The sequence below is a fragment of the Haemaphysalis longicornis genome, unplaced genomic scaffold, assembly GCF_048455015.1.
Source record: "Haemaphysalis longicornis isolate Haplotype H1 unplaced genomic scaffold, Haemaphysalis longicornis Haplotype H1 scaffold_1, whole genome shotgun sequence".
In the NCBI taxonomy this organism is placed as follows: domain Eukaryota; kingdom Metazoa; phylum Arthropoda; class Arachnida; order Ixodida; family Ixodidae; genus Haemaphysalis; species Haemaphysalis longicornis.
Genome location: NW_027526203.1, coordinates 329,543,242 through 329,613,675, shown reverse-complemented (window position 1 = coordinate 329,613,675; position 70,434 = coordinate 329,543,242). Strand labels below are relative to the sequence as shown.

Genomic DNA, 70,434 nt, shown 5'->3' with positions numbered 1-70,434 from the left:
TTCAACAACAAACGCAACTCAAGGTTTTAAACGAAGTTCGCGTAATTGGAGGCTAAACATTGCGCTTCGGCTGATTATAAGGACTCGAATACTTCCTAATCGTCTTGCCCTTGCCCGTGAGAAGAATTCGGGCTTTGAGTTAGCACAATGTCTGCAAGGCACAAAATGGGAAAAAAGGAGTCATTTCAATTACATTTGAACCAGGATGTAACTATTATAACTTCCATGTGACGAATTCCTGGATTTAACAAAGTTTTTCAAATCCCCATTGCCAGCCTCATTGAAAACGATGCGTTTTCGACCTGACCTCTATATAACGAAGGCATGGCAACAGTTACACCTTCATGTAACGAATTCGCTACGCTGATGAGCCATCGTTTTTTGCACTTTTTCTGAAAAATTGGCTGGAGATATGCACCAATTTAGCGAACATTGCCCGCGCTGCAAACTACCGTGTGTTTCCAATGTGAGTGTGGTGTCGCTTAGGTGCTAGGCCCAACTGTCGGTGAGTATATTCGCGCGTCTCCACTGATTTCTGAGGTGTAGGTTCGTTGGTGATGAGTTCTGCTACTAGAAAACAAAAAGATTTGTCTTTTCAAGACAAGCTCGCAATTTCAGGTGCCGTCTCCGCAGGCAAGTAGGATCAACGTTGTCGTTCGGTACAGCATCCCAGCTAGCACCTTCTCAAAAAGTTTGAGTGCACAATTAAATAGCATCAAGTTCGCGAAAAGGCGCCCATTCAGCACACGTTTGCTCCTTGAAACTGGTTAAAGCAGCGAAGAGTGTCAAAAGGCAAAATTGATAGTTACGTTACGCTTGCGAATACAGGGGTATAAGTGACCTTGATTCTTTGGACTGCCGTGTACTGAAAAACTTCGTGGAAAAGCAGAAGCCGCAAATAGAGCATTTTTTTCACTCTGAAATAAATTCTTGAAGGGAGAGTTCACTGTCCCTGATGTCAAGTATTCTGATTTAGTTTCGGCTTCATTTACGGGTGCCTTAAATCGAAACTTGCATATAATGAAAACCTGCATGTAACGAAAATTTTGAATTTTTATCAACTTCTTTACATACAGGTTTAACTGTACGCGTAACTCTATATTTCGACGTGGTGTGTGCTTTTACACGGCGGATAAACCTAGGCTTTCATCAAAATTGACGAATTGATTACGTCTGCCGCAAAGGGAAGTTTTCAAAGTTTCAATTTCGTCGCCTAAATATTTTTATGAAGTTTCATCAAAGGTAATACAGTTGTCAAACATTATAGCTTTTGCAGTGAATTAACAACACCGCAGCAGCAGACATCAAAATATTTAGGCAGCAATCGTGCCGCCAGCGCAGCGCTATGGGGAGGAATTGGAGCGACAGCGGAGTGCAGTTTATATACGTAGATGTTAAAAGTTGAAATCCACTCTAGAAATACAGTTATGCGGCTACAAAGGAAGGCTGTACAGCTTGGTTAGATACTTCGCAAGGGTCCCGGTGCTTGATTTCACCTAGGGTCCACCGCCCATCGACATCATGAAGTCGATTTCCCGACTAAACTTATAACCAGGAGGCTAGCCGTTTGTAGCGCGAGCGTGAGCGTAGGATCATCGATAGTGAGCACTTACGCGCTCGTATAGGCTCAAGGCAGGAGCATGGATGTATGGTTAGCAACCGCCACCAAAATGTTACAGAGAGGAAGACGTGAAACGAAGATGCATTTACAAGGCGTATTTACACCCGCCTTGGTGGCTCAGTGGCTAAGGCGTTGTGCTGCTGGGCACGAGGACGCTGGTTCGATTCCCGGCCGCTGTGGCCGCTTTTCCGATGGAGGCGAAAAGCAAAAACGCCCGTGCGTACGAGATTTAGGCGCACGTTACAGATCCCCAGGTGGTCAAAATTATTCCGGAGCCCTTCACTACGGCGCGCCTCATCGCCTGCGTTGCATCGGTGCGTTAAACCCTACAATCCACCAACCAACAAGGCGTATTTACAGAACAGAAGGCCCCGCGCAGACCAAGAACGCCAGAGCTTCGGCTTCTTCCTTTTCAACACATGTACACCTCAGAGTCGATCTGAGCGCGCCCAGCGTGTTGTTTTGGCTACAATTTAGCACACGTGCGAGCAGGCTAGGCACTGGCGTTCGTGTCTTCTTCCTCTGTGGCTGATGCACCATAACAATGCTGTTGTACTTTATATGGCTAATGCGAAACAAAATAACGCGAAACTGCATGCGGTGTCGCAGTCTCGCGTTCCATGCGCAGGGCAACTCTGGCTTTCACTGTAGGTGTGAGTTTGTTACAGATCTACCAAATCATCCAATGGGTGTTAATTCGATCGCCGCATTGATAAGAAGCAGCTCTCGCATTTTTGTTTTCTGCTTCAATGGCGCAGAATTTGCGGTGCAAACGTGACAGGAATGTAAAAATTACACATAACACTGTCAATTCCTATTCATTTTTTTCTATTCCTATTCATTGCTAGTCATTCATTCATTATTTCATTCATTCATTCATTCATCCTAGTCATTCATTCCTAATCATTCCTAGTCAATTCCTAAAATAAATTTAACTTCATATGATGCTTACTGAAAATAGTTAAAAGCGTGCTTTCGTGTATATTTGAAGTAACCTGCATTTGACTTGCAAATCGTTGTTTCCGGGCAACAAGTGTATTTCTCGATGACGCAAAACACCTTCTGCTGCTCTGTGCTGTCGCTCTTTCTTGCGCTCGGTGCAGATGACAGAAAAGAAAAATACCAGGCAGCCTCACGCCGGAATACAAGACACAATAACAGTGTCAGGAGTCAAGGTGCGAAGACGGCGGAGACGACGACGAAGAAGGGATAAGAAGCGAGAAATGTCTGGAAGCTGGTGGAGAAAAAGGAGAGGAAAAAAACGAGAAGGAGGACGACGAGCGGGTGGACGAGGAGATCGTGGTTCGAGGCGACCGAAGGAGGCGGGACCCGAGGTCTGGGAACCCGCAAGGCACCAGCGGCACTGCCCCGTTGGCCTCCTCAAGCATTTGACGCGGGTGCTCCTGGGCAACGGCGGCTCCGCTCCGCTGGCTTCAGCACCGGCGTGCACGGGCACACACGCACCAGCGGCTTCGTCCCACTGGCCCCGTCACCATCTTCACGGCGCTGCGCTCAGGGAACCACCCCAGCGACAACGGACACCCGACTGCTTCAAGGTTCCAGGACGACGCAACAACAAAAAGTGCGGTAGGGAAATGGCCTTGAAGAACATGTAGATAGAGCGCGAGGACTCTGTTGTAGTTATGAACTGAAAGCTATTTAGGGTTTTTTCTGTATGAGGGGTATTTCCATCACTTTTATTGTCCTTTTTGTTTTACGTTCGCAATACCTTTGCAAACCTTAAAGTATCGTCTCAGCTTGATCCCTTTGTGTCCAGAGCCCATATCTTCTACCGAGGTGACGCGTGACAAACAGGCTTTTGACGCACTTCCCCTGCAGGTCTTGAGAGGGGGAGCAAGCCCCCACCCGCCGCGCGCACCCGCATGATGCAGGTGGTGTTGATGATGCACGCCTTGCAAAACGAGGGGAGCGGCGGTGGGCAACAATAGGACTGGTCATAAATGGAACCGGTTGTTGACGGAGCTATTCCTCTGAGGGAACAAAAGGCAACTGAGGGGAAAGCCGCCTTGCCTGAGAAATGTTTCGCGCGGACTCGCAGCGGCCAAAACCACAACTGATGACACGATTGGCGCTGTAATTTATCCTCCTCAACACGTTGGCCTGCCCATGTCCTGGGCTGGGCTGGGCTCATAACACAAAATAAACACGCACGCATACACACTTACAACATTTGTCTCAGCACATCTCCGGCGGCGTCAAAATGCAGTCAAGCACTGAAATAATGTGGCTGCGATTTTTAAAAGCATTGGCGTAGCCAGGATTTTATATCGGATGGGGGGGGGGGGGGGGGGGGGGGTTCGAGCCGCCAGAGCTGCTCAAACGAGCTGGAAGTTGGCCGCGGAAGACACGCCAAAGATAGCAGAATCGGTTGCGACACGCCGACGGCACGAGATGCAAAGTTCTATATATGTGAAATAAGGAAATAACCCGAAATATCCTCCCCCCCCCCCCCCTTTGTCAAAATGGTGAAGAGGGAGCCAGAAGAACCGACCGGTACGTGCTGGAGCCTGGAAGCGTTATCTGGCGCGTGCGATTCACGTTCGCGCGAATCACCCGTCCTGGATGACCCCCCCCCCCCTCCCCATTTCCCTCACGAGAAATTTCGGGGGGAGGACTTGTTTTGACCCCCTGCACCCCTGAAGACTTTGGTAAAAGCCAGTTGTATTGTGCAATTAGTTTGAACATTTCGCGAATGCTTCAAGCATAACATCACCCTACCGTTGTAACATAAATGTTATGCTTATGTTCAGATTTATTATGTTACCTGACAGTATTACCTCGAGCATTTTAATAACGTTAAATTTCTAAAATTACTTCAACGTTATGCCTTGAACATTGTAATAATGTTGCAATAAAGATGTTACCTATAACGTTGCTTTGCGGGTACTTCTTAACATTATAATAATGTTTACATTTTTACATCCCATTAATGTTCTGCCGTGAACATGCCCTGAACGTTATTATAATGTTTCAATTTGTACATTACTTCAATGTTGAGTCCTGAGCATTTTAATAACGTTACCATTTCTAACATTGGTGATAAGTTGTTTACCATTTCTAACATTGGTGATAAGTTGTTTCCTGAACATGTCCTGAACGTTATTATAATGTTTGTATATTTACATTACTTTAATGTTGAGTATGAGCATTGTAATAACATTAGTATTTCTAACATTGGTTTTAAGTTGTTTCCTAAACGTTAAATAAATGTTGGGAACAAAACGTTAACATACATGTTTGTTTTCAACGTAAAAATAACGTTTCTAACATAACATAAACATTGAATGTTTTTTTTAAATGTTACATAAACATTGCCTCGTAACATTTAACGTTATTTAAACTTTCGCAACTTCCAGATAACGTTATTCTAATGTTCTGTGCTACTTGGGTTGAGTTTGAGTACGCCTGAGACCTAGTGAATTCTGAGTCCATTTTCAGTTCTGAGTACACTTTGAGTTTGAGTCCATTTTGAGTTCCGAGTACATTTTGAGTTTGAGTCCATTTTGAGTTTGAGTCCATTTTGAGTTCTGAGTACAATTTGAGTTTGAGTCCATTTTGAGTTCTGAGTACATTTTGAGTTTGAGTCCATTTTGAGTTTGAGTCCATTTTGAGTTCTGAGTACATTTTGAGTTTGAGTCCATTTTGAGTTCTGAGTACACTGAGTTTGAGTCCATTTTGAGTTCTGAGTACATTTTGAGTTTGAGTCCATTTTGAGTTTGAGTCCATTTTGAGTTCTGAGTACATTTTGAGTTTGAGTCCATTTTGAGTTCTGAGTACACTTTGAGTTTGAGTCCATTTTGAGTTTGAGTCCATTTTGAGTTTGAGTCCATTTTGAGTTCTGAGTACAATTTGAGTTCTGAGTACAATTTGAGCTTGAGTCCATTTTGAGTTCTCAGTACATTTTGAGTTTGAGTCCATTTTGAGTTCTGAGTACATTTTGAGTTTGAGTCCATTTTGAGTTCTGAATACATAGGAGATTTGAGTCCATTTTGAGTTTGAGTACACATGAGTAGCCTAGCAGGCAGCTATGGTTGGCTGTTAAGTTTCATGCGTCACTGTGGGCTCGGAATTCAGGTTCCCTGCGGGTACGGCACCAATCGCGATCTGCATGATCGGTTGGGAGGGAGGGGGTGTCTGATTTTTAGTTTCTTGTTGAATTTTCATGGCCATAAGCACTTGCTGTATACCTAATTTTCGCGGCTGGGTGCGTGAGTGATAATTGACTGGTGAGGTCATAAAAAAGGGTTGTCTTAACTTTTCCTCCTGACGGATCCACTAAGAGCGTGGGAAAGGGTGGTGGGAAAGCACACGGCGGCGCTGGCGTGCTGGTTGTTCACCTGCTACTGTTAACGGCTTGATATACTAGGGGTCACAAAGGAAGAGGTGAGAGCCGGGGGGAAATGGGGGCGGGGGCTGTTCTTTCTGCTGTTTCAAATGAATTAGCTGAAATGACTGGGCAGCGCCCCTTAAAGGAGCCATGAAGAGAAAACACAAGTTTGGTTCATTCAAAAGATTGTCTCGTTAGAATCATACTGACACCACTTTTAACGTAAACTTCGCTCAAATAAGCTACATAATTAGGAAAAACGGGAATGGTCATGCGACCCACCAGCTCATTTCCCGCAACAGAACCTATGATGTCACATGAGCTAAGCTCTGCGATTGGCGGAGGCTGGCAGAAGCAGACGCAAATTAGGTAGAGCTTACAAACTAGACGAACGAGCGATTTGCGCTTAAATTTAGGGCACATTCTTTACAAAGCAATAAGAATGATGGGACAAACAGTGGAAGTTACGAAAGCACAGCATGCTTGGTTTAGCTGCACAGCACTACGGGGCTTGGGGTTGTCTCAGACGACACTGGCCGATTGACGCAAGCAACGGTGTCTTACGTGACCCCATTTGTCGTGCGAGCACTGTTTCAGGGAACGAATATTTTCTCCCAGAACAAAAACAAGCCAGGTTTAAATGCGGGCAAAAACAAACCAAACGCTTGCCACGCTATGGTGGCGCCATCTAGGTTACGGAACGTAAAGAAACGCGGGAACAAACCAACACCGCTGTACAGGGTGGAGACAACCTTTGAACGGTCCCGTGCCGCCGCAATTGGGCCAACGGGCTCAGGGCGTTATTCTTTTCGTTTCCCACGACACTTAGCAACGCGAAACAGACAATATGATTCAAACTTCTTCAGTAAACCGCGTTGCGGCGATAATTTTAGCGCGGTTTTGACACAATGACTTGCTTCGGCGGCGAGCGAGCAACTGAAAATGGCGGCGCCAGCGTATACCCTGTACGGCGGATGCGTGAATGAAGGTACTCTAGGCTGCAGAGCGGTCGGTTCCTGTGATGTCATTTGGGACCACGAAAACGCACGATTGAGCGGGAAAATCAAAATGTTAACCTAAACTGTTTAATTTATCAGTGAATAAAGCACCGTTTGTATCCGGACAAGCGCTGGGGGCACTATAAAACACGAAATCTTTCGAATAAAACCAACTTGCATTTTCTCTTCATGGCTCCTTTAAGACAGAATAATGACCACATTAGATTGGGTGAAAAGTGAAACTGATGAGGCTAAGGCATGTAAGGTATCAAATGACAGTTCAGGATTAACGGAATCAAGCGGGGTAAATAAAAAAATGTTCCTGATTGTAGTCATCAGGCAGTCATAATGAATCATAGATTGGGTTAAAATTGAAAATGACGCTGCGAGGGCATGTGGGGAATCAAATTCAAGGTCTCGATATGGGGAATCATTCGGGACGAAAATGAGTTATATCATGACATAGTCATGGTGAGTCATAGATTCGGTTAAAATTCAAGTTCATGACGCTAGGGCATGTGGCGTATCAAATTAAAGGTCTTGATGAGGGTAATCACGTGCTTCCTGGTTATTATCATGCCATAGTCAAAATGGGTCATAAATTAGGTTAAAATTCACAATGGTGCCACTGCAGGAGTCCGGGGCATCAAATTGAAGGTTCCGATAAGGGAAATCAAGTGAGCAAAAAGTGGTAGGGCTATATCATGAGATAGTCATGGTTAGTCATTAATTGGTTTAATTTAAAGATGATTCCGCTAGGATGTGATGGGTATCAAATTCATGGTCTTGATGAGCGGAATCACGTGGGAGAAATACAAAAATGCTTCCTGGTTATAACCATTAGATTGTCATGGCGAGTCTAATATTGGGGTAAAATTGATGATCGATAGTGGTGTCCCCATTGTAGTGGGGTGATGACGTGTCATCTTACAAAAAAAACAACAACTAATATACCTATGTTTTCTACTCTTTGTTTAATACTCGCGCTGCTCTTAGGAAAGGCACAAGGCGTTTATGAGTTTTAATGCATTTGGAATGCAAAAAGGTGGCTTCGCTAATGACTCGTACATTTAATTTTTCTGCGTAGCACGTTTAAAGGTTACTTTTTTGCACACACGCCAGCTATGCAGAAAAGCCAGACATGCAAAAGGCTGCATTAGGTTTGGTTAATTAGGCTGCAAAAGCAAATCGATATGACACGCATAAGCATAAAAGTCCAACATAAAAAGCGGGCATTGAATAAGCATGTAGTAGACTTTAGCTAAAAGTGCAAATTGTTTGACATTTTAACACAAATCAACAGCCTTCCTCCCCCAGTGGGAACGCCTGGAGCATTCCCACAGGGGGAAGAAGGCTCAGCACGTTCCCCACCTACCCTCCAGCTTCACTCAGATACACTGAAATCCTTTACCATTACCGCCGGTCTAGACTAGAGTACCTCCCTCCCCACCCATCACTCAGCCTCTCAGGTGCACGCATGTGGCGCCGAATTCAAACCAGTACCATTTACAATATCCCTGTCTTCTAGCACATATCTCCTTCAACACACCCCTACAACTGGCCTGACTGCAACGTACCTGGATCCACATACCACATTGTATGAGAATGCCTCCACCACTCACACCCTTCCCTAGAGCAGCAGGAGAAAAGGCTGACCAGCTCGCAGCTTGAGGACCAGGCATTAATCAATCGGGCCCGAGCAGCAGCGGTAGCCAGCGGCTTTCTGGAATGAGAAGATGCCACCCACTTTCCTTTGCTTTGTGTTAGGCTCCAATAAACGTTATTTTCTCCTCCTCATCGCACTGTTTACAAGGTGAGCTTAAAGATGGCCTTTGATAGAGAGAATATAGATGATAATTTCCTTCCACAATAAACTCATCTTACAAAAGAAACAATTTCCTGGTGAATTACCAGTGTGAGCAGAAAAGGACAAATACGTTTGCATTTCACAGTCTTGCCAAGCGTAATTTTAAAAGCGGCCACCGTGGCCCGGAGTCGAACCCGCATCCTTGGGCTCAGCCACACAACGCCTTAGCCACTGAGCCACCGCGGCGTTTGCCCATTGTGTTCGTCCATTTTTAGCGCTATAACCATGTCGCAAAGTAATTTTTTCCCTTTTTCTGTGTGGCTGCGTGTAGAGTTAGATTAAAATGAACACACGTTTGTGCATTGGACATAGACTTCATTATTTTCCTAAGCATTTCTGACGTGACGGGAAAATGTCAGGCGCGTGCAGACCTCGTCCTGGCACATATCTGCTCAATGTGTGCGCATATTCCCACTTGCTCCAGCTTAAAAACATTGTTGAAATAAAAAATCAAAGCTCAGATTAATGATTGATTATGAGGTTTTACGCGCCGACGCTACACAGGTGATGAGGCGTGGTGTAATGGAGGGCTCCAGATTAATTTTGACCACCTGGGGTTCTTTAACGTGCACCGAAATCTTGAACACACGGGCGTTTTCGCTTTTCGCCTTCACCACAAAAGCGGCCACCGCGGCCCGGAATCGAACCCACATCTTTGGGCTCTGCAGCACAACGCCTTAGCCACTGAGCCACTGCAGTGGGTGAAAGCTCTGGTTAGAATTTAGTGCACCAAAGCAACACATGTGGTATGAGGCACACTGTAGTGGAGGGCTACAGATGGAGTTAGGCCACCTGGGAATACTTAACGTGTGGCAAAGCCCTGTGCAAAAGGTGAACGTTCCTGTTTTTTGCCACCATCCGGAAAAAAAAAAAAAAAAATCACGAGGAATCAAACTAACGTTTTTGCTGACAGACTAACTGAGCCGCCACTGCTGAAAAAAGTGAATGAAGTGTCTGAATGCACAAGCCAGGGGTGGGTATTGGTTAGTACAAGGAAGCCACATTAACTAATGGTGTGAAATTTTTTTGACAGTTTCTGTAGCCCATATAGCACATACATGCTACAGAACGTGCTACCATTTCATTTACAGCCCCACTTCAAACTAAATTTTCTTCTGTAACTAACTAAATTTTCGTGTAATTTATACTTGCACATCATTAGTGGCATTTAACTTATCATAACTGTCTAGCCGTAAGGAATGTGTGCTAATAAAGCTCTACTTAACCTGGGACTAATTGTGCACTCTGTGGATGTCCTTTCTAATTTGTATATGCATAACCACCTTTACCACAACTATAGCATTGCTAAAACAAGAACAACTGAGAATCGCCAAGGGGCCGCACCCCACTCTCGTGGTAATATCAAATTCACCACGTGAAACAACGTAATTTTTTCTCATAAAATTGTTACGACTTAATTTTTCTCTTATCATTTTGCACAATCTCTTATAAAAATGTCAAGCTTCAAGCAATGAAAACTATTCGAGTGAACTTTTAGAGCAAGGTCCTCCAGTGGAAACCAATGATGCTGCTGAGTGCTACAGTCCAGGTTGTAATGATAGCATTTTGGAATATATCAAGCTTACATAATTTCTTTTTTTTCTCTACTCATGTAGAAACTGAAAGAACGGCAAATTTTTTATTACACAAAATCTACAATTTTGTCAGTTTTTCCGAAGACAGTGCCCAGGTCTGGCAGAGCCTGGCTGTATTCAAGTATTTCGAATTTGTACGAAGTAAAAATATGTGCCTGAAGCAATAAATCCCATTTATACTAATAAAAGTATACCTAAAATAGCTGGGCTGGCCATATGGACGGTATTCTTGGCAATCATGGCATGTAAAACAGCAGGTTCTGTTCATTGCTCATTTGCGCAGTGAGGAAGGCAAAGTGCTTTCCAGTATGTTACACTGCGAGTATAACTCAGGCACTCTTATGTTGCGGCTTTTTTTTTGCCTTTAAATAAGAGGTATACAAATATCTATAACTTGAAATGCTTTGCTAATGGCATTTCTTACTCTATTCTTTGCAGCCACCTTTTACCATTTGAAGAGTTCGACTCTCATCGAATATTCCAAAATTAGGAATAAAAGTTGGCTTTGCTGCAAGAATACTGCATTTTTCATACTTTTCTGCACGGCATGTGCTGTTTGGGGGGGTGGGGTGCTATTTTCACAGTGCCTACGCTGCAGCTGTGCAAAAAATCTTCGAACTTAAGTCGGCTTGCGTGCTTTGAATGTGAAAACGCTTAGGCTTCCCCAGGCAATACTTTATAGTTACATGGTGTGTGTGCCATGCTGGTTCCATACTGAGAAGCTACGAATCTGCACTATTGTAGCTTGTTATTATGGAGTTTCAAATGGTCTTCAGACTGACCAAAAACCTACTCAAGGAGCATGGGTGTTTTTGGTAACACTTGCAGCTCACAACGCCAAGTTTTTCAACTCATGGGGCACATAATGCTTTTGCGTTAAAAACACTTATCCTGTGTAAGGCTCGCTCAAAACAAGTGCATGCTAACCACGGTATATGTTAGTTGAAGTGGAACGCTGCTTGCACTTATGCCTGCCTTCTTAAGTGTGAAGAGAGGCACTTTTGCTTATAGTGACATAAGTGAGTAACCATGAGCCTGTTGACTATCCCCGCAACCAGATACCTGATCATATCAAGCTCTCTGTATTCAAAACAGCTTCATAAATTTCCTCATGGCAATGTCTGCCAACCTTTCTTGTTTCACTGCTTTGCCACATCGACATATCCTCATGCTTTTTAAAATAATTTTTTTAGTTCTTTTTCCCCCCACTGACTAATAGCTGTGAAGTCCTAACTCCAAATTATCCTTTCGTAGCTGTGTTTAGAAGCCCCATACCCAGTAAAGCAAAGATATTCATACTCAATTCTCCTAGATCAAACCTGCACATATTTTTGTAAATAGGGGTGGTTTGGCATCTTCTTTTGAGTAAACTTTGGTGCAAGACTGCCTGTCACCGCATCTAGATGATGTCCTGCACTGCGCAGGAAGCACCGATTCTCCACCGTTTAGGAAATGGAAGGCTCCTTCTTGGATGTGCGCTGGGCTTTTTTTGTGTTGCTGAGAATTTTATTCCTTGCCCTGTGATTTGCTTTCAATTCTGTTTAGGCATTCATGCCTTGGTACTTGCCGAAGAAGGGGAATAAAAATTGTGGTTTATCAAATAACATTCAGTTGCCAGTGCAGCACAGCTGTGTGTTTCTGTTTTTCGACTGAGTGATCTTTGTGCCTCCCTTTTCAGGATGGCCAACTCGCCTAGTTTTCTCTTTAGATCTGGCTTGATAGGGTGGGGGGAAAATTCTGAGCCCTAAGGAATCCTTCACTACCCACTAAGCCTTGCACTATAGAACTCAATGTTGCTCGAGTCTTTTACACGGTTCCACGCCTGCACCTCGGCTTTGCACACATGTGCAAAGCTGTCAGTGGCAAATGAGAAAAGTAATCTACACCAGTTGGTTGCTAATAACAGCAGCACTGGAGCTCCTTGCTTTCATGTGATTGTGTTTCAGTGCTATAAATTATGCACAGAGGGAACATGAGAGCCCTGGTCAATGCTTGCAGAATGCCTCCGATGGCACTAAGAAGCAAATGGGCTGGCATGTCGAGTGCCTCTGGTCGTGACTGAGAGCGAAGGGGAGGCATGAGTCCTACGAACTTGCATGCAAGCTTTAGCACATGTTCTCGAAAGCGCCCCTGTTCCCTTTAACGGTGATTAGCACTGTAAACAAAAAACAGGTGGAAAGGAGCTCAATCAAAAGTGCGCAACACGGAACTAAACTGGTCAATAATGTGGCTGGTTGCTACAGCATTTCCACAGTCCCTCCTTTGATGGGTGTCAGCCAAGTACTCAACAATTAACTCATTCTTGCTTCATTACAAACAGCTGCCAAGAACTTTCTACTGTCAAGGTGATTTTCTGTATAACAACACAGTAGTACTGCCTCTTGTATGACTAAAACAGCCCGCCAATGTGGCTCACAGCTGGCCAAGAAGCAGTTAAACAAACTGGTACACGTCCCTATGAGTAATTAGCTATGCAAATGCTGTGAGCATTACATGGATGGTTGGTAAAGAAGAAATGATGTTCTCTGATGTAGGAAGCAATGGCATTTCCCTCCCGCTTCTCACTAGCACGGTAACAGTATGACCCTGCCCCTCACAGAGAAAGATGACGTTTCATTCTGCTCTTCACTAGCTCGAAGAAATGAGCAAGACGCTGCTCAATAGGATGGAGACACATGTCGATGCACACATATGCATCAAATTCTGTCACAAGTGCCGCTACACTTCCAGCACTAATTCAAACCAAGGAGGCATAAAACAATTTGGCCTTTGCATAATGATGACTTGAAAATTTTCTTACGGTGTTTGCGCAAGCCTAACCTTTTTTTTGCCATATGTTCCTGCATCATTTTGGCTCGCTTTTCCTTTCCTGTCTGGCACCATAGCTAAAACACAGTAAGTGGTAGTTCCAATCCATTTGACCTTGTAAGACAGCATCCTACAGTGTTTCTTCTGCTCCGCTAAACAGCACTCTCTGCACCCACCACTTTGCCCCTCAAGATCGTGTAAATTACCTGCCTTTAGAAGCACCTAGCACATGTGGCCGAACTAGTAGGGCTTACATTCAGACACACAGAACCCAAGTGTTCATGTTCACCACAGCCTGTTTTCTTTTCGTCCCTTTCACTTTGGTATTTACTTTACTTCTGCATCAATATATCAGATAGAATGCAGGTGGAACATATGGAAGGTAGCAAGTGTATAGATTGGCCGTGATTGCATCTCTGTAAAGCTATATGCAAACTGTGAAGGTGAAAGTCGGTGGAGTAGCTCAAATAAAGATAGTATTCACTACCAAACTTGGTGAGGACACTGCTATTGCTGCACGCCTATTGGCAACTATAAAATTGCTTACTCTGCCTCCAATAAGGCTAGGGGTTAGACTTTGCTAAAACTAAAAAGAATACTGATGAAGGTATGTCAAAGTCATTTCGTAGGTTCAGTTACAACTAAAAACAAAGACGACAGTATTTGAAGAGACATCAGAGGCTCAAAAAGCTTTTGTAATAATGGAAAAGTCCCACCTACCGCAGCTTTTTCGGCATTTTTTTTCACGACAAGGAGTGCTTTGTTGGTTTAGAAATAAAGTTGGAACTGGAATTTTTCTATCTCATTTCCCTGGACGTAAAATAGCGCATCACAAACTAAGGCGATATAGCTCGAAATAAGCCAACGGACCCTAAGAGAAGGCGTAACAAATGCATGCACAGTTAGCCAGAGTGGTAACCAGGAAATTTGATGGCCAATTTTGATGCTGGGTCAATTACACAAATGACCTTGTGACTTTTACCACTGCCTGTAGTATACACGCAAGGTGTTTCACATAATTTGGACCAAGAATTAAAATTGTAAGTGTTGAATTTTCCTGCAACATATAAAAAATAATAATCATTAAGAGAGGTGAATTCTTGCAAAAGCTTCAGTATTCAGCATATTGCTGGATTTTCTACAAATCTGTCACAGAAAATTTTCACTCACTCATTCGTCATAAAATTATTTTATCAAAATATAATAAAAATAGTGTGATCCGGTGCAAGCCACTCAGAATGGTTACTAACTATTTTGTTGGCAGAATATTCAAAATTTTTAATTCTGGCCTTTGGTCAAAGTTATGTGGAACACCCTGTATATGAGCTGGCAGAAAGAAAAGACATTCATCTGCATAACTCCCCTTGATTTGCACATCACAAAACATTGGGTCAGAATTAAAAGCAAAACGAGGCCTACCATTTATGGTGGTAATGCAACCTGTTTTATCACGTTTACTTACTTCATTCTCACTTTTTGACTTTTCAAAAACGTTTTCAGCAAGGTTTCCAGATGCATTTATTCCACATTGAGATGTTCCGGCTTTGTTGTTATTTTTAAGATAAAGAAAAAAAGCTCAAACAAGTTTTGGCAATCCAGTTTTACCATTTACAATTTGTGACAGCATAGGGTGGCAGCACCCATTTTGAAGATTTGGGATTTTTCTTTTATAACAGAACCGGTGCTCTGCTGCACACGGTTTATTTTTATTCTCAGTGAGCTAAGCTATCAATACATGCCAACCTGTCTTTGCACTGCGGAGTCCCTTCAAGGCCACCAGAGGTTGAAGGTGATTTCTGTTTGGCAGTGGGTTCGTCACCCCTGTGACATCATGGAACATATAGTATCACAAACTCGTCTGCATCCGCTGGCATCCACTGCAGCGCTATGATATGGTGCTGATGTCGTCATCTATTTGTTCACTCAATAACATTTTCAAATAAACATGACCAGACTACTATTACTGGTCTTGCAGTTCTTCAATTTGCGCTCACGTTACCTTCACCTTCTTCACACGAAGGTCAGCAAAGCACAATTCAAAATTTCATTGCTCAGGCCACTCACATGACACCTGCACCTTGGGGGTGTTTGACCAATCACCTGCAGGTAATTTCAGACATAACCTTTGGTCTACTAGTTGTCACATTTCACGTACTATCAACTTAATTGTTAGTGACACACTTTTGCACACCAATGCTTGCTCCTTATGGGACTAAGATTAATTTGAGATAATTAAAACTAAACTAAGGGTTATGTGGTATCTATGCTTGATTGACCCTTCCGTGTTAAAGAAGAAAAAAAAATTCCGAACCCAGTTACATACAGCTACTGCTAGCCAGGGCAATATTCAAATGCCACAAATGTAAGGAACGGACAGACCTAGCACTTATGCTATGAGCTTGCCCGCAGGCGGCTACACCTGTGCGCAGAATCACTCAGCCGGAGCAATGGGAAACTGTGTTGCTCAGCTCCGGATCAAGTCTGGGCCATCCAGCTGACAGAGGACGCTGCTAGAGCCCAAGGGCTCTTGGCCGACGCCTAGGATCACCAGCTACTCCCAATAAAGATACTTCTCTCTCTTTCCATGTCACAGTTTTTTTTTAAACATTTGTATGAACAAGGCTTAGATGCCAGAACCATTGGATAAGTCAATTCTAAGAGACTGAAAGGATTTGTAAATACACGTTTAAGCGAGCAAGAAAAATTGCTTTTAATCGTTAATGTTGGTTGGAGCTCTTTCTATTAACAATATTTAGATGCAAAACCCATACGATAAATTTAAAGGTGCAAGAGATACTGAGGGATTTGTGAAAACACCTTTGACCCTTTTAAAATAATTCGGATTGAAATTCCTGAAAATTCTGCAATTTGTTTTTAGACAGTTGATGAGCAATCTTTAGACTTCAAACTCTATTGGGTAACTTTATGGGCCTAAGAAATATTGGGATATTGTGGGCTACAGCTGCGAAATGTAAAAAAAAATTTTTTTTACAAAGAACGAGGCCGCAGCGTTAGCGAAGGAGCTTGCCTTAGAATAAAAAAAAACCGCCTCTGGTCTTTTTCTGCAAAGACCAGAAGACTCCACACCCTTTCCTGCACCATACAGACTCCGGACTCAGAATGAGGCTACCAGAGCGGATTCCGTGTAGGCTTGAAACTCTTTACCACCGGTTGCACCTAAACGCTGCACTCGCGAACTCTTACCGCCATCGCCTCGGTCTAACCGCAAATCCCTATTGTGACAATTGTGGGTTGCTGGGAACAGTTGAGCACATTTTGCTAGAGTGTCCAGTATACAGGCAGGAAAGAAATCACCTCGCACAAAAGATCAAGTGTCTCAACTGCAGATCTATATCTTTGAAAGCTCTCCTTGGACCCTGGCCCTCTCCATCATCTCACCGAAAAATGTTGACTGCCTTATTTGATTATCTACACGAAATCGGCATCGCATAGACAATCTAGAACTTTATATCCTCACCTGTGAGATCATGTGGACTTTCACATCACCCACGCAAAGCTTCATGTTCATTATTTTTTACCTTTCCTTTTTTCTCTCTCTCTCTCTTCCTCCATACTTCCTTTATGGCCTTTACTCGCTTCCCCTCATCCCTGCAGAGTAGCATGTAGGCGGGGACATGCTTGCAAACCTCTCTGCTTTCATCTAATAAAGTAATCTCTCTCTCTTTCGAAAATGTGATTAAGCCGGATGCTATGCAACATTATGGAGGAAATTTCTAAAAATGCTGAAAATTATTTCTCAAAATTCTGATGACCAATCTTTTCACGCAAAGACCAATTCCATAAATGTACACTCTCAAGATATATTGATGTGCATATAAACAGTTTTATCCGTCTTATTTAATATTTAATGGTGAAATTTGGAAAAAGATGTCTCCGAGCCCAGCAATTTAGACTGGTCAACGACAAGTTCGTTAGACAGTTAGCAAACTTTTCTTTATTAGTATACGTAGATTAGTTTTTTTGCGTGTGTGCCTGTGCAATCCTGTGCCCTTATGCATGCTTTAAACTTGACTGTTTGCAAACTCTGTCTACCTCCACATACTATATTTTGCCTTCTAGTAACATCAGTTGTGCTTGCATCATCTTGTAAGGCCTTTGCAGGGACCACCATCTGCTTATCCCCCCCGAGTTACTCCTATGGTGTAGACAGAGTAAAAGAGGGAGAATTTTTGGGGTAAAAACTGATTGAAAATTAACAAATCCAGAGATTAAAAGTATGAAATGAATCAAGAGATTTAATGTTGACCTCGGTAGTCTTTGTATCTGGTGATAGCATACAACTTTGCTTCAGTCGAAAGACAAACTATGGTGGAATAAAAATCGCATCAAGTTTACCACTTAAAGGAGCCATGAAGAGAAAATGCAAGTTGGCTTTATTCGAAAGATTTCGTGTTTTATAGTGCCCCCAGCGCTTGTCCTGATACAAACGGTGCTTTATTCACTGAGAAATTAAACAATTTAGGTTAAAATTTTGATTTTCCCGCTCAATCGTGCGTTTTCGTGGTCCCAAGTGACATCACGGGAACCGACCGCTCTGCAGCCTAGAGTACCTTCATTCACGCATCCGCCGTACAGGGTAGAGACACGTAACGCTGGCGCCGCCATGTTCGGTTGCTCGCTCGCCGCCGAAGCAAGTCATTGTGTCAAAACCGCGCTAAAATTATCGCCGCAACGCGGTTTACTGAAGAAGTTTGAATCATATTGTCTGTTTCGCGTTGCTAGGTCTCGTGGGAAACGAAAAGAATAACGCGTTGAGCCCGTTGGCCCAATTGCGGCGGCACGGGACCGTTCAAAGGTTGTCTCCACCCTGTAGCGGTGTTGGTTTGTTCCCGCGTTTCTTTACGTTCCGTAACCTAGATGGCGCCACCATATTGTGGCAAGCGTTTGGTTCGTTTTTGCCCGCATTTAAACCTGGCTTGTTTTTGTTCTGGGAGAAAATATTCGTTCCCTGAAACAGTGCTCGCTCGACAAATGGGGTCACGTAAGACACCGTTGCTTGCGTCAATCGGCCAGTGTCGTCTGAGACAACCCCAAGCCCCATAGTGCTGTGCAGCTAAACCAAAGCATGCTGTGCGCAGTACGAACAGCAGAACGCATCAGTACTTCTATGTTTACATGTGCTTTCGTAACTTCCACTGTTTGTCCCATCATACCTATTGCTTTGTAAAGAATGTGCCCTAAATTTAAGCGCAAATCGCTCGTTCGTCTAGTTTGTAAGCTCTACCTAATTTGCGTCTGCTTCTGCCAGCCTCCGCCAATCGCAGAGCTTAGCCCATGTGACATCACAGGTTCTGTTGCGGGAAATGAGCTGGTGGGTCGCATGACCATTCCCGTTTTTCCTAATTATGTAGCTTATTTGAGCGAAGTTTACGTTAAAAGTGGTGTCAGTATGATTCTAACGAGACAATCTTTTGAATGAACCAAACTTGTGTTTTCTCTTCATGGCTCCTTTAAATTAAGCTATATAATTAGGCACGATAGAGATAGGGCCGTGGCACCTTGAGGCATTTTCCATACTACCTGTCATGTCACCAGGGCGTCACCCACTGGCCTGTATAGGTAGACTGGCCGATGCTGTAAAAAACGCAGAATTGACAAGGGTGTGGCGTTGTCTTGGTCTGGATGTGCACTCAAAATGGTAAGAAATGCCAGGAACTCGGGGTGCCTGTTTTTCTCTCTGCTGCACTGAGGGTTCAGTTGGGCTCAAATTGTCCATTTATAGTGAAATGAAAACCTAATTTTAAAGCCCATGACTTAATTAAAGCACAAACAGAACACATAACCATATTATTACACATGTGGAATGCTGTACTAGGTGTAGTAGGTTAAACGGAGATTGCTTGATTCCAGCACCTGCCAGACTGCATTCAAAAGCATGTAGTCTAGTCAGGATGCCGACTGCCTGTGTTTTGATGGCATCGCCAGGTAATATGTCATGAGCTCATTCAATATGTCAAAAGACTATGTATTTAGGAAACCGGTAGCTTGAAACATATTCATTTAAATGCAAATTCCTCTGCGATGGAGGCAGTGTTTCTAGCCAAACAAAATTATCGTGAGTTATTGTCTGGCTATTATGAATAAAACAGTTAGGTTTCTCTCCTAAAACACTTAATTAAGGTGGCAATGAAGTAGACTGAAGTCTCGAATGAGAAAGCCATGTCCTGTGTTCTTTTAGTCGATTTGTTTTGTTTGTTTCGCCAGGAAAAAATGAATTCAAAGTACTGTTTTGCCTGCGCCACTCCTTGCCAATTGTTTGGTGACATTTGAACGGCACAGCCTACACGTTGAATTTTAACGAATTGAAAATCATTCAAGGGGCCATGTAACTGCTATTTAAAAGGTTTGGTGTTTTCGAGTACCCTCACCGCTTGTACAGCAGTAAATGAGGCGTTATTCACAGAGAAATTTAACACTCTAGGCCCAAATTTTAATTCTCCCACTGCATCATGTTTCACGACGTTGGAATTGATGTACTATTACAGCCAGGTGATTAAAGTGGAGAGATAGTATGTCCACTCCACATAGTCTTCAAATGCTGTAATCTGGCAGGAACCATAAAACTGCAAGGAGAACGTGCCAAAATATGCTCGGTTACTATCGGCCTTCCTAGATGGCGCAGCGATGCCACTCAGCACAACTTCCGTATGAGCGATTTTAGCGGTGTAGGTCAGAGACTGCAGCGACCGCTCAGTTTACTTCTGAACAAAGCTAAAGCTGCGCATGCTGTTTTTGCTACAGTTCGTATAAATCCTTTTGTGAAACATTGCATTTATGCCAGTATCGTGCTAGAATCATCTGCACGCTGGATGGCGGGGTTTTGCAGCCTCGGCCAACAATAGTTGTGCGTCGGTGCTGCAGTGTACACATTTACACAATCGCTTTCAACTTCTGTTGTTCAACACAACCTTCTAACTGCTGTAAGAATAGTCCCTAAATTCCAAGCACAAACAGCTCGTTTTGGAAGCTTATAATGCCCGTTTAATTTGCATTAGCAGGAGTATGAGTGTTATTCTAATGTGGCAATTTTTTGAAAGAATCAAATTTGTATTTTGTTTTCAAGGTCCCTTTAAAAACCTGTACATAATCTGTGCTCAGTGATGTTCCGTGCGGGGACTTTTTTTCTTTTTCGGGGAATTTTCGTCTGTAATTTTGGCCGAAAGGGATAAAGGGAATCTTTCATAGATGGAGAGAACTTTAGGAGTCATGGACTAAAAAAGAAAAATAATGTCAGTAACTGGACTTCGAATCATTTATAACTTTATTTTCTTTTAAGACGTTTCCTTAACACATCGTCGGATTTATGTTCAAATATCCGTAATCGTGTTCCCGCAAGCCACAAGCATTCAAGGCCGCTTCCAATACAGTTCATAAAGCAGGAGTGAGCATAGAGGAAAGAACACTCCATGAGGAAGAGCTAGTAAAGCGTGAAGCGGCGGCGGCCGAAGGGCTGCGCAATATACAAAGAAGTATTTCGGGTGCACCTTAGTCCGCGTGCTCGCAGCCAACAAGAGATGGCGCCAGAGTACTAGCGCTGAGCTAAAATTACCCGATTACCCAACAATGTCTTGCTCTTTTTCATATGGGCAGTTTTTACTGAGATCTTTAGCATGAAAAGTAAGCATGCTTTTTGGCACAAAACGTGAAATGCATAGTCAAAGGATGCTGAGCGGCAGATTTAGAGGAATTTAGTTGATGTTGAAACTCTCATTCTCCGAGTGGCATCTGCGTTCGAAAGGCTAAGTGGACCTAGGTGTCTCTGGCTAACGCCGAAAACCAAACAGGAATCCACGTAAAGATCTGTCTGCTGAAGAACGAGAACACAGGGAATTTCACAGGGAACTCTTGAGAAACCTGGAGGGAAAATATGCTAAAAATAGAGAATTTTTGAATTGAGAAATGGGAATTTTTCGCCCCAGTACGGTACATCACTGCCTGTGCTTTGTAAAGTGAGCGAACAAAAGCGGGCATTTACCATCAAAAATGAAAAGCCAGTATTTCCCACGAAAAAAGGTTAAAATACATCGTTTGAAGGCTGAGATGGCACCAAACCACCAATGCAGTAGTACTTCATAAAACCGGGGGCACATGGAGTTTTCTACCCCCCCCCCCCCCTTTCCGACTTTCTAGATTTCCACTAAAGGGCAAAATAAGCGATTACTTGAGTTACACTGCACAAAGCAGCCACAAACAAGAGTTCAATAAATTCACCAAACCATCCCTTTGAAGCCCCACTTTACCTGCACCAGCAACTTTCTCCTTTCCAATAGCCTCCAACATACTTTTAGTCAATTAAGGACATCACTACTCTTTGTCCAGGCCAGACCGCTTCTGTGTCAGCAGTAGCCCCAGTTGGCCATACTTCTGCATGCGCACTGTCCAAAAGATGTCCCGCGAATTGTACTTCTAGAGCCCCTCTAAAGCCCCATCCAAAGCTGAGGCTGGCGCATCCTCTTAGAGCCAAGGCTTTGCTAAATGTGAGGTTGCTATAGTACCAAGGCCACAGTGCAGCAACTAATTCTTCATAGCAGGGAAAGAAGACAAGGCACCTTGTTCTCTTCAAACTAAAGTTACCAAAAAGCCATGCAAGCGAGGTTCACTACTCTGAAACAATTCATTAAAATCTTCAAGCCACATACACGACAAGCTTCTTGCAGAAGGCGCCAGCAGCAGCTGTTTCTTACGAGGAGGTAGAAGTGTTGCCCGAAATGACAACTTCTGGTTGCCCCTAGACTTGGCACCAGCCGCATTCAGCATGCAAGCATAGACCAACACACACGAGTGGCCTCAACTAGTTTATTTTTGTTTTTGCTCAATCATGCAGGCATTAGAATTGCAAAACACAATTTGAGATCATAAGTGCACTTCACATCGCACTACTGCAAGGGCTGTCGTAAGAAGTCATGTTTCAGAGCATCTTCAGCAGTGATTCGAGAGCTTGGGTCAGGGTCAAGAAGCTTGGACAGCAAGTCGTATGCAGAATCAGGTACATGCAGCCATGAGTCATGGTACCTAAACCGGTTTCCTGATGGATTAAGGCCATTTCTGGCACGGATGCCCCTCAGCTTCTCACACAAGGTTTTCAAGTCCAGCGTCGGCTTCAAATGGCTGAGCGTAAGCCGCTTCCCTGAAGATGGTACAAGCGAGAGAAATGTGTTAGAAAACACGGAATTGGTCAAACAGCAGTATAAGGGGACCCAATCACATGGTAACAAGCCCAAAACAATAAAGGCGTTGCTTTTTTACATAGCCCAATTTTGGTTGGCAAAGTAGCCAATGCGGCAGCAAAGCTGATTCTGCGAGGTCAGCTGAAGTATCATGTCACGGACCCAATCATTTCAATGGGTCACGTCAAGGACCCATGTATCATGTTGAGGACCCTAGCTGAGAAAAGCCCCACCCTGCACAAAACCTGCGCATTTCAACCCGGCCAAGCTGATCCAAGTTTAACCCTTTATGAAGCCACAGCCAAGACTGTGCAGGCAACTGTGTTGATGCAAACACTATGTACACAGTGCAAAACCACACTTGCACTTCAGTTTAGGGCACAGCATGGCTCTAAGACATTTGGTAAGCCAATAACAAGCTTTTTTTTTTTCCACTTTACTGCAATGTGCTGGCGACACAACAACAATGGATGATAACTCGCCAGGGAGCAAACTGCTTACAGGAGGGCCCACGAAACCGTTATTCATTTGAGAGTTTTGGCGCCCCGTATGCTCCGTCTGTTCCATGGTTACCGTGTTGATTGGGATCCGACGGCGCCTGCGTACGCAGGCACGGCAAGGAGCACGCACCCCACTGTAACGAATGCGCGGACATGACGAGGGCCGGCCTGCGAAACTAATCCACCCTACCGCAACGAACGCACAAGTGCCCAGACGGGTCCTGGTCAACACAGTACACCTGTAAAACACGGAGCATACGGAGTGCTAAAACTCTCTATTAACACGGGTGGTCGGCACCAGCAGGCACTTTTACACGAGCACTCTCCATTTCTCAGAATTGGTTCATCTTGCAAAAGCTTAGCTACCACATTAAAGTTTTTTTTTTCAACACCGTATAGGAAAAGCTATGATACGATGCGTCTGAGTAGGTGCACTGCTACGTGAAAGTTCCAATTGGGGTTCAGTGTCCTAAGGCTACACTTTGGCTCTGAGACATGCCACAGTGTAAGGCGATAAGAATTTACACCTGGGAAATGCACTAAAATCTCATACACATGGCTTTTTTGTACACCTCCCCAGCAGTACACCGCAGCCCCAACACCAATCTCACCACATTAGCCACCATTACCTCAGCGCATAGATAGGATCCACCAGTGCCAAATTAACCCTTTCAGGGTCAATGACGTACATGTACAGTCGCGCTCACTATGACCTACACCGCTCATTAGTATTCAGACAATTATATCGTCAAAACAATGACTATGGGCATATACGTTAGGATAAGGATTGATTCATTAGGACGTTGTTCTCCTAATGCGAACTTGGTCTTTAACCCCGGGTGCCAGACAAAGGTCATATAAAGCTGTGAATACTAATGAGCGGTGTAGGTCATAGTGAGCGCGACTGTACATCCCCTGCAAACACCTTCAATATGGTCAATGAAGTACATATGTCATCGCTTCATTGTTTAAAAAGCGCACCTTTTCTGATCGTTTTTCTCGCTTGGCATGTGCTGCCACACTGCAGAAATACGCGAAATTCCTTTTTGCACGGATGGCTCTTCTTCTTTTATTTCTTTATGCTTTACTACAGCAGTGCGTCGGCTATATCTGGTCACGCGCGGCCGCGCAGCAGCTAGTTCCGGTTTTGTCCTCCGGACGCTTCCCGCTTCTTGTGCCCACAAAACTTTAGAATTTTTCTTGTGTTACTCGTGAATAAATCCCGTGTATGTAACAACAAAAACGACTTTTTTGTCCCTTTATGGTCACCCTAAGAAAATTAGGACAATTTTTTTAAAAATAGATTTGCCCGAAGAATTTAAATCAGCAATAAAAAAATCGACCCTGGAGGGTCAGATTTGGCAAAACAATTTGACCGTCAAAGGGTTAAAGAATGTCGCAACGTGGTCAGACGAGGACACGTACCCATTCGTTCGGCGGCCAACTGGACAGGATGGCTTCCAACCACTGTGATTATTTCCGCCAAAGCAGTGAGATCATCTTGTGAACGAAAAAAAGGGTAGCGGCCACTCAACATGCAGAGCATCATGACACCCGCTGCCCATATGTCCACAGCTGTGGTCTGGCCTCGATATTTCATGAGCACTTCGGGGGCCCGGAAACCTGGAGTCCCAGCCCGAGGTGCCACTTCTCCAGGCCTGCACACGACAGAAATGCACAAGTATGAGTGAGGGAGCGAGAAGACTGAGCTATCTAAACCAGTACCGCTCCTATGAAAATGCCCCAAAGCGAAGAGCTGCCGTTTTTTATCAGACCTGATGTTACTTTGAATTCTGCACCAATAAAAAATGCTACTGCCCTGATGAACGGAATCTCCCATTGCACACTCATTGGGAGAATAGCTTCGCCACTGGGCAATAGAAGCAACTCCTAATTTTTGTTAAGAACAGACACGCACGCGCACGCACACACTTTAATAAAAACAAAATGGCTGCCATCCCACCCTGCGAAACTGGATGTCCAGCGAGGCTGTTGTAAGCCACTACACATGCTGACGGGGGAGGGTTATGAAATATTCCTTGTCGTCTTGGTGGGCTTGTCACTTGCGCTAGGCTTCTCTGGAGGCAAATGACGGGTCCTGCCTAGCCCATGCATGCACTCGGCGGCGTCTCGGGCAAGAACTGTGGGGTCACACCCAGCCCGACACATGCGTGACCTTGAATGATGTCAACCCCCCCCCTTTTTGAGAGCAGCTGCAAGCCTAAACCACTGCCAGGAACACGGGGGTCCATTGTTCACGGGCGCCTTACCATCCATCTTGCTGTTTTGATGCTTGTTTTGTCATTGTTTTTGACAAACACTGATCTCTGTGCTATACGCCTGTTTAACCTGATGCATGCACTCAGCATCTTGGGCGAGAACTGCTCGATCCTGCCTGGGTTTCTTGCTTACAAGACGAAATTTTCAATGCTTCGCTGTAAAAACAGCTCGTGTGATTGCTAGTGAAAGCTGAGCATACAATCCCATGGCTGCAGACGAATCAATATCTGTTAAGGATCACGAACTTGTGAAATGTTTATGATAGCAGGAGAGCTATCTATTGAAATTAAATGTGATCTGATCACAGACTTGGAAATAAATATTGCTGGGAGGGCAGCTTTTAGGTGCACGCTGACACGCTAGGGCCTCAGTGAAGACATGAACTTATGGTCTCAATACTGTAATCAAATCTCGGCTTCCAGAGAAAAATTGCACCTTTAAGCACTATACATTATAGCCGACTTAAAGCGAACCCGGTTTCCTGCTACGACTTGTGTACTTGCAGTGCAACTTCAGTCCACTTTTAACGAAGAATTCTGAAGGGCCAGCATGGATATAATGAATAAAATGCGCCCAAAATGCACCAAATTCTGTGCAAAATGGCCGTTAAAAGTTGGACAAAGCTAAAATGAATTAAAATAGAGCTGCTCTGAACCACAGTGCACAGACCGCACCTCGCGCGAGCACATACAGCAGAGAAAAAGCGCACCAGTCGCACTGTTTTCACTGCGGAGAAGCAGGATGCTTCACTGGAAGACACGCTCCGAGCGTTGCTCAATGGATTGCTCCGAGCAACACCGCCTGTATCACATTGCCTATCATGTCTGCTGAAAATGGCGAAAGAGCCACTTTCCTGTTGCTCTCGCCTGCCCATCCCCACTCGCTAGCCTTTCTAGCTGTTGTGTCCGCCGGTCAGAACTACACAGTTTACAAGGCAGCGCCCTGGGCGCAGCCTTGTTGGACGATGCGATGCCTCTAGGACGCGTTTCTTGCCGTGATCTTCACTGGTGCCTGTGTGCACCGGCGAGTGCCAGCGCGGTTTGATGGGCGAATTTAACAATTCTCTTTTTTAGAGTTGCTGTTAATGGCCACTTGCCATTCAACTAGGTAGTGTGTGCTAACCTTCAGAGATTACTTAGTCACGAAAAATTGCATATAAAGCTTGTTCGAGGCTGTTTTGATTGGCATCCGTCAGCTTCTTGTTCACGTGTTTCATCCAACAAGGAACTCTTCGACGGCTTTCATATTTTCTATTTCTACATACACCCTTACAGAAGAAATGCCTAGCAGCTGTAACATCATGGAATATCACACAATTGCGCATGCATTAATATTGTTTCTAAAGCTTTTTCGACAGCTAACCTTTCCAGCATTCACTGAAATGGTTAACTATGGATGCATGATTGTATGAATATGAAGGGCTGCAATACACTGCATGGGTGTGGAAGTTGTGTGTATTCCTTGACCACTCCTTCGCGCATTGATGCATGATGAAAAAGCTGCAGTGCTCAGCATCAATTGTCAGTTTACTTACAGCAGATGCGGGTAGCCTTGTATTCCTGTTCCACGTGATCAGCTGTTGCCCGTTTCGTGTGTGCTAACTTGCGGCTATACAAATACACATGCTGAAACTGCCATATGGCATATGCCGTAGATGGGAAATCGCATATGTGTGGCAATTAAAAAGTGTGCTTATGCGGAAATAGTGCAGATGAAGTCCAACGTAATGTTAAGAAGTCCAACATAAGTGCAATAAGCAACAAGCGTCTGTTGCGAAAAAAATGTTTCCATTTCACTGAGGCTCCCCCCTCCCATCGTGATACGTATAAAATGTTTGAGAATAAAATAATAAAGCATTGTCTACCTATGCAGCACCCGTTTCCTCTATAGCTCCTGTAGGAACCTCTTATATAGCTCCCTGGAGGAGCTATATAGAGAAACTAACCATACCTGCCCCGCTCCTTTCCTTTGATGGCTTTTGCTGCAGTCCTAAGAAAAATCATACGTATAGATTTGCAACGCGAACACTCTCGCGATAAGTAGAGAAAAGTTGCAATGGATGGCAGGGAGGGCGAGCTGGTGTGTCCCAGCAAAAGCTCATTACACGAAGTGCGAGACTGCAAAAGTGATTTGACATAGAAACTGTGTACATACGCTTTATTTCTATGCAAAACTGTTGAGATTTTTCCGATCAGGGACGGACTAGAGTTGGGCAACAATGGTACAACAACCATGGGTAGCTAACCCCTCTATAATCATTTTTATTTTCTCAGCGAAAAACAGATACAGAGAACTGATTTCTGTTTCATATGTGCTCGTTATAAGCGGGCTGGGCTGCACCGAACAAACACCCTTTTTCAGCACTTGCATGACACAGCAGAAGGTAAAATTCTCTGGCGATGTACTTCACCAGTGACAATTACCAGGTCTTACCGTAGTTACCCGATTCTAACGCGCACTTTTTTTCCGGAAAAATAGGCCGTAAAATCGCATGCGCGTTAGAATCGGATTTGAAACCGAAACTGCCGAAATAGCGGAAATTTCGTCTAACCCATCGCCATCTCAAGATGGCGCCAAAGGTTTTAGGGTTTTAGCAATGATTTTTCGGACGCAGGAAGCCTAGGCGCCTAGGCTTTTCTATAGGAGTTCACACAAATCGTCGAATCATTCCACTTGCGTGCTTGATAACTACAATGGCAGCAGCGGCAATGAAGGTGCGCCGCTTCCGCGAGTTGCTAATGTGCGGCTCCCACGCGCTCACAACGAGTGGTCGGCTGAAGCGTGCGCCTCCGGAGAAGCTCGCGGGATGGGCGTGCGAGGCGTGGGCTACGATCCCATCGACAATGGTTGAACGTTCGTTCAGAAGTGTGGCATCGCAGACGCGCTTGACGGCACCGAGAAGGACATGTTGTGGTCAGCGGAAAGCGACAAGGAGCTCTCGGAGAGCAACGAGGAGTGAGATGAGAGATTATTTGGGGAAATAAATCGCCCATTTCTCTCGCATTCGTTTTTCTTGGTCACAAAGTTCCGTGCGTATTACAATCGGAGGTGCAAGTTTTTTTTTTGCCTGGAAAATTGGGTGTGCGTTAGAATCGGGTAAGTACGGTATTTACCAGGACAAGATTTCCCATAGCATTGGTGGAGTTTTAAATGTGCTACTGTAACGTTGACGCATTTACTGGTGATGGTCATACCTGCTTAAGCAAATGTTGCAGACTTCATTTTTCCCAAAGCAGTTGCAGCCTCTCGTCTTTCCACGTTGTGCTGGCGGAGTTAAAGGAGGTGGCGCGACTTTAAGCACTGGTGCCCCTTCAAGCACTGGTTTGGCCAAATCCAATGCAGCTGCTAGTGGCGTCGTTGCAGGGACTACTTTGACCAGGTTGTGAACGTTGATTGCGTGCAGTGGCGGTCCCGCGTGAACAACAGGCAGGCACTGGCGTTTTGCTGGAACTGTCTGCCAAGGGGGAGGGGAAGAAAGGGCAAGAGAGAGAAAATTACACTGATACTTGTGACCTTAAAGGGCTGGTGAAGAGCTTTTCAAAATTAAAAAAAAAAAAAAAAAAAAAAAGAGAGAGAAAAACACCCAAGCCATTTTTTTTTCGTCAAAAAAAAAAAAAAAAAAAAAAAAAAGGGGGGGACCTCTGCCCGCGGGCGCGGTGAGATCCCTGGCTGCCTTGCGCGATTGGCTGGCGGCAGATGACGTCATATTCGGAAGTGCCGGCGCTGCGGGGACCGCTCGGCCTGAAGATCTCATTCTGTTCCCGTTCAGATACCGGCTAGAAGGTCCCCTGGTGAATGGAGGGCTAACACAATCTTTCCTTAGAATGGGAGAGCCTGAGGGAAGTATGGACGCAACAGGTTTGCTCGCGGCGAGCTTTAGAAAGGGGTTCTCCCCTGACGACTCATGGCCGACTTGTTTCTCGGGTGCAGGGAAGTTGCGCAGATATTGGTTCGCCGCTTTCACTACCAGCGCTAGTCACAATCCCTAGCACAATTTTTCAACCAACCATCATCCCCATCCTCGAATGTGGAACTTTGTTTTTACATTTGGACAGGCGGCAACAAGCTCTGTGCAGCGGCCTGCGATGCGCACATGCAGCGCGGCCGCCGCCGGTCCCCGCGTCGCGCAGAGGTGGTGGTGCCGGGTCGCTGCTCGGCCAGTCAGTGGAACGTGGCATTGCTGCACATACGCATGTTTTAGAATAGGGGAGCCGAACGTTGGTCGTCCCCCAAAAGGTAGAGGAACCCAAGCGCAGCACGCTGGTCCCCGACGAGCTTTAGAACGCCTTCCCCAACAGCTCCAGCCGGCTCAGGTTGCACGGATCGCCGCTGATGTTGGGAACTTTAGGCTTAGCACCAAGGGAGATTGTTGGTCGCTGCTATCTCTACAATTGCGAATGACTATCCTTAACAAAGTTTTTCACCACACTATCATCCCCTTTCTCGCACGTGGAACCTTATTCCTACGTTGATAGTCATTCTAGCGATCGGTGCTGTGCTCATTCTTGCGCGCAGGTAACGCCATCCATCGGCCTCTCGCCGCATCTCGTGCTCGGGCAGGTTCGTTTGCTGCTGTCAACGAGCCTCCGCGACCAGTCGGCGCTCCGCATCGCGATACAAATTCGATCACCTCTTTCAAAATCACCTTGGATGACAATCCCTAGCACAATTTTTCACCACACTATCATCCTGTATTGCACGTTTACCTTGCTTTTCGCGACGGCCTTGATTTTGGACGGCAGCGAAGAGCGGTTGCTGCCGCGGCATGTTGGTGCGAGCCGTTTTGTGTGCCGTACGGGCATGCATGAGCGACGAGTGGGTGGAGCGCTTCCGCGCGCAGAAAACGCTTCATGCTTTCAGCTTGCTTGACTTCTTAAAATGTAGCTATTCAGCTAAGCTGTCGTCACAGCCAACAACGCTGATCGGGAAAATGAGCAAGAAGTTCGGGAAGCCCAGAGCCCAAAATCGACACGCCTGCTTAATTCGGAACTTCGGCCAGAAAACTGGGACACAGCAAAGTGGCGGCGAACGTCGCTGGCCGTCTTCCGAATATGACGGTACTTCCGGTCGCTGCCGCTCAGTTTCTCGCCCTTCCGGCCATGCGGCAAGGAGCAGTGGGCGGGGCGTAGGGTCAACTTTAACGATGAATACCGCTGTCCCCAAGCTAAAAATGACAAAAAAACTTTACAGGCATAAACTGACCAATGCAATAATTGTAAAAAGTAGAGTTTTTCCCAGTTTTAAAAGCGCTTCAGAAGCCCTTTAAGCAAGCACTCTTTGACCTTGGGCAAGTGTTCAAGGTAACAAATGTGCAATATCGCCCTCCGCAAGTGAATAAAAAAACATGGGCTGGGACCCAGGGCCCACCCTCAGTCAGACACTTGGCCACGTTCTCATTAAAGCAGTAGTGACACGAAAGTCCAAAGCTGAGATAACTATGCAAAATGCTTCCTTTTTATCAGGAAATATCTCCCAGCAGGTTTCACTAGTAACCGTTCAGTATAACATATTTTAAATCCATTTTAACGGGGCCCTAAATAGGCTGCCGAATGTTACGATTTTGCGTGCGCAGTCGCTGGAGTACTATCCAAGGAACGTAATCCCGCAAAAATTGTTTAAATGCGTGAAGTATTAGCCGAGTTATCGCTCATTAAAAGGGGCCACGCATAAGGCCTGGGGCTCTCCTCCTCTAGTAGCTCCTCCGAAGCACCGTGGAAGCCACGCCGTCATCGATCCGGCGCAAGACCACCGAGAGAAACGGCAATCCATCACCCTCCTTGATGTACGTGCAGTCATTGGCTGCGCTAAACCCTGCGTGCGCTTTTTTTTTTTAGTACTCGACACGCATGCTCCGCCCACCAGATTCCGGTTGCACGGTGAGCGCTGTTGCTGTGGTTCGTGTTCGCGGCACCGTACTGGGCAATGTCTCGTGCGTCATAGAGGCGCGTCAGAGCCAGAAAGAACTGCGTCAGAGCGCGGCAGTGTGGCGGCAAGGTATGGCTGGTGAGCCAGGCAGGAGACAAAGTGAAATCTTTTTTTCGTGTTTGTGCGGCCCCTGCTTTACGCAGAGGTGTAATATTTGGTATACGTGTCCGTGAAGAGGTACTCTAGCGATTGCGCGATTGAAATGGCGACCTTCGGAAGCCTATTTAGGGCCCCTTTAATCTTTGCCCGCATGAGACAGACCAGAGCGGGCTGACATGACATCATCTGCTCCTTGCCCCAAACTGCCGACGTTGGGGCTCCCGTGACGTAGAGAACGCACTGGCTGTAGTTGGCGCACGCGCTGCTACGCCGTGTGTACACGACATGGTTTTGGGACTGACGCCATGCTGCCCGGGCACGTGGGGATGGTGAAAAAGCTCGACCGGTCTAGGCACGTGCGTGCGCTGGCTTGCGCAGATTGGAAGTGGTGCGACAGGAATGGCGACGTCATGATTGATTGTGGGGTTTAACGCGCCGACGCAACGCAGGCGATGAGGCGCGCCGTAGTGGAGGGCTCCGGATTAATTTTGACCACCTGGGGATCTTTATCGTGCGCCGAAATCTCGTACACACGGGCGTTTTTGCTTTTCGCCTCCATCAGAAAAGCAGCCGCCGCAGCCGGGAATCGAACCCGCGACCTTGGGCTCAGCAGCGCAACGCCTTAGCCACTGAGCCACCGCGGCGGGTGAATGGCGACGTCATGGGCGCCCTCCTGTCATGGCGGCCGCTCGGCATTCGTTTTGTCGAAACCGAAACTGACACGAATAAACGATGCCGTAAATGATTGTTTACACTGCGATCGACCGTCTAATGTGCGATTCTGATATTAGTGGGCTGGCGGGCACCCAAAGCAATAATAATAATAATAATAATAATAATAATAAAAAATGCAACGAAAATTTCATGTCAGTACTTCTTTAAGACTTACACGAGAGTAGTGGGAGGCCCTCCTCCAGCTCATTCAGGCAGTGCTTGGGTATGACTGGTAACAGGAGCTTTTATGGAAGGGCAAATAAAGATGTTTTCTCTCTCTCTCGCCCTAGAGCTAAAATCTTGAGCCACCACTGGATGTTACTGCACATACTGCTCAGCTCAGTGAAGACCAGCATTAGGTACTCCATATAGGAAGAGATTACTGAAAAAACTATAGCGCAAAAGACAGGCCAAAGGAACACAGTCCAACAAACAGGAATTACGCCGCATGCAGTCCGGTGGGTCATGATGATTTTCCTATTGCATCAAGAAGGCTACCTCCTTATCGGCAAGCGCCACAGACAAGGAGATAATGCACTTATCGCCGGCCCTCGTGATATGAAAAGCTTCCAGTATCTCCCTCTCAAGCTTGTCACTGGAATGTGCAAGAAACTTGGTATCATTCAGAATCGGTTTGCACTTGCAGTGCTTGCAATGGTGTGCCAAATGTCCCCCAGCATTATTATTAAGAGCCCAGATTGTTCTCGTGCCCTTTCATTGTAGCAACGGCCAGTTTGCCCAATATAAACACGTTTGCAGTTCAGTAGGATTTCATACACCGCATTCCTCATACTGCACTACATATTTTTTAGAGCAAGGGCTTCGCTTCGCCTTGGTCCTTATCGGGCATATCTTTGCCAATTTGCAAGGTGCACTGAAAACTACGTTAACGTTATGCCTTTGTGCAACCTTCTTAACTCTTTCGTTACCGCAGGAAATTGACCAATTTTGAAGGGTATAACAAAACATTTTTTTGTGCTATACTTATTGGTTAGGCACACATTGCAGTGACATAAAATGCAGATTATTCCACGCGCTTTCCAACGACACCAGTTTTAATAATGTTTTCCTAAATAATGATTCCGAAAAAAATTATCGTATTCGAAATGTTTGTCCACGTGTCGAAGAAAATAGAAAAAAGTAAGTTGTGTATAATAAACCACCAGTAGTAGAAAAAATTTAGAATATACATTTTGTAGGTAGTCATTTCAAAAACCCGTCCTAGAAAAAAAATTGAGTTGCGCGGTACAATTTGTCAGGTATAAAAGAAAATGTTAGCCCACGTGGTGCCCATGCCATGTGGTGAAGCCCAACCTCTATTCCAAGTTTTGCTATTTTGGATAGTTCTCTAGAAGAAATCTGGTGGTTTGACATTATTAAAGGCCCAAACTAGCCTCCACGTGATGTAAAAACACCTTGTCAATGATAATGACCGGCACAATATTGAAGGCAAGCAAGCGATGTGAAAAAATCCGCTTGAAGTTGAGAACCAAACTCTTTGGTGGATGCTTGTTGACGTTCTGATGATCACTTATAAGTCAGAACTTTCATTTGCGGTTTATTATCGTGTTCTGACTCACTATGGTAGCCCTGCTTGCAGGAATAAAGTACGATGCGCTAGAATCATGCCCAGCAAGCTTTCACCAAGCCGCCGTCGGGCTGTGAAGCGAGTTCAGCACTACGAGCCTACTACCGTATAATGCGGAATATAGGTCGAGATTTTTTACAGAAAAATTTCCCGAAAAGTCACCCCTCGACCTATATTGCAGTCACTGGCAGTTGTCATCTGGCGACCGGGCAGCCCATCGAGCCCATCCAAATCCCAAAGGCACCATCGCCCCCACCATCAATCGGGCGCGACGCCATCTTTGTTTTGTTGCTCCTCTCGCTGTTGGCGAATGTGTGCGTGCAATTTTCTTCTCGCTCAAAATGAGTTTAGGCACTTGGTGCCAGTTTACAGCAGCATTTAAAAGAAAAGTTGGGAGTTTTCCAAGGCCAATGACGTGTCCGCTTTGCGCCAGTTCGGTATCGCCAAAAGAAGTGTTGCTAGTAGCGTTAGCTGAAGGGGCAGCTCTCGGTATGCAATGCTCGGAAGGCCTCATTACATGGGCGCTGCTCTGTGCACCTGTGCTGCTGTACAAAGGGGCAAATTTTGTCCGCTAGCGTCGTGCGATGTCTCTACGAATCGATACCCCACGATGTTTGCTGACCGCCTGCACAGACTGGCTATCGCTTCGGTCTGCCCACGAATGTGCCATGCTTTGCGCTCACTTTACGATGACATCGTCTTGCGAGTGTTTAAGTGCTGCATAAGCAATTCCCTGGACTGCACTGAGGACGACCTGCTGTGTGGGCGACAGCGAGCCAGAAGCAGTCGTCCAACGATACTTCAGACAGTTTTAAATGAGTAATTTGAGATGAAACAAGTTATAGTCTCAATAAAACAATGATTGGTAACTAATTATTTTTTTTTCATTTTTTGGCTACAAGGTAAGGGGGTCGACCTATATTCCGCATTATACGGTACATTGCAGCGCCACCTAACAATTTCGAAAAGAAACAAATACAAGGTTGTTGGAGACTTTGTCAGAATAGACAGTACTACTAAGAAGCGACACTAGACCTCCGGAAATACTCGTATGAAACCGAAACTGGCCGGTGAACAGCTGGCGGTGTTCAAGGCCAATTGGAAGCGTTCTCCTCGTCTGAACTGATACCCCACGACTTGGTGTTATCGTTTGACTTTCAGCGGAAGCTCTTATCGCAGATGCAAGGCGTAGATAAAGTGGAAGCGCGAGCGGCATGCTTGTTTTGAGGAGCAGTAGCGGGCAACGGAGGCGCCGTGGCAAATGAGCTTGTAGTTGGGTAACTGCGTAGTAGCGCCAAATATGAATTTTGCAATGCAAAAACGAAACCGAAACTGCTGGAAACTGGTTGAAAATGTCAGGCACACTTGCTAGACATGCGGGGGACCATCAGAAATAAGCTTTGTGAGAATAAGCTGCCCTTTGTCCGAACCAAAGATCATTAGTGAATAGCTGGGGCCATTTTCAAGTAATTATCACCTCTCAACGCTGTCGGATTACAAAGCTGACCCCATTATTTGGTATCTGACGTGCCAGGAGCCTTTTGACAAAAAAAAATATTATGGTAATGCAGCCTAACCACGACCTGCATCCTTTTTTCTCAAATGCAGCAGCCACGCCCCCTTCCTCAAAAACACATGCACCTCAGCTCGCAAAAAACGCCACCAAAAATCTCAATGTCGCCGGAGCGGGAAAATTTAAACTGATTCTAAAAGGGCAGTGCCTAAACTAACCACTGGCCGCATTAGGTATGTGGGAAACGAACACAACATGTCGAAATAGGCAATATAAATCATCGATCACCGGTGATCGATTTGAATAGGCGTGGTAACGAAAGAGTTAAGGTTGTGAGACACCCTGTGCCAATAGACTTTATGCAAAAGTGCCGCCATCTACCGAAAGAAATATGAAACGAGCACGCGGCGCCATGTTGGGGGATGGCGGTCGCGGGATTGCTGGGTACGGAGCGTGTGAGGGGCTTTCTCGGCTTGTCGATCCTTTTGTGCGACGAGTGATCTGTGCGACGAGTGATCTGTGGACCTTTCTCTATTGCCCACATTTGCGAGCGACTTCGTAAATACGCATTATGCATCAAAAAAAGCAGTCAGGGAGGCACCAACAGGGAAGCTTTTGGAGGCTGTCGCGTTTCTTCTTCTTTTTTTTTTGGGGGGGGCTTTGAGAACGCAAACATTGAAAGTACATTCGTGTTGGTTCGCATCCTGCGCATTTCTCAGGAGGTCATTCCTGAAACGCTTCGAAACTTGCGGGCTGTCCCGAGGTTGGAATTGGGGAGAGGGGGCATTTGTCTGGGACGCAGAAAAAACCCGCAAAAAAAAAAAAAAAAAAAAAAAAAAAGAGCATACCTGACATTTTTTAACAGCAGAGCTGTTTTAGATGGCCGTGATGTGTAGCGCGTAACGTGTGCGGCATGTAACGTGATGCATTGTCAATAGATTACCAATAATTTGCCGAGCGCTGGTGAGCGCATGCCTCGCGGCGACCGCCGAGCGTCCTCTGCACACGCGAAGGCCGCGGCTTTAGAAAAAGAAAAAGAAGGGAAAAAAAAAAAAGCAAGGAGCGAGAAAATGTCGAGCGCTTGTCAGCGTGTGCCTCGCGGCGACCGCTGAGCGTCCTTTGCTCGCGCCGTGGACAACAAAACTGGGTGCACACTACCGCTTAAAAAATTCAGCTCGAGAAATCTGATCTTAGGAAAATAGGATACGGTCGAACAGCAGGCGACGAGTGGTAAATGACCGAATATACGGAATTACTACGTACGTTACTTGCGCTACTCATGGTGCTACGTGAAGGTTGCAACTCTTGCGGATCCCTTATTTCCTGTAATGTTTGGCAAACGAAAGAATGCGTAGTACTTCCATAAAAGCCTACCGAACGTCCAGAATAAATACAAAACGTGGGCGCGCAAAGCCCGAACGGCAGACTCGATCAAAACTCTACCCACACGATAAAGTACGGGCTGACCGATGCAGTGCGCCTTAACTACCAGCAGGCAGGAGTGCTCGGCGGCAAATACAGGGCTAGAAAATAGCTCACTTTGGGACCTTTTTAGTCCATCACATATTTTTCGTTTCATGACTTTGCATGCGATCTAGCTATATTACTGTGCGAAGGGAAGTCGACACCCGCAAGCGACCTCACGCAGGGCTCGAGTCATGCTTCCGTTGATAAAAAAAAAAAAAAAAAAAAGATGTGTAAGCTATTTCCGCGGTTGTCCTCGTATCATCTTTGTGCACAGCAAGTTACACGGCAGTATTTGGGCATCTTGGATAACGATAAATGCCGATTTGCACATCATTAAACCCGGGCTATCATGTACACAGCAGTATCCGGAGATGCAGGAATCCCCCAACATGGCGGAAGCGCACATGTTCCCGCAAGAGGGCGCCAGTTTTTGCATAAGGTCTTTACAGGATCACATGCACACTCTTCCTGTCAAGATGTTTGTTTTTCTTTGTTCACGCCTTCCTTTTTTTTTGTTTCTGAAGAAGCATATCACAAACATTGGAAATCATGCGCGACAGAAATCCTGCTTTGCTGAGCCTTGCTACTTGATTATTGAAGCTGCTTTCCACTTTGTGATCGTAAGACTTGCCTAGTGCTTCCTTTAGGCATGTCAAAGCTACTGCTCTCTTAATTAATTTAGAATGGGGGCTGTCGTACGAAATTAGCTGCTTCCTCAAGCGTGGCGGGTACTGAGCTTCAAAATCTAAGAATCGAATGCTCATGTCACTCGGCGGCTCGCAAGTGAATTTGATGGCGTCGGGCATGGTTTTAAACGTGTCGATGACCTTATCTGCAGCGGGTTCTAACCTCGACTGCGGTACATCGTGAGCGACTAACAGGATATTCATAGACGTATCTAATCAACGTAACAGCACCTGTCTCATCCAGACTGCTTTGAACGCGTTTGTAAACAAGTTTGTTAATAATAATTCTGGGGGACATTTTGCAGATCACTGCAGGCGCTGCAAGTGCAAACCGATTCTGAATGATACAAAGTTTCTTGCCCGTTCCAGTGACAAGCTTGAGAGGGAGGTACTGGAAGCTCTTGACATCGCAAGGGCCGGCGACAAGTGCATTAGCTCCCCGTCAGTGGCGCTTGCCGATAAGGAGGTAGCCTTTTTGATGCAATGGGAAAATCATCATGACCCGACTGCATGCGGTGTAATTCTCTTTCCCATGTATATAAACCTTTGTTTCTTCAAATCAAAATTTAGTTGGAAGTTAGCGCCCATCTGTTGGACTGTGTTCCTGCATCCCGCCTTTTGCGCTATCGTTTTTTCAGTATGTTCCACCAGCTCGCCTACATCAAGCTCCTGTAGCACGAGATTAGGTTTCCATCAGGTAAGCACAAAAGCCATTATTAGGAACAGCAGAAAGTTAACTCCGGCAACGCTCATTCAAATGTGCATGCAGCAGCACATATACTTTTTTTAGTGTAGACATTGTGTTACAAGAGCGGTACATAGGTAAACTCTAAAACAAAATTTCGGACCAGTTTGGAATGGTGCTTCTGGAAGTATTTTCTTCTTCAACAAAGACGCCCACCCACAGAAGTGACCCATTTTATGTATTGGTTGCGAGTGCATCAATAGCCGAGCCCCCCGTTGCAGATGCTGTGCTACACTGCCTCTTTTGCTTGCATGCAGCGCTTGCTTTGTGTCCACAACCCTCACTACCTGGTTTTCCTGGTCAAGTGTCCTGGGCCTCCTCCTCCCTGCCAGGGCTTGTGCAGGTTGCAAGAATACCACTTGCTTATTCTCTGGCACTTCCGACTCCCCGTCACTTGGCTCTGGGCTCTCGGGGAGATCACGCAGCCTCTGGGCAAGGCCGAAGTCCACCAAGGAGAACCTGTGCACAGGGGGCAACATGCTTGGGCGACTGGACCGCACACTTTGGGTGCATTCACGTGGCAAACAAACTGCATAGCAGGGGCCCTACAGTGCAAGCACTCTTCACGACAGACCTAATGCAGGGTGAGCAATACATGTAGCGCCCCACTCAAGCAGCTCTGAATTCAAAACCTAAGCATGCCAACCTTTTGGGTTCCCGGCTGTACAAAAAGTTGCTTGGCTTGACGTCCCTGTGGATAATGTCAAAGGAGTGAACATGCCGCAGTGCAATAAAGAGCTGGGTCATGTACTCCTGCACCTCGGCGACAGTCATTTCGCACACAAAGTCCTGCAATGACAAAGGGCCAGCAGAGTGAGAGCACTGCACGGCATGGGGCCACTGCTGCAAAAGCACTGACGGAGAACACTCACTTGGAATTTTTCATGAGGAAAGTATGGCATCACTATGGCAACATGCCCATTGTGCATGAGACACATTTTCACCGCCACAACGTTGCAGCTGCCCCTACAAGAAAAAAAAAAAAAAAAAAAGTGTTTCGGGAGACTCGTTGAATATCTAATAAAAGCAAACAAACTTAAACTGACAGCAGTCAAGGTATTGTACTGAAACTTCAAAATAACCTTCGGATGGGAGAAAGCAAGATATCAACGGGAACTGTGTTGTGTTGCCTTTTCCTGCCCTAGCGCAGTTTCTGAAGACAATCCCAAGCTATTATGTGGCTGGAGCAAAATACTTGTTACTTTCGCTAGAGCAACTTCAGCTGAAATTTAAGGAAATTACAGCCGGCATCCTTACAGTAAGCACCAGGCTTACTTTTGCTAAGACAATGACCTCGTGGCTAACGAAGACTTGCCAGATGAGGACATAAAACATAACTGTGCACCAATATTACTAATAGCATCCTCGATTAACCGCACCGGTGCACACCGGTGCGCCTTTTCATCCTCGATAAACTGCACCGGTGTGCACCGTCCGTCCTCGATAAACCGGGGTGCACCGTCGCGGGGCAATTTTTGGTTGCACCGCCGCGCACCAAGAGAGTCGACGGTGCGCAATCCCGAGATGCATCGCGGACGACGCCGGCAAAGGGGCTTCCTCCGCCGTCTGCTGCAGCGACGGCGCATCGCTGCACTCGTGTCAAGGCGGGAGGAGCTGTGTATTGTTGCTGACAAGGATGGCGTGCTTGTTTGTGAATTCATCGGGCAACGATGCGACAGGCTCTTAACGTGCGGTAACAACGGCCAGAGATTGTAAATGAGGACGCGAACTTCGTGTACTTCAAAGACGGCTGCATGCATTGCCAGACAGTTGGGGATGGACATTCGTTTCGTTCGGTCGAATTATCATGAACTGTCACCGGAGTGCCTAGGCGATGAAGACCTACTTGTTTTGCTGTAACGGAAGGGCGGAACAAAACAGGCACTCGCATTATGGCTCAAACGAAGGTGAGAAGCAGCTTGTATGTAGCTGTTTAGTGGAAGCGGTGGCGGTACGTTGTTCCGCATGTGTGACGGATTAAAGTTGTGCGTACATATAATCATTGGCCTTCAATAAATACCACTTTCTAATAGCGCTGTGTCTCCTTACAGTGCTGTATTGCTACTTGTGAACGTTTTTATGAGTTGATTTCTTAGATTAAGAGATGGAGCCTGGGTAGAACCGCCCCGTTTGTGCTCGATCAACGCTCCGTGCCGGTACGCACCGTCATGGGGCACTGTGCACCGCGCCGGTTTTGGGGGCAACACCGGTGCGTGTTTATCGAGGACGCTATAAGTGCCGACAGTCTCCACAATACAAACCCGCTGCAAAAAGTGCTTAATTTAGATTGTTTACTCTTTGACCAACAGTTTTCTACTTTGCAGGTAAGTTTGTCTGCCAAGCAGGCACTGCACCACCGCAAATAAATGAAACCCAAAGAGGAAAACAAAAAAATTTTTTCGGCACAATTAATTTATAAAAACAAAGTGCAGACATTCCAGGCCATCAATGGACTGCAAAAGCGTCTTGACTCAGCTTCAAAATCTTGAATTAGCATGTTCAGACTGGTATTTCATTAGTGATAGTGCCCTGCCTTTTTTCTTCACTGGTCTGCCTCAAGTAGGCCACAAATAACACCAGCTACAACTCCTCCCCGAGCCATGCAATCCCGCCTATGCTGTGCTGTGGCACATAATTGCATTGCGTTTCATCACATCTAATGCTACAATGAGGCAAAGACAATGCAGCTACTTGTGCCAGGGCGAACATGGTCTCGCAGAAGGCATTTATCACCTGAGCAGGCTATTTCCTTCTAAGGGCATGCAAAGTATATCAAATACATATACACAACAAAATGAAAGCATGAAGGCCAATAATTACAGGAAACAGACATTAAATTTAATATAGCCTAAAAATACAGACAAGCACATCCCGCAATTGACTCATTCGCTCAAAAATTTCACCAAGATTCTCATATAAACAGTTTCTGTACTTCCAGAAAACTATAGGCTGAGAGCTTTCAGGGGTCCCTCATAGCAACTGACCACTTTAAAGAACCTTTCTGCATTCACCACTTTAGTGGATGGTAGCCTTCCATATCTTTTGGGAGGACTTAATTCTATACTGCAGCTTTTACCACAACTATCCCACATCCTGCGATGATCATGACTGACCCAAGTCATTTCACAGCAGCCAAAACAGCATGTTGTAGCAACAAAACAATTTCAGAACCTCAAAAGCATGCTTTGGAGTGTTAAAAACTGCTTTAGTGTAGGAAGACAACCTACAGGAACACCAGCATGCATTTTCCAAGGCGGAGATAAACATGTCCATAAAATAATGCTTGTTACACTCGCATAACTCCGTCGCAAATTCACTCTTGCCCCATACTCCATTCCTCTTGCCCATCATCATCAGCATTTTGGCTCATATGTATGTATAGATAAGCAAAAGGTTGGTAATAAAAGTCACCTTCCTGTTTTTTACATCATGGGCTCTGCGTCGCAGCTGTTCTGCTTGCAGCGATTCCATGACACAAACAGCGGCTGCTATTTGTGTCACGATAAACTGGAAGCAAGCAAGGCAGCGGTGATGTATAGCGGGGTAGAAGCAACCGAATACGATGCTACCATGTACAAAGTGGTTTTGTCAGTTTTGGTAAAATCAGTTGTGTGTTCCCCAACTCCCATGGCTTTTGCTCCTCCGGATCACTAAGCAAAATATTTCTATATAGGACCCATGACCACTATTGACGCTTTGTTGATGAGAAGCATATTTTCCTCTTTAGGCTGAGTGAAGGTTGGTGTCAAGCCAACCGCTCATGTGCAGCCCCCACACCTCCTCGCATCGCGGTATCGTTGCAAGCATGGACGAGTAGTGCCATCCAGCGGCAGCCAAGGGAGGAGCTGCGTACCGCATACATTGTGCACACTTGAAAATACTGACTTTAGCCAAAATAAGTATTCGTTTTTTTTTTAGCACAGAAAAAGCATGCAGAAGGCCTTAATAAAAGTGGCTATGCACACAGTACTGCACAACTATCTGGCCAAGTACTGCAGGATCTATCAAATGGGCGCCCATGATACTGTTTGGATTTCGATGTTCAAACGTGACACTACACCAGTTAAGTTTTTATAAACTTGTGAAGGTGTACTGTTAAAATATTTGTCATGCAATCTTAATTATTTTTGGTGTACCTGTGCAGTATAAATGGTGGCAGCAATACCCGTCTTCACTATTTCTTACCTTATTTTAGAAAAGCTATGTGTAGGAGTGCTATATTCGTGTTCTCGGTGAGCTAGTTTATTGATCTAGAGCAACTTGTATCTTGTCTTCAGTGTCCCTTTAACAATACTTTTGATTTCTTCATATTTATCGTTGTGGTGTTACTTTAATTCTACTATTCAGCTTTTCAAATCCAGTTCCTGAACAAGACGACATGATCCGGCTCAGATATTTATTCTTTGTCATGAGCACTCTGTGGACAGTTCGCACTATATTTTAGTCAGCGGGGTCACTCATCCCAACAACAACCTCAAGTGTAATGAGGCTGCTGACTACAAATAGCATTGCAGGCACCTCCCACTGCAAGAACCATATGCTAGGCTTATGCAAATACAGTGGTTTTTAGCCCCAAAAGATTATTGTAATTTACTTCTACAAACACATCAGCTCACTTCTGACAAAATGTAGGAACATACTTATGCATGGCAGGGTACAGCTATCTAATCAATATACCGTAAATGTATTTGACTAGTGAGATCAGCAGCATACACAGGGTTTCATTTTGAAATGGGAAGGGGGGGGGGGGGACAGGAAAGGAGCAGGAAGGGGAGAGCTGCATCGTCCTCCGCCTTTGGCAGCGGAAAGTTCAGGGTGAAGACGCTTGGTTATGCAGCAGACAGCAGAAGAAACACCACCTGTACAATGCGGATTATAGACTGCAATGCTGCATTCATTCATGCTCTTTGAAGCGCCAGTGACCACGCAGCACCCGTATACTACTTAAGATGACACCAACGCAGATAACTTGCTATGACATGCACGTACTGTGAAGACTGAGATTTGTGTCATCAAAGTGCATACCCCATAAATACGGAGTTGATAGAGAAGGCAGAAAGAAATTTCAACCCTGAGAGAACTCCTCGTGCTCACTTCCTTACCCAACGTCTTTGAGGCACTTGAGCTCATTGGCGATTCTTACAGGGTGACTTGTAGGAATTAGGAACTTGATGGCAAATTCCTTTGTTGGGTCTGATCTGAGCCTAGCTTTGTAGACATGACTGAATGTACCTGCAAGTAGTGAATAACATTTAAATTTGCAGGTCTCAACAGGAAATGTGGCTTTCCTACATACCCTCGCCAATCTTTCCGTCAACGATAAAGTTCTTTTGAATTTGAGGAATGTAGGAATACAGGCGGAGATCGTCGTTTGCGGAACCTGCATAAATAACGGTAACGTTAGTGCACTTGCACGCACATCGCAATGGAAACATGTTGCACGAAGAAGCGCAATAGCTAGACATTCCCACTGCGCCATTTCATAACGTCGTCACAAGGAGACATCGGTTGTTACATGATTCGTGGAAGTCCTTACTTGACGGGAAGGCGCACGGGGGCCCGATCGCTGGCTGACGGCTTTTGAACAGACTTCCAAACATCCCCTGACATTCATGCTCACCGGGAACTCTTTCAGAAGGCTTCAGAACTTGCGTGGTCATTCTTGATCAATCTTTCTAGAGACAAAAAAGAAGAAATGGAACACAACACGGCAAGCTTGGTCACATGGCGCGCAGCGCTTTCGTGCTACACATTTAGTTCCCGCGAACTTAAAATACATGTAAAATGGTAGCAGTTAAATCAGTGTTTTTCAAGAAATCCTTTTTTTTTCTTTAGCTCCTATGCTTGCACGAGTTTCAGTTTGAACAACCACTCCAACGAACAATGCCATTTCAGCAAGCCCGTTACGTACTGCTTGCCTTCAACGTCTTTTGCTTGACGATCACCTGGCAGGCTATCCGTGACTTCGGGACAACTTCTACTCAGAACTGTTACACTAAAATTCCGGTACATTAAAAAAATAAAATTCCGGCAAAGAACACCAGATCTGCCCTTTGTTCCCAAGAGTTTCACCGGCACTTTGCCGGCCGTGCCACAGCCGCCACTGCCGCCACTGCTTCAGGAGACGCAGTGGCCAGACCAGTCAGACGGTCAGACCAGTCACACTGGCCCGATTGTTTCCCCTTGTATCTTGAACATAATTTTATCTAATTACTATAAAAATATTATTATTACAACAATATTAATTTTTTTTGAAATATTTAGGCACTTGACTAAGCCATTTTATTATTCTATATTTTAAATTGATTTTAGGTGGTTCACACCTGGCAACCTAGCCACCTTGGTATATAAACTCTGGTGCGGCACCTTCCGTTCTTTTCACGCACGGCCAGTGTGCGACAGTGTGCAATCTGCATTAATCGTGATTTAGGGTTGCATTTGGTTTGAAAAGTTAGCATCGTCCAAGTCAAAATGGTGCAGAGGAAGGTGAGTTACGTGTATTTTGGGAAAAATCAGTTCTCGGGTTGTTTTGTGTGGATCTTTAGAGCTATTGTAATGCGATTTTTTTTCTTGTACGTAGATCAAAGGAAAAAAGGGCAAGAAGAAGATAGCGGCCGCTCCATTGGCGGTCAAAAAGCCGGAGCAGAAGAAAGTTACAAACCCGCTTTTTGAAAAGCGGCCTAGAAATTTCAGCATTGGTGAGTGACTTGCTAGAATGCCTGTGGCATACGGCCTATGATGCCTCGTGGAGGCTAGGCCCTAGCCGACTGAACAGGTATGGACGCATGTTCTGCTTGTGAATCGCTTTTCGTGCTCATTTTCGGGCCCATATTGAGCCTCAATGTCCGTTCTCTATATGATAAGTGCATGGTGCAGTGTCCAAAATGGATTCCGGCGGCATGGCCTAGAACGTCCGAATCCTTTTGTTCGCACTGCGCTGTGCAGTTTTATTGCATTTAAACTAATGTGCAAGAAGTACTGATCCTCAAGATACGCGGTCTGGTTAGCACGTGTGCTCAGCGAATAAGCCACGTAATGTTCTACCCGTTACATTTAACGTCGCTGTGGCCGGCGGCTACACGATGCGCCACGTGTTTCAGTCCCGTTTCAAGCGGCGAACATGACTCTGAGCACCGGAAAGAACGTTGCTAACTTTGCAGTCATTCCAAATATGGCTGCTTGAGAGCTGAATTGACACTAGTAACGTGCTAAAGATGCGGCACCCCAAGCTTCATTTTTGGCAAAACTTGCGTAAAATACTCCGACGGCAACCGCTGCCTTTGCTGGTTACCACTTTCACTGCCACAATCTAGGTTGTGGCACAAACTACTGCTCGAGTGGCTCGCATTATCTTTCCGAAAGTGCAGTGCTTTTAATGACATGTATTTATTGGCGCTTGCGCAAAGAGCGCCAAGAGCATGGTTATTACAGTGAAAGCAAAAGTGAAGCGAAATAAAATACAATGCAGATGGCTGGTTTATAGGGCCAGTTTGTGATCTCACACGAGTTTTAAAAAGGGAATTTAAGTAACAAAACATGAGGTTATGTCCCAGAAAGTATGCTGGATGCGGTGGAAAGTGTTTGTCTAGTGCTTTGCGTTGTGTGTGGATGTTATGGATAAGCCCTCTCCGTACCTGTCACGCAATGCATTGACCTGATTTTAACCTGGTTGTGCTTGCATCTTTTAGGACAGGACATCCAACCAAAGCGGGACTTGAGCCGCTTCGTGAAATGGCCGAAGTATGTGCGTATTCAGCGCCAGAGGGCTATCCTGTACCAGCGCATCAAGGTTCCTCCTCCCATCAACCAGTTCACCCAGTGCTTGGATAGGCAGACAGGTGAGCCCTCTTGCTCTTTTGTAGGTAAGGTGTCGGTGCAATGATGCCTTTTGAATTTCTTCACCTGAACCGTCTGTGTAGAAAGATCATCCTTGCTCTGAGCTGCTGCCATCAGCCTCCGTTAAATGGTGTGGTTGTGGAGTAGTTTTCTGTGCTAACAGTCTGTGTGGGTAATTTCAGCGACCAACCTGTTCAAGTTGCTGGACAAGTACAAGCCGGAGTCCAAGGCGGCCAAGAAACAGCGTCTGCTCCAGCGTGCTGAGGAAAAGGCAAAGGGCAAGGAGGACGTCCCCACCAAGCGCCTGCCTGTTGTTCGTCAGGGCACCAATACTGTGACTTCCTTGGTGGAACAGAAGAAAGCGCAGCTCGTGATCATTGCCAACGATGTTGACCCCATTGAGGTTAGTCTATTCAACAATCCTTGCTGAGCCTTTGACTGCGTGACTTTTATGCTAAATCGTGCCTATTCCTTTTGCAGCTTGTTCTGTTTCTGCCAGCTTTGTGCCGCAAAATGGGTGTGCCGTATTGCATTGTGAAGAACAAGTCTCGACTGGGACGTGTAGTGCGCCGCAAGACTTGCAGCTGCCTTGCCCTGGCACATACGAACCCGTGAGTATTCTGTGCAGATTCTTCGTTTTTCTGTTTGCTATGATGAGATCCTTCTATTGCCTGATGTACACTGAAGGTATCATTTTTACGAGCTTTTTAACTCTGAATCTGTGTGGATGCTACATAGGTAATTGCTATGTTTTGGCACTTCTGTAACTTTTATTTCATGCTTCTTTCAGTGAGGATCGTTCCAGCATCTCCAAGCTTGTGGAAGCTATCAAGACCAACTTCAACGAGCGCTATGAAGAGATCCGCAAGCACTGGGGAGGTGGCGTCATGGGCAACAAGTCTGCTGCCCGTGTGGCGAAGTTGGAGAGGGCACGTGCAAAAGAGTTGGCCCAGAAGGTGGCTTGAAGGCACCTTGCTGTGTCCAATAAAGTGTCCAACATGCTGCAGTTGTACTTTCTGGAATTGCTGCTACACGTGGCAGCTTTAGCCAATGTGAATGTTGTGGCATTGAATGTCAATTTTGTTACGTTTGGTGCTGCTTGGCCCTCTGCCGCACAATTTTTTTTTCCAATGTAAAAGAACGTAACAAATGCCTGTCTAGTCTGAGTGAATTGCCCAGCATTAGTTCTCAGCTCAAAAGAAAGCTGGAATTGGCTGTACAATTTAGTGTACCTTTCTCTGCCACATTCAAGGGTGTGTAGGGTAGTTGCCCAAAAGGGGCGCAACGTTTACAACTGGCTAAAGCCTGCTTGTGTACCCTTTTCTCCATTGGTACCACTTGTACCTCCCTGCTACTGAACAGAAAAGACGAGTGGAATTCTAGCTCCATGCTGCGAAAACTTCGGTGATCGTCGATGCTATAATTTTCGCCAAGGCCCCGTAGCAGCCCTGTGTATGTAGTACATAGTGAAATTCGCATCTAGCAGAAATATGTGGGCTTTTGCAGGTCTGAGGGGTTCATGCACCCAACGCTGGAGGTCTGGGGGACAGGTTTTAGAAGTTTTCGCTATCGGCTTGAATCCATCTGGAGAAATACTGCGAGCCTTTCGGCATTCAGCGCAGCGACGAAGTATTGGCGCATAACTGGGTCCAAATAAAACGCCGAGGGGCACAACCAGGACGAAAAAGGTTGCAGACGGCATATGAATCGGCCGCTTTATCACATCAACCGCTGAGGCTAGCAGGACAACGGAACGGCAGATCCGACATCCTCTAGGCAGAAGGGACAGGATGATAGCTGACCAGAAGTAGAGCCCAGGAATCTTCTTTATTTCAACGAATGGTAGATTGTTGACCAAATGAAAATCAAATAGTTGTATGCAGCGCTGAAGTTTTAATTGTGGCCTAACTTTTAAGCGAGGATTCAAGGAATGGGAAAGGTGCTCTCTGGCACCAGCCGAAGTGGCTGAAGACCCTTCTCACGTCCGTGACAGCAGTATGGAGGGGCTCAACGTAACTTGTAACGTTGGGAGGGGCTTTTGTCGATTCTGTCTACGTAAGGTTAACGTGATGTCACGGCTAGAGCCAGTAAATAAACTCTAGTCACGGCGATTTCGCAAAGCTCCGCGTGTGGCTTGAGGGACGCTGTAAGTTGGTTTCAGTGCGGCTCTGGTCTCCATCAAAAGGAAAGGATGTGCTGCTGCATTGAAATGAACCTGTAATGGGGCACACTTGTGCATCCATAGTACCGCAAACAGTGGGCAAAATCTAAGGAGGAAGAAAAATGGCAAAATCAGCCATGCAGACGGAAACAACGTCTTATGAAGCGCAAAACGTGTGGAGAGGCTACCACCGGAAGGCATCCTTCATCCATGATGCGCTTCGTCACGTGCGTCCATCCATGTGTGATGCATCGTCATATCTACGTCATCTGTGTCAACTTTCAACATGGTGGACGTCTGCGTGCTCAATATTGGGTGCTAGTTGCAACTTGAAGTTGAGAGGAACCCTGAATTACTGTTCTTGCCTCCGAAACGCCTGTCTGGCAGCCATGACTGAGCAGTTACATTTGCGAGGCACTCTGCGGGGTCACAATGGCTGGGTGACGCAAATCACTTCCAATCCGAAGTTTCCCGATACGCTTCTCTCATCGTCTCGGGGTTTGTGAAGTTACTCATTTTCGTTCTAATTACATGGACACACCAGTGGCAACCGTAGAAACGTAAATAGAAAACTGGTTGTCAGTGATGATGTGCGTAACTTTCCCCTCGTATTTTGTTCGCGTAGGATGCAAGTTCTAGCATTGCTCTTTGCAGATAAGACCCTGATTCTGTGGAAACTTACCCGCGATGATACGAATTACGGGATCCCGAAGAAGCGGTTCAAAGGCCATGGTCACTTCGTTACTGATGTTGTGATGTCCTGCGACGGTCAGTACGCTCTCTCCAGCTCTTGGGATAAAACTCTACGACTTTGGGATCTCGCCGTGTAAGTTGGCCGTTCTTTCTGTGCCTGTTTTTTGGTATTTCCTTAGTGATGGCCAAACGTGTGGCTGTCCGCTTTCAGAGGGACTACAGCGCGACGGTTCGAAGGCCATGAAAAAGATGTCCTAAGCGCGGCGTTTTCTGCGGACAATAGACAGATTGTATCCGGATCACGGGACAAAACAATCAAACTTTGGAATACCCTAGCAGAATGCAAGTACACCATCAAGGTGACGGTTGCCGCCTCCGTCTTTTGCTTGTCTCTTTTGCATTGACTGTGAGAAAACTGCATCGCGTGCGTGTGTTTGACATTCCTTGACTCGCATTTCATGTTGGAATGTGAAAGTTCGACTGATGAACATGGCCGAATTTTCATCATAATAGTACTGTCTGTTGTTTGGATAATCACTGAGTGTAAAGGCTGGTTGAATGTGCAGGCGACAGAACATATGTGTACATTATAGGATTGGCAGCTAGCTGAGTTTTCGGTTGGCACATATGGTTTTCTGTACCGGCTACCAGTTGCCAGCGCAAGCTCCTTGCTGGCATATATTTACTGATCTGTTGTCTGTGCCTAAATGAGCATGTGAAAATTTTATGCGCACTGGAGATTTGAAGACCAAGAATTGCATGTCCACCGTGCATGAGTTACTGTTATGGTTTTCTCTGCTGGTCACATTTGCTATGAGTTTGCATGCGTTTGCATGTTTTGCAATTTACCTTTCACAACTGTAGTCAATTATGCGTTTGCTGTGCCAAAAGGCAAACGACGCTACGTTTCAAGCAATCTGTGTCAAACCTGTGCCGCACCTTTTTTTTTCTTGCTTATTTCAAATGAAACTAGCTGCCCAAGCTCGTTGTACTTTGCAATCTAGAATGACATCATTCATGAGCTGAATTTGAAGTCCTTCACTATGTGTTCTCCAAGGAAAGAAAAACTGTTAGAAAAGGCAGTGGAAAAAGAAAGAAGAAAAATGGAATTGAGACAGTGGTCATGTCATCTGCCTTCCTTTTTTGCTTGTCCCGTGCCCCGTGTTGCTCAGAAAAATGCAGCCAAATGTTGTATGTTTGCTTATTTGATCCTTTTTGATGCGGTTGGGTTTGACCTTATCATTGTTGCACCCCACACTTTATAATTGCGAAACAAAAAGAACTTAGATTGTTTAGTACGAGTTTGGCAGCTGGCACTCACCATTCCATTTAAATTTAGAAACTTATCCGAAACAACATTTGACAGAATAAATTACATGAGCATGGAAAATGCTATTTTGTGAACACATTTCTCAATGCTTCCAGATACGTGATTTGGTTGGTGTTCCTTTGTGTTGTTTTCCTGTGCTGAAGCCCAGTTTGCCACTCCAAGGCATACTTTTTGCTGCTGTAAAATCATGTCTTGTTCCTTGCTATAAAAACCCCATTTTATTGCTCCAAAGCAGACTTTTTGTGGCCCTAAACATAGCTTTCATATGACTTGGCCCAAAATCACATCACTGCCTGCATTCATTGTAAATTTATGTGGCAGAAGGGTATCGACCAAGCGAAGGGAGTTGCACTGAATTACACGGCGTATCTTTAGATAATGGGCCAGCACCTTTACCGTCAAAGCACATTCTTCAACTCGACTCTTGCCAGCTTCTTTTCAAGGAGGCTTTATTTTTATTGAACTGCGTCAGTTGCACTATTCTTCGGAGTGCTTTCATTCTTTGTTTGACTTTTTGCTGGTGACAGCCAACCCGTGTCAGGGATTTAGTTTTACGGCAATGCTACCATTAAGCACAAAAAGCAGGAAGCTCAGTGTAGACTTCTTCCTCCTCCACCCCAAGCGATCTCTTTATACTGGCATGTACATCTATATGCTTCCTTGCATGAACTTCTCAATTTATATTGATCTTTCTAGGCAACAGTTGCACCATAAATTGAGACTGAAGAGGGCATACCCCCTACCTGCCAATGACACATTTTAAATTCAGCTTGCTGATCTGGATTGGGAGCCGAGCAACTTAGTAAGATAATTACTGCATTAACCACAACTGCAGCTGAGAAATTCCCTCCACGTCTTTAAGGGTGTCGTGAAGAGATTTTCAAAACAGTTGTGTTGTTGGGGGTACTTATAACTGTGGAACCTTGATAAACAAACAATGCATACCCGTTTCATTGCCCGATATAGGCAAATAGGAAACAAAAATGCAGTTACGATTTCACCGAGGCTTTCCTCCTCAACTCTTGAAGTGACGTCTTGGTAAGAAGCCACTCACGGTTCCCCTTCGCCTGCACAACATGTTGGCGTAGAATGGGCTCGCAAAGGGGCAGATAAACCTACAACATCAGCGCCATGATGAAACTCTCCCTGAAACTGAATGGGGGATGTGTGGTCTCTGATAAGACTGATCATTATGATCGAACTTTCAGTCGACAACACGGGTAGTAGCCAAGTTTAAAGTAATCTCGGTATTTGTAAACTGTTTATGCTGTTTCGCCCAAGTCTAAACTGTCGTTCTGCTAGCCAGTATTTTTGCACCAGCTTGTTGATGTCGGTCTCATGTAGCCTGTAATGTGAGTGGCACAAATGAAAAATTTCCGACCTGATGAGATAAATGGCCAAAAGCTTAAAATGAGAATTCACGACATAGACATGTTTGTCGAAGGAACTTCGAGTAGCCGGAACTTAAAGTCAACCCGTCGTTTACTCGTCAAGCGTAAAAATAACTAGTGAGAAGCGGTGATACAGCGCCGAGTCCCACCATCACGTAGTTCGATTGCTTTCCTGTTTCCTCCAATAAACAGTGCTGTTAACGTTATTTCGTTTATTGGATATGCTCCCCTTCGGCTTTTTGCAGAAGCTTTCAACAGTAAGTTGGCGGTTAAAGCTCTGGGTTGATTAGAATTTACAAAAGCACACCAGAGTGCTGGGGTGCAAATTCGAAGCGGCTTTTATGCCGCAGATTTTGCCGCGTGCGCTTCTCACGTAGATGGTGTAGTGGTTAACGTGTCTGACTTCCGTGCAGTCTGGCCATAACGTTGGGCTTGGCCGGTGGCCGCAAGTTCGAATCGCACATGGGCACTTTTTCTCTCTCTCTCTTTTTTTTTTTTTTTTTTTTTTTTTGCGCTTCAGCGGTTTTGATTGATACAAAAAGGGTAAGATTCCGAAGATAGTTTGCCAAAACAACGTGAACTTCAGCAGGGAAACTGGCTACAAATCGTACAAGCAGCCAGTAGGTCTGAGATCTGCTACATTGGTTGCCAGACAACTAAAGTGGTCGCAACACTGGTCACGTTGATACAAAACTGTTTATGGCAATGAATAAAATGATGTACCCGCCGGGGTTGGCTTAGGCATTGTGCAGCCCAAGGATGCGGGTTCTATTCACGGCTGCGGCAGCCTCTTTTCTGTCGAAGGCGAAAAGCAATTACGCCCATGTGTTCAAGATTTCGGCGCATGTTAACGATCCCCAGGTGGTCAAAATGAATCTGGAGCCCTCCACTATGGCGCGCATCATCGCCTGTGTAGCATCGGTGCATCACACCTCATAATCAATCGAATCAAAAGATGAATTATTGTTAAAATATATGGTTTGCAGCTGTACAGAACAATATGCACAAAGAGCGTTTTGCTCGCGAACATTCTTAATGTGAAGTCACTGCTAGTTGCACTGCCGACTGACGATGCGCGCATGGTCGCTTGCGATGCGCCTCCAAACGAGAATTTCAAAGGAGTCTCCTAAATTCCAGAAGCAACAAATTGTGAAAATATTTGGGATTTATGTTCAGACAGTCACAATTAAGCAAAGACATGCATTTTCTCTTCACGACCCCTTTAATTTCAAATAATTTGGGTGATGCGGAGCATCAACACTAATTCACCACAAGGAATATGGAAGGAGCAGGAACGTGTCGGTTTACGTGTTTGGTTGCTCAGGCTGGAAGCATATAAAACAGTGAAGTTATGTTCTGCCTTTCAGGGGCGCTTTCCTTCTTAGTTGTCAAGGGCTTCTGGCACACAGCCCTATGCTTGATCAACAAACTTGGCCAGGCTTTAGAGTTGTTCAGATCGTATCAGATCGTACTTTTTTGTTGTGAGCTGATGATGTGCGAGTGCAAACCATTATGCTGCAATGGTGGCCCGTTATATTTGTGTAAGCAGGCAGCAGCCAAGTATTGCCACAGCACTGAGCAAGCAGTGCCGTTAAAGAGACATGCAGTGCTTTGAGGGTAAGGTGCCAAAATGTGGATTGCCTGAAAAAAAAAAAAAAAAAAAACAGACAGGCAGAAGTGCTGAGAACTGGACCAGTTGGCACATATTTACTGAAAGAAAAACTGAATAAGCACTGCACAACGAGAAAAAAGGTGGTCAGGATAGACGCATTGTCAAGTCTTTGTTCCACCTACTTTTTTGTGTGTGTGCCGTGCTTATTTGCTGGTTTTCTTTTTGATGATAATCGGGCGCGTCAGCCCCAGCAGCCTTAGCAACCTCATGGTAGGCCTTGCAGCTTCCCTAAAGTAATGCTGGAAGTGTGGGCCCGTGGTTTGCATTTTGTTTGTCCCTAACTGTACCTGAACTGATCACCTGGATGCATGTTTGCATGCTGAAGGAAGTGCGGTCCTTCAGAGTGGATCCGTCGTAGCGATTGATGCCTTTGAACCTGTATGCAGTGTGTGTCCCGTGTGTCGAGACTTGGTTTTCGTCTGCTACATTTCCCGTCTGGGCCTGCATTCATTAGTGGCTTTGTTTCACAGTTGCTTTTCAGCCTGGTTCTCTAACCACCCGGCTGCTGCATTTCCCACTGCTTCCCTGCAATGCACTCTAACACGTGAGTGAACTCATTGAGTTCATCTTTTTAGATTTTTTTTTTTTTCAAGGTATGTTTAATTTAATTTTTTTTGTCACTCGGAACTTTTATGTTGGTTGTTCTGGGATGAAGCCATTATGCTTTGACACAATTTTCTGTCACAAGTCACCATGGCAGAGGGTTTGTTTTCATAAAATTGCTGAAAGTAGCTTGTTTGCTGCACATTTGGAAACAGCTTCATTACCCTGCTGCACCGAAGCAGTGTGAAGACTTGGGAGGACTTAAGGTAGAGAGACTGGGGGTTGTATTCTGAGTTCCTCCTCCACTCCATTTGCTCCCTCCACTCAGCTGAAGGGAAGAATTCCCCATTGCTTATGCACGGGGAAATCGATTTCAAGGATTTCCTCCACTGTAGGCTCGAGTGGAGGAAGGACTCTGAATACCAGGGTAGGTCTCACTGGCTGTGGGCAAATCTTTGACTTAAATAACAATGGGTGGTCGAGGACAGTTTGTTTACTCGACCACTGAGCTTTAGGTGAACTTGTCATCGTATTTGTGGTTGCATTGGGCAGATTAACCAATGTAATTCATTATTTAACTGTTCAGCCTAGTCTAGAGCCTTAGTTTATGTTTAATGGGTGGCAGTAGAAGAAATACCACGTGTCGTTTGCTGCCGCCGCACTTATTGTTGCAATGGTGTTGCGTTGGTTTGCAGTGTATTTTCAGAAGTATCTCAGCCTTCAAAATTTTTGTTTTCATATCGATTTTTTGTTTACTCACACACTGGTTGTACAGGTTTGAGATTCTTTAACCTGCTAAATGAAGCCCTACAGGCTTGGTAGTGTGTCATATTTGGTGTCGGCAAATTTCAGCGAGGAGATGGTGTGAGAGGAACGGCTCTTCCGAATGTACTTTCCTGTTAAAAAAATGCTCGTGGTTTGGCCAAATAGAGCTCCGAACGTGGCTTGCGCATTCTTGACTTTCATCTGATAAGATAAGGTTAGATATATTCTGGTAGTAAGACAATGATTAGAATTCACTGAAGTGTGCCTTTGAAAGCCCAGCATGAACTAAATTCCTGTATCGCATTAGAGTAAAACTGATGGCTGTTGCTAAGTTGAGATCAGCTTGCATAATAATGCTCAAAGAAATGCCCTATACATTCCACTTTATACAATTTTCTAAATGGCAGCGTGTTTGTAGCAAACATTTTTTTTTTTAAGGAAAAGTTGAGTAGCAGCACATAACAGGCAGTTATTGGCATACTGGAGCTTTCTGAAAACCTTGAATTTGACTCAATTTTTTTAGTTCTTGTTTTGAAGAAAGTACTTAGCGGACCACGCTTTTAGTCACAACAGTCGTTCAACTGAAAATGCCCAATAGTGCAAAAAAGTTGTAAACAGCATCCAATACAAGCAAATTTTCTTACATATAATACGGCACGTAGCATTTTCTCAATTTTGTTTGCACTTTTTTCCTGGTGCGGTAGTGAGTCTAATACATAAGCACTGACCATTGAGCTTCAGTAATAGCACCTGTGATTGCCTTGTAAGAAACTGATCTGGCTAAAGACTAAAAGTCTGCAGAAACTGTTCTGGCTCAAGACTGAAAGAGTGTGAAAGGATGCTGTCTGTGTCCAGTTTGTTGCAATCTCTAACAGCATGGCCTTGCATTCCCATTGATAGTCTGCTTGTGCGAAGAATATATTACTATGACTTGCACAGTTCTTGGTGCAATGCATGCCTGAGCAATGCGGGGTTTGGATACTCGCTGCAGGACAACCAGCATGAAGACTGGGTGTCGTGTGTGCGGTTCTCTCCCACACCTGGTGACCCGACCGTTGTCTCTTGTGGCTGGGACTGGAAGGTGAAGGTGTGGAATCTGTCCAAGTGCCGTATGCGGGCCGAGTATAGCCACACAGGCTACCTCAACACAGTCACTGTATCACCCGATGGAACCTTGTGTGCCTCGGGCGGCAAGGCAAGTGTCTTCTTGCCTTGTTTTTTTCTCTTTCCAATGATGCCAATTTTGAATCACTAGTGGGCAGCAATATTTTACTGATGGCTCAGAAAGCCTCTTTCATTCAAGTTGTTGCATTTGTGAGTGATATTGGCACGGAGCTAACCTGAATGAGCAGTGGAAAGAGAAAAGGGGGAGCTCTGTCACTCCACGTCACACAAAGAAATGGGCCTTATTATTAACTGATGCTGTTTTATGTGAAATGCATTGGGAGCAAATTTTATCTTTTAATAATATGTCGATAACTGGCTAAAAATGAAGGAGCAGTGAACTGCTGTTTGCAGCCAAAGAGGATTTTATAGTGGTACACAAAAGCCTTCTTACGACTTCTGGTTCCTTAAGCTTGGTAGCTACCTAATTGTTTCTTATGCATTTCTGAAATAAATTTGCCAAAATACAGGCATTGCTGCTTGACCACTAGATTTAAGTGCAGTTGTTGTTGCCTTAAAAAGGCCTGTGCAAAGGGTAGTATTGAGAGAGACGTACAATGTGTAATGGGCATCTGCATTGTGGTAAACATTTCCCTGATATGTGTCCTTGTACCTTTTACACTATCTCTTTGATTCGCATCATAAAACAGCTAAATACAACTTATCTTTTTGTCTACGTATCCAGATGTTATGTACCTGTTGTCTTTGTTTTGTGTCCAGTCTTTGTGGTTGGTTCAGTTGGCTGGCTTTTGTTTTAAAAGTCTGTCTTGTACTATCAAATTAAACGGGGCTGATTATTTCAGGCCTGGTATAGCATGAGGGGGTAAGAACCTTAAGACAGTTTAGACCTTATAGTAGTGGAGCTAAGTTCAGCGCACCCCAGATGGAACTTGATAATGAAGTATTTGTTACATTCAAGATTTCCTCCTGTGGTATCTACAAGTGGATTGTATCAGTATGCGTGGGTAAAAGTAAAAAAATCTTACAAAAATATTTAAAAATCTGTCTGCATAGTGTCGCTTGTTGTGCAAAGAGAAAATTAGTGACCAAAATTTAGCACTTTAGGGCCCTTGTGTTCGTTCTTTGAACTCAGCTTTGCAAGGAAGGTCGTTTGTTGCCTGGTAAAACCAGATATGGACTGATATTGCGATTCCAAATAGTTACAAAAATCAGGCTATGCACGCCTCTCCCAAAGATTTGCTACCAACAGCAAGTTTCCAATCTATAGCAGTTTGCCGTGAAATATGCTGTTCTGATATACCTTCGCATCTCATTCGTTTGCCTGCTCCCGTAACTGTCCACATAGCTATTCTTTATGAGCTTTGGGTCGCTGTGTAAATCAGTACCTTTTGGTACAGTTTCCCTCGTGGCGCAAGTTTACCTTTGGAATTTTAAATAACCCATCTGAATTCGTAGTATTTTTAACAGTTTTCTCCACCGTGGCTGCGTAGGATTGCAAGGCTAACCTGTGGGACATGGAAAAGAGTGAGCTCAAGTGCTCCCGCGACAACCAGGACATCATCAATGCACTGTGCTACAGTCCGAGCAGGTATTGGCTTTGTGTGGCCACAGGACCAGCCATCAAGATTTGGGTGAGTTCACTCCTGACCCTGTTTTTGGTGGTACTTTGCACTGTGCACATGTAGACCTGCACTCCATTCTTTGCAGTTAATCCCTCTCCTCACTATGGCGCTTCTCCACTGGCATCTGTGGTGTCAGATGCTCACTTTCACGCTACATTGATGCTCACTTTCACGCCTTTACTTAATACTGCACTTTCATATGGGTTTTAAGTGAATAAAAGTAGTATCCATTCAATGTTTATGTTATGCAGTGCATGCTTTGAAAGATCTTCAGCGGAAATAGACATTTGTGGAAGGCAAGAAACTGTTTTCTGTGAAAGGAAAGAGAAGTCAATATAGGACTGCAACCTTTGTATCATTTGTGCTGGAGATACTAATGATATAAAGAAAACCTGTGGTCATGTCAAAGTTGATGTATAACAGTCTAGTCCACTTATAACTATATCCAAGTGCCAAGGAAATCCCACCGTTATAACCGATAATATTTATAAGCGGGTTGCGAAATAAAAAGACAGAACAGAGCTCAAAGCATTTTATTCGCATGCCAGCAAGGTCGTACTACTACTAATTTGCGGGAAAGAAGCCACAGTCGGTCACCTTCATTTGCCGCGTGTGAAGCTAGCGCAAATCTTTTCCAAGAGCATCTATAGGTGCTTCACCTAGCTGAGGTAAATATATGTCCTTAGCGGAAACAAAGTCTCCGAGGGACTGTGTCACGCATTGGGCCTCCTACGAAGACACCCGAATAGGCTGCGCAACTGCGTCATTAGAGTCGTCACTGTTGCACTTTTGGTGCACCACAATATAACCGGATTCAATCGTTCTATCCGATATTGTGGCACTGGAGCATTGTAATAAGCGGTTTATTTTACCATAGAAAGAACGCAAAAGTTGACGGGGCCATAGCTGTTCATCGTTATATCCGATATATTGTTATAAACGGTATCATTATAAATGGGCTCGACTGTAGTAGTAGTAGTAGTAGTAGTAGACACTTACTTTTTAATTAATTTTCATGCAGGGTAACAAACACTGCACATGTGCCTTTAGGCACCTGTCACAAGTGATTTGGATGTTGTCTCTCTCTCTCTCTCTCTCTCCCCCCCCCCCCCCCCCCTTCCCCGTCGCCAATAGAACTTGGAAGACAACACCCAGGTGGATGAACTTTGTCCTGAAGTGCTGACACCTAGTGCCAAGACGGAGCTTCCACAGTGCATCTCTTTAGCCTGGTCAGCCGATGGCCAGACATTGTTTGCAGGCTACACCGATAGCCTTATCAGAGTCTGGCAAGTATCTGTGGCTGTCATGCACTGAATTTTAGCCCTCGAAGTCTTCACCGGTTGGGCTCCTCAACCTGGAAACGTTTGGCAGTGGGCAGTATACTTTTGGTGACATGCGGTGCTTTGTTTTGCTAATGTAACTGAATGTGTGGATGTTTTGTTCTCTCTGACCTTTTACCTTTTTCTTTGTTTGCTTTTGTTTAAAAGAATCTAAGATGCACCCTGTGTTGAATATGGCTACATGAGAAATTTGAGCTGAACAAATTGGGAGTGTTTTGGAGTTATGCACCAGTTTGCATGGATTTGAGCCATCTGCAAGGGTAGGCCAGAACACAGGCGAATTTCAAATTGTTCATATATTTTTACTCCGACTGTCATTTGGCTCACCGTAATTTTGGCTTTGGCTGTTGTATGTGGAGAAGTTGTTGGGTACAAATTTTTTTTTTTATTTGTAGTGCCCTTAAGGGTTACGAATGGGTTTAAAATAACTCCCGCAAATGAGCAAAGCTGTCAGTTTACTCTGCTGGAAACAATTTGTGTGTAAAGAAACGTACAGCCTCAAATGAAATCAGTACACAGCATTTTTTTTTTGTTTTATAAAGTAGAAAAGTGATCTACACTGCTTGAAAATGGAGGGCAATATTATATGAGCTACTGCTTTTCAAGTTTTTCATGTTCTGGTGAACACTCTGAATTGTTGGAGGTGTTTCGTTAATTCGTACTCAGCTCAAAAGCCGAAGACCAGTAGTTCTTGGGTATAGTTGCCCCCTGGACCTTTCACAAACTCGCACCGGTGATGCATGACTTGTAGTGCTAAAGGAGCCGGTCAAAAGCCGAAGACCAGTAGTTCTTGGGTATAGTTGCCCGCTGGACCTTTCACAAACTCGCACCGGTGATGCATGACTTGTAGTGCTAAAGGAGCCGGTGTATTCAGGCAAGGAGAAATGTTGTGGCAGGGATTTACTGTGCAACGAGGGCTTGCACTCCCATCATCCCACCAGCTACATTGCAGAACCAACTGCTATATAGCATGAAGAACAATGACAGCTAGACGAGCTGCAGTCTGGTTACGTTGTTGAAGGTACTGAGGATACTAGAAGTGCCCATTCTCCTCTGCATCCAAAATTTCTGATGCAGAGGTGTCAACAGGGGTTTCTTTGTGAAAGTCGCTAAATTATTCCATCACATGAAAAAACACATTTGTTATTTGCACTTAAAAAAAAATTATGTTTGTGGTGCCATTGGCAGCGCTGAAGGCATGAACCCAACTGATGTCTGTTCGTCACATGAAAAATCACATTTGTTATTTGCACTTTAAAAAAAATTATGTTTGTGGTGCCATTGGCAGCACTGAAGGCATGAACCCAACTGATGTCTGTTTGTGTTCTGTCCCAGACGCGCCTTTCTTGCGGTGCGGGTTGCTTCACTCTCCTTTACCAAATGTTTTGTGGCTACAGCTTGCACCCTTCAGGTGCACTACTGCGTTCTCACACACTCAAACCTCTTATTGGTGGGTGTACGTAGTGGAGCACTGGTCACTAGCATGGCTTGTGCCCCTGTCTGGTTGCAGTCTCCTGCGCATTACAAGTCCAGCATTATTGTGTTTTTGAAAGCAAATAAAAAAAAACTTAGAGGACTGGAAATTGGCTGGTGGGAGCACAAAATGCAACTGGTTTAAAATGTAAAAATAAGATGGAGTCAAACCTGTATTTTCTGCATCCAGAAGTGGTGACATTCACGGAGACAGCAGTGAATGTTGATAACGCAGCGTTAAAAATATCGAAACAAACATTGATTTGATTGATTGTGGGGTTTAACGCGCCGACGCAACGTAGGCGATGAGGCGCGCCGTAGTGGAGGGCTCCGGATTAATTTTGACCACCTGGGGATCTTTAACGTGCGCCGAAATCTCGTACACACGGACGTTTTTGCTTTTCGCCTCCATCAGAAAAGCGGCCGCCGCGGCCGGGAATCGAACCCGCGACCTCGTGCTCAGCAGCGCAACGCCTTAGCCACTGAGCCACCGCGGCGGGTATCGAAACAAACATAACAAAATCCATTTAAACTGAATGTACTGCAGTCGAACCTCGTTGATTTGAACTCCGAGGGGACAGAAAATCTGTTCAAATTAGCTGGAGTTCGAACTAGTGGGGGGCCCCTTTAATTGGCGGTACAGTGCACGCTACCAGTATTGGAAACGCATGCGCGATGAAGTAGATGGTATTGCACGTCCTTCGGAGTGCACTTCCAATAATTACGTGCTGCGAAAGTACGGCCTACGCAATGGTCAGTTCGAAATGCGAACCCAAAAAAGCGGGCGCACACTTCCGGACTACAATCCATAGTGTGAAGGTAGCAACGCCTGCAATATGAAGCTGCGTAGGCTAGTGATGCATTGAACTTTGGCCTTTGGCTTCGAATTTCGGTAGTCTGTGCTGACGGGCAATTTTGTTCAAATTAACCGTGGCACGTGTTTCAGGTTCAAATTAGCAAGAGGTTTCCCCCATTCAAATACATGTCACTTTGCCGGGACCAATGGACCAGTTCGAATTATCCGTTGGTGTGATACATGCGACTTTGAATTAATGAGGTTCGACTGTATAACTAATCCAAACTTACATGACCAAAAAGTACAGCTGCCAGTAACGCATCACCTTGAAGTGTAATGAGCCGTCCAGATTGATTCTATCAAGGTTAAAAGAGTGCTTGGTTGTGCTTTTAAATGACGTTCTAGTGCCGAGTTAGAAGTGCCATAGGGTGTCTTTGTGGACGCTCCATTATTTATTTATTTATTTGCTTATTTATTGATTGTAATACTGTAGCATATCATAGCATGAAATGTTGATGGGAGACCCAGGCAAAATCACTGTCCGTGATAGCTTGGTGGTGACAGACCCAGTGCCTTACCACAGCAATGGCGCTGGTCACACTTAGAGTCTCATTCGCACAGTATCCAAGGGCAGCCTTTATTTCTTATCATTTGGTTTGAGCACAGTGAGTGCTTGCTATTACATTGCATTCATTAAATGATGCATGCTGAAAAATTCTGAGTGCAGTTAAGTGAAAGTGGCAAAAATCGGTGTCAGCTGTACCCGCTGAGATAATATTGCACCAATAGCTTTAGTGGTTGTGATAAATCTTGTAATCATGATACCACAATTACAGAAAGAAGCAATTGAAAAAGCTGTGTTGTCAAGACCCAGTAGTGCACGTTGGCGAGTTAACTCTTTCGTTACCACGCCTATTCAAATCGATCACCGGTGATCGATGATTTATATTGCCTATTTCGACATGTTGTAGTCATTTCTCGTACACCTAATGCGGCCAGTGATTAGTCTAGGCACTGCCCTTTTAGAATCAGTTTAAATTTTCCCGCTCCAGCGACATTGAGATTTTTGGCGGCGTTTTTTGCGAGCTTAGGTGCGCGTGTTTTCGAGGAAGGGGGCGTGGCTGCTGCACTTGAGAAAAAAGGATGCAGGTCGTGGTTAGGCTGCATTACCATAATATTTTTTTTGTCAAAAGGCTCCTGGCAAATCAAATACCAAATAATGGGGTCAGCTTTGTAATCCGACAGCGTTGAGAGATGATAATTACTTGAAAATGGCCCCAGCTATTCACCAATGATCTTTGGTTCGGACAAAGGGCAGCTTTATTCTCCCAAAGCTTATTTCTGATGGTCCCCCGCATGTCTAGCAAGTGTGCCTGACATTTTCAACCAGTTTCCAGCAGTTTCGGTTTCGTTTTCGCATTGCGAAATTCATATTTGGCGCTACTACGCAGTTACCCAACTACACGCTCATTTGCCATGCCTTGGTTGCCCGCTACTGCTCCTCAAAACAAGCATGCCGCTCGCGCTTCCACTTTATCTACGCCTTGCTTCTGCGATAAGAGCTTCCGCTGAAAGTCAAACGATAACACCAAGTCTTCGGGTATCAGTTCAGACGAGGAGAACGCTTCCAATTAGCCTTGAACACCGCCAGCTGTTCGCCAGTTTCGTTTTCATATGAGGGTATTTCCGGAGGTCTAGTGTCGCTTCTCTGACAAAGTCTCCAACAGCCTTGTATTTGTTTCTTTTCGAAATTGTTAGGTGGCGCTGCACTGTAGTAGGCTCGTAGTGCTGAACTTGCTTCACAGCCCGACGGCGGCTTGGTGAAAGCTTGCTGGGCATGATTCTAGCGCATCGTACGTTATTCCTGCAAGCAGGGCTACCATAGTGAGTCAGAACATGATAATAAACCGCAAATGAAAGTTCTGGCTGATAAGTGATCATCAGAACGTCAACAAGCATCCACCAAAGAGTTTGGTTCTCAACTCCAAGCGGATTTTTTCACATCGCTTGCTTACCTTCAATACTGTGCTGGTCATAATCATTGACAAGATGTTTTTACATCACGTGGAGGCTAATTTGGGCCTTTAATAATGTCAAACCACCAGATTTCTTCTAGAGAACTATCCAAAATAGCAAAACTTGAAATAGAGGTTGGGCTTTACCACATGGCATGGGCACCACGTGGGCTAACATTTTCTTTTATATCTGACAAATTGTACTGCGCAACTCAATTTTTTTTTTCTGGGACGGGTTTTTGAAATGTCTACCTACAAAATGTATATTTAAAATTTTTTCTACTACAGGTGGTTTATTATACACAACTTACTTTTTTCTTATTTTCTCCGACGCGTGGACAAAAATTTCGAATTCGATAATTTTTTTCGGAATCATTATTTAAGAAAACATTATTAAAACTGGTGTCGTTGGAAAGCACGTGGAACAATCTGCATTTTATGTCACTGCAATGTGTGCCTAACCAATATGTATAGCACAAAAAAAATGTTTTGTTAGACCCTTCAAAAATGGTCAATTTCCCGCGGTAACGAAAGAGTTAAGAGAGGACGAACGTGGTATTCTTGACAGAAATGATAGTGTACCACTACCGATGTGATGTTTTAGCGGCAGTTTCGGGACAATTCGTTTCGTGCCATCTGGGATTTGTGCGAGAGATTGTGTTGCCCATGCTACAATGCTTTACACATTCTCCCAGCTACAAATGTTTTTATATGAATTTACATTCTCCGGCACAGGAAATTTTGTGCTGGAGTGTGTAAATTGGTACAAGAACATTTGTAACTTCATCGTAGGTGCAATATCAGCACAGTAGTACATCATAGTGGTTACTGCTGACACTGAATGACACATTCATTTCACTTTATTGTTCTTAGCACCTTTTTATTAGCTTACAGGCAGCCTTCAGCACATGTTGAAAAATCCCCAGGTGGTCTGATTAATCTGTGGTCTTCCACTACGGTGCACCTCATAAGCCCAGGAGTGGCAGTTTTGGTACATGAAACCTGAATTTTGAGCCATAGACAGCAATTTAGTCTGGTATAGACTTGATGACTTTGTTGTGTTGGACTTCAAGTGCACTGAGGAAATCTTTTCGCTCCATTGAGTTACATAACTTGCTTTTAAGTTTATTGAATTTTTTTAACTCCTTGTGTGTTGAGTGCTCTGTTGACATTGCGATTTAAAATAGCATTTATTAACATGCAGAAAGGAAATATTGGGCGGTCTTTTGTAAGCTTTTTAAGTTCTGGAACGCTGAAGCTTCATGTGCAGTGCCTTTTTTTGCTCCGTTGGGAAGAAGGGGCTGCTTCATGGACATCGTGTCATGTTCTAGTCAGAAGCGCTTGTTAAATTTTAGGGACAGGTTGCATATCTAGTTTTATGTGGTGATGTTTTAGCGTTACGAGAAGTCTAAAAATGTTGAAAGCAGCAAATGGGATTCGTGGTTAAGTACACATCATGTGCAAAGGATCATGTATTGGCATAATGAACAACTAAAATGAACTAGGAGGGATGACGACAAAATTTTGTAAAAGCAAAACTTGACATTGGCAAAGTTTTCCAGCAAATATTTTGGTGTTCTATTTTCTGTTACATCTGAAAACGCCAAAAATGCCTTGACAGGAAACTTTGGTGATGCAAGTCTTGGACCACAAGCCAGATTCAGTTTTAAAGGTAGGGGTAGCTGGAATATTGACTGCTGTCATATCCTCAAAGAGCTTGTGCTGTGTAATAAACAGTCTAAAAAAGGAAAAACATAAGTTCAAGTATGTGAAGTCTAGCCATTTCATGCACCCTTTGGTTTGGTATTGATGTTGTGTGCTTCACTTTCGTGTTAAACATGGCCTCAATTATGAGCGAGTAGATTTGGCTTGTCACCTGGTGCATTATTTTTGCTGCACAGGGTCTAGTTGCTGATTTGGAATGGTGGTGTGGCCGTATTTGGGGCACTTAAGGTTTGTGTAAGCAAGAGAGACCAGCAGTCTTCAAAGGTCAGCTTGAAAATGCACATGCATGTGATGACAGCAGAGGCATTCAACTCAGTTACACCACGAGGTGAAATGTTGCGTTTATTGCTCTGGTCCCATAAAAGATTGTCAAAATGTGCCTTCTATGAACCTTTTGGGTGGTGGTTTCTCGATTCTCATTAGCACTTTTGTAATAACGCATTTGACAAATAAACACGCTCTTTATCACCTGTGTTGTTATGCATGCCACGGAAAACTTGTTACAGAGTGGCCTGAAGGCTCTGGGGGCCCTTGGTAGGTTGAAAATGGCAGCTTGTGGCTACGACACTTGTTGCAGCTTGGGCATGGACATAATGTAGGTGATGAATGTTTTCTGTGGGAGGATTTGCGCTAGTATGTTCAACTGCACACTATAGATGAGCTGTGGCAAGGAATATGCACTAGCACAGGATTCATAAAAAAAAAAAAAAAACCAAGGTTTCCAAGGAAATTTAAACTTACAGCTATAAGCTGCCATGTGCCTTCCAAAAAAACCTGCAGCCAGCCATGATCGTTTGCAGCAGTAATGTCGACTTCCTCGCCTTCCATGCCACAGACTCACCTTCTTTGCCCAAAATGAACACTAGATGCAAGCGTGCCCTTGCAGTCCTGATCCCTCGCAGATGTCACGTTTCATAAGTTGCCACAGTTCATTGCCTTGGCTAGTGTGGTAACAACCGTATCTGTCTGCTGGTTTTTGCTGCTGTTCTCTATCCGCATTCCTAGCACTCTTTCTCACTTTGGCAGACTTCCACTACTGGTGCTGCTTTCCCTGAAGAAGATACTAGCTGGTCATATACTGCGTACACCACACTATGTGGTATGTGACGGAAGAAAAAAGTTGCTGAGGTTGTTTGTGTTGAGGTTTTCAGATGCAAGGTGTGGCAGAGAGACAATAAGCTTAACGACAAGTGGTGACCTGAGCTGTTCGTTCAGCAAGTTTGAGCAGGAATTGAGGGTTCGAGCTGCCAAACACTGCCCCACAGAAGAGATGAGAAGGAATGAAATGTGAGGACATTGCCAAATGATATGAGAGGCTGTTTCAGGGGCTCCGCAGTCGGGGCATTGGGGAGAAGGGAAGTGCCGAGGGATAAATTGCGTGTAGTCTGGCGCGACAAGGAGGGTATTGGTTTAGAGAAGGCACCAGCATCACATCAATTTCTGTGATAGAGAGCGACCAGTGGAGTGGAGAGTAGTGCCGGCGAGAGAGGCGGTAGTGGCAAAAGGTTGTCTTGGGTTGATTGGGCTCCATGGGCAGGGGCGTGACTTGACCCAGCTTGGATGGTTAGCTCTCGAGCTGCAAGGTTAGCCGCTTCATTTCCATCCAGCCTCGTGTGGACAGGAGCCAGTCAGTCAAGTGCAATGAACCATCAAGATTGATTCTCATCATCGTCAACAGTCTATTTCGGTCCACTGCAGGACGAAAGCTTCCCCTATTGACTTCCACCCACTTCTGTCCTGTGCTGCCCGAGTCCATTCTTTGCCTACGAATTTTCTTATTTCATCTCTCCATCGAGTTACTGACCTTCCTCCTCTTCTAGTCTCGTCTCTCGATGTCCATCCTGTTGCCCTTGTGGTCCACCTGTTGTCAGTTCGTCGTACCACATGGCCAGCCCAAGTCCATTCTTTTTCGTTATCCGAACTATGAAATCCTTTAAAGGCAAAAAGCAAAAACGCCCGTTTGTACAAGATTTCGGCACACGTTAAAGATCCCCAGGTGGTCAAAATTAATCCGGAGCCCTCCACTATGGTGCGCCTCATTGCCTGCGTTGCATCGGCGCGTTAAACCCTACAACCGAGTGATATCCTTTAACCGAGTTTGCTCCCTAATCCAGGTAGCTCGTTTTCTGTCCTTAAGCATTACTCCTGTCATTATTCGTTCCATGGTACGCTGGGCGGACCTAAGTTTGCTTTCTAGTTGTTTAGCAAGGCGCCAAGTTTCCGCTCCGTATGTCATCACCAGCAGGACACATTGCTTGAATACATTTCTTTTTAGGGATAGAGGTATCTTATTTGCTTGCCGAATGCACCCCAACCCAGTCCTATTGTGCACCGGATTTCTTTCTCGTTGTTTGGGTCAGCTTTGACCATCTGGCCAAGGTAGTTATATTCTTGTACTTGTTCCAGTGTTTCGTCCCCTATGCGGAAAAAGGCACGTTCAGCATCTTTATTTAGCATTACTTTATTTTTATTCATATTTATCCTTAGCCCCACAGCGAAGCTCTCCAATTGTAGTTCCTCAATAATTTTTGGAGTTCTTCTGCAGATTCACTGAGTAAGACTATGTCGTCTGCAAACCGTAAGTGGCTCAAGTATTCGCTGTTTATCTGTAAGCCTAAGTTTTCCCAAGCCTCCTGAATGCGCTCTCCAGACATGCTGTGAACAATTTTTACGAGATGGTATCTCCTTGTCGCACTCCCTTTCGGATTGGGAATTGATCACTTTGCTTGTGCTTGTGCATTGCTCATATGTTGTCTAGGAGTCTTGGTTAGGTCTTCTCTATTCCTTGGTCTTTTAAAGCGTCCATCACTGTGGCAATGCTTACTGAACGAACACTTTTTTTATAGTCTATAAATTTTATGCAAAGTGGTTTATACTCGGTGCATTTTGAAAGTTTTGAACTCTTTGGGCAGGCACCAGCAAGTAAAACCCCAAATAGTCAACCCTGGCATGCAGTTTTACAGCTCCTACCAGCTTGATTTCACTGGGTGCATGTCATAAACAGCTCCAGGAGGAAAGGTACTGCTGGTGTCGGCTTCGGATTGATGCAGGTTAAAAACCAGCAACCTCGCAGCAGCAAAAAAAAAAAAAAAAAATGCTGTTGACATGTATAATTTGGTGGTCTTAAGTTGCATTGATTTACAGCGATCACTTGGTGTGCAGGAAGAAGCTGCATGCATTTTGTAATGGTAGATTGGAAAAACACAAGGTTAATTATACTGAGATTTGTGAAAAGCAAATGGGAAGCTTGCGTGCCAGGAGTAAGGAAGCTCACCAAGCAGTGCCTTCATATGCAGTCTTTATTATTCATATACATACAGCAAAGTGCAGAGTCCAACTGTGCATTTGATTGTACGGGCTATCAAGAGGAATGTTAATGTAGTCAAGTATTAGCTACTCTCTCAGCCTTGTTAAGTGCATTACTGGATTGCATGTCTTGGGAATTGGTTATTACAATTCATCTGGCACACCTGCTTCAACCAGAGTAAAATCCACTGATTCAAAACTGTGTGCATTGCGCACTACACATGCACAGAGTCTGACAACCTTTTGTTGGCAATGCAAGCAGCCATGTCATTTCAGAGGGCAGCCTAGTAACACAGAAAAACACGGAGCCAGTAAGTCAATGTCGCGCTGAAGCAAAGCAGTAAAAATGGTGAAACTGCTTGCACAGAACGCAGACATCAGTGTGAGAATCGTTTGCTGCCAAACCGGTGGCACTGGCAAAGCAGTGTGGCAATTTAAATGGTACTGTTGTCAAGGCAGTGCTTGTGAACACAGTGAGTGCAAACAAGTATTTGAACCAGAATAAAAATGAGCATTAAGAAGGAGCACTTTCTTTGAGGGAAGGTTGTGGAAAAACAGTTGCCGGTGTGTGTCTCTTACTATAATCACCCAACGGGGAAAGAAAAATTAAAGTGACTTTTGCTCCATGGACTGTAACAGTTTATGCACCTTGTTCAGAACGGTAGGCTAGGCCCTAGCGAAGGACAGAAAGAGCCAGGGTAGCACGTGGAAAAGAAGCACATGCTGTTCACAGATGCGCAATTTTCACTTCACCATTGACACATTTTTATGGCTTGAAATAAGTAAAACACCAGAGCATATCTCCAGTGGGGGAAGAAAAGTTCTGCACATCAAACCGCACCCAGAGGTGTCGAAAATATGTTGGAGGGGAAGCAGGCAGGGAAGGGCGTTTTGGGGTGTGCACCCTCGTGTTGCCAACTGTGTAAGTGCAAAGCACGGGCTCTGCTTGTTTTTATTTGCCCACTTCACTGCCGCAAGTTCACAATGACTGTGCCTTACACGATACCGGAAGGTTGGGATGCTGTTATTTTCCAACTGGTCGCACTGTTATTTTCCAACTGGTCGCACGATTGCTCAAAATAGCGAGGATCAGCTTTCACCAAAACACTGCAGCGATGTTTGTACGCTGCAAACATGGCCTAGACATTGTTTGTTGTTAAGCTCTCAAACATCAGATAGTGTTTTCCCGTGTACATGCGTAAAATATAAAAATCACAAATAATGCAGTTGCACTTCAACGCTACACTCTGGCAGTGCTGCACCTACCGATCAGGATGCTCCATGACAGGGGGCAAAGGACGTGCACACGAGTGCGCAAGTTGAAATTCTTCCCTCTCTTTGGATCATGCAGCAACTTTGAAAAGGCCAAGTGCTTGTGGCACTGTATAACGCAGACCATGTTGTCACCACTACATTAACAGTGCCAAAGAATGAGCGTTGTCCAAAGACAGAATTGATCGTGTGCCCAGGCCCACACTATCTGTCCAAATGTACGCCTTCGCGGCTACTATCATTTCTATTCCCTCCTGCCCAGTGCAATCGTGCACACACCGGTACTCTTTCTCTCGGCAGTAACAGCCCTCCACTGACAGAAAGCAAGAAGGGGGTGAGCCCCTTGGCAAACGCGCGCCTCTGTATTACAGACACTGCGGGCAGCTAAACCTGGCTGCAAAGGTGAAGCTACGGACTCGTGTGCACGCCTGAACATTGCAGCCCCTGCTCACGACTGGCTGGCACACCGAGAGGGGTGCACCACTGTCAGATGTGGGGGGAGGGAGGGACCCAAGGGCAGCAGCCCCGAGGGGATCACGAGTCGAGGCCAGTGTCCAAGCCCAGGAGCTGCTTGGTGAGCTCGTACGTGGAGAAGGACACTGCCACCATGGGGATCGCACGCAGGTAGTTGACACTCATGCCCCGGTAGAGGCCCCGGGAGACCCCATGCTCACGCAGGGTCAGCGTCAGCGTGCTCACCAGGCTCTTGCTGCACCAAGGAGGGGAGGGGGAAAGCACACCCGGTCAACCAACTGGTCTCCCTGCAGTCGAACACTCGCTGTTTTAGGACGGGCAAAAAGCTTCCCCTGTGTACGGCATTGACGCGGCCAGAAGGTACTGCCAGAAATGATCCGCCATCTTTAATATTCTAATGGGCTTAAGTTTAGCCAAGACATCGTCATAACTGGACGCAATTTTTTTCAGCTGCTGCAAAGCAAGCAGTGCCGTTTTGCCAGCAGCGACTAAAAATCACACCAGCGTCCCATATAGCATTCCTTGTGGCTTGATCCGAGAGACATGCTCTGCCTGCGGTCGTTTGTAAATCTAGTGTAGCATTCAATTATTGAAAGCCTTCACGGAGTCTTCCAGGGCTGAACAGTACTTTTTATCCACAGACTTGCTAGACTAGCGTCGTATGTACCAAAGGATTGTCCCCATGCTTTGCAGGTGTGTGGGAGGATTTCCCAGTGAACAGTGTGCAAGTGCTAACATTTGCAATACTGCTTATAATACTGCCTGTACCATCGACCATCACCAATTGTGGAATTTTTGTACTTGCCCGCCCCTTATGTAATACCCCGCAAGAGGCCCTTAAGGGTACAATAAATGATGATGATGATGAAATTTCTATCACCCACATCTGCTAGGCTAACATTGCCAGCATCAGAGAAGTGCAAATATCAAATTTGGGACCGCATATTGAATAC

At 45.1% G+C, this 70,434-nt stretch overlaps 4 protein-coding genes and 1 non-coding gene across 11 annotated transcripts in view; 3 read left to right on the top strand and 2 right to left on the bottom strand.

Annotated features, from left to right (window-relative positions):
* Positions 1–22,040: 22,040 nt before the first annotated feature.
* LOC144152051 (cell division cycle 7-related protein kinase-like) lies at positions 22,041–44,089 on the bottom strand. 6 transcript variants are annotated; one of them, XM_077683245.1, is made up of 10 exons: positions 43,854–44,089; positions 43,479–43,617; positions 43,239–43,322; positions 43,045–43,174; positions 38,815–38,908; positions 38,589–38,731; positions 38,230–38,401; positions 28,400–28,659; positions 24,351–24,583; positions 22,041–22,385 (listed from the first exon to the last, which is right to left on the bottom strand). In XM_077683245.1, the coding sequence occupies exons 2-10, from the start codon at positions 43,600–43,602 to the stop codon at positions 22,135–22,137; spliced, it is 1,491 nt and encodes a 496-aa protein (XP_077539371.1). In that variant the 5' UTR covers positions 43,603–43,617; positions 43,854–44,089; the 3' UTR covers positions 22,041–22,134. The 6 variants fall into 6 exon arrangements, with proteins under 6 accessions (XP_077539371.1, XP_077539394.1, XP_077539379.1 ...); XM_077683268.1 differs by having other exon boundaries at positions 43,563–43,617; XM_077683253.1 differs by having other exon boundaries at positions 43,479–43,613.
* A 180-nt stretch (positions 44,090–44,269) lies between these two features.
* Rpl7a (ribosomal protein L7A) lies at positions 44,270–46,780 on the top strand. Its single transcript, XM_077683318.1, has 6 exons — positions 44,270–44,428; positions 44,523–44,640; positions 45,631–45,780; positions 45,961–46,181; positions 46,259–46,389; positions 46,569–46,780. The coding sequence occupies exons 1-6, from the start codon at positions 44,414–44,416 to the stop codon at positions 46,741–46,743; spliced, it is 810 nt and encodes a 269-aa protein (XP_077539444.1). The 5' UTR covers positions 44,270–44,413; the 3' UTR covers positions 46,744–46,780.
* Positions 46,424–46,501, top strand: LOC144156407 (small nucleolar RNA SNORD36). The gene has a single exon (XR_013319776.1). It is a non-coding gene; the product is annotated as a small nucleolar RNA SNORD36 (small nucleolar RNA).
* A 58-nt stretch (positions 46,781–46,838) lies between the features above and the next one.
* Positions 46,839–64,897, top strand: LOC144152083 (small ribosomal subunit protein RACK1-like). 2 transcript variants are annotated; one of them, XM_077683294.1, is made up of 6 exons: positions 46,839–48,437; positions 48,594–48,765; positions 48,844–48,991; positions 55,325–55,528; positions 56,949–57,089; positions 58,215–64,897. In XM_077683294.1, the coding sequence occupies exons 1-6, from the start codon at positions 48,062–48,064 to the stop codon at positions 58,392–58,394; spliced, it is 1,221 nt and encodes a 406-aa protein (XP_077539420.1). In that variant the 5' UTR covers positions 46,839–48,061; the 3' UTR covers positions 58,395–64,897. The 2 variants fall into 2 exon arrangements, with proteins under 2 accessions (XP_077539420.1, XP_077539428.1); XM_077683302.1 differs by having other exon boundaries at positions 48,399–48,529.
* Positions 64,898–67,710: 2,813 nt separating this feature from the next.
* The window catches only part of LOC144152097 (solute carrier family 25 member 16-like), a 27,330-nt gene continuing 24,606 nt past the window's right edge, over positions 67,711–70,434 (bottom strand). The window contains exon 9 of the mRNA XM_077683311.1: positions 67,711–69,716. Coding sequence (XP_077539437.1) covers positions 69,542–69,716 — 175 coding nt within the window. The 3' untranslated portion in view covers positions 67,711–69,541. The remainder of the gene's footprint in view (positions 69,717–70,434) is intronic.

Coding starts and splice junctions, on each gene's coding strand:
- LOC144152051 (XM_077683245.1), bottom strand. CDS start 43,602: ATGACCACGCAAGTTCTGAAGCCTTCTGAAAGAGTTCCCGGTGAGCAT. Junction 43,323..43,478: donor CCCGTGCGCCTTCCCGTCAA/GTAAGGACTTCC, acceptor TTATTTATGCAG/GTTCCGCAAACGACGATCTC. Junction 43,175..43,238: donor TGACGGAAAGATTGGCGAGG/GTATGTAGGAAA, acceptor CACTACTTGCAG/GTACATTCAGTCATGTCTAC.
- Rpl7a (XM_077683318.1), top strand. Junction 45,781..45,960: donor GTGCTTGGATAGGCAGACAG/GTGAGCCCTCTT, acceptor GGGTAATTTCAG/CGACCAACCTGTTCAAGTTG. Junction 46,390..46,568: donor GCCCTGGCACATACGAACCC/GTGAGTATTCTG, acceptor TGCTTCTTTCAG/TGAGGATCGTTCCAGCATCT.
- LOC144152083 (XM_077683294.1), top strand. CDS start 48,062: ATGGCAAAATCAGCCATGCAGACGGAAACAACGTCTTATGAAGCGCAA. Junction 48,992..55,324: donor AATGCAAGTACACCATCAAG/GTGACGGTTGCC, acceptor TACTCGCTGCAG/GACAACCAGCATGAAGACTG. Junction 57,090..58,214: donor GACCAGCCATCAAGATTTGG/GTGAGTTCACTC, acceptor CGTCGCCAATAG/AACTTGGAAGACAACACCCA.